Genomic DNA, 71751 nt, shown 5'->3' with positions numbered 1-71751 from the left:
TGCCTCACCCAAAAGAGGACACAGATTTATTTACAGTCTGCACATGCTACTTTTTATGCATAGAAGTTTGTTTGGAAATATTTGCAACAACATTAATAAAAATATGATTACCGGTAATTGCCCCGTAGGTGGAAAGTTAACCAGGTGCCTGCTTCCGTTGCTGTTCAGGTGCTAACAATTGATGGGAAATTCAAGTCCCTTGGTGCTGCTATTGCTATGTTTAGGTTCTTCATTTTAAAAGTGGACTGAGACTGGACAGCAGCTCTTTCAAAGAGAGGACACCTTCAAACAGAGTTCTGTCCTCTGTAAAGTAGGGCACATTGGCACCCTAATTATATTAAGCACACAGAAGATATTCAAAAAAAAAAAATCTGTCTATTAGCTGGGAATGTACAACTTAAGCTTGATAGATGTAAACATGTTTTCTTTAAAAAGTCTAAGAGTTTATAGCAGAACAGCCATCACTCTTTCTGAGTTCCAGACGGGACAAGCAACTTATGTCCTTATGTCTCACCTGGAAACTGCCCAGAGATAGTTTGCAGCTGTAGCCTGATAGAATGGAAACTGCTAGGTGAAAGGGAGGATGAAGCCTGGTGGAGATGACTTCTCAGCAGAGTTGTTAGCTTGCCTTCTCCTGCTTCCCTTCTAACCCTCGCTGAACCCTGATGGAATAGCTGCTGCAAGATTTACTCTTTAACACTCTTCAGTATGTGTGTGTGTGTCCGTGTCCTTTTGCACCAGACCCACCTCCTATACTCTAAATTAAAATCTGCTTTTTAAAAAAGCTGCTTCTATTTTAGTGTATTCATCATACGTTGCATGCCACCCAGAAATCCACATTGCATATAAATGTTTTAATAAAAGCATTTTTTATGTATAAGAGTCTGATCCGTTCTATAATAAAATAGTAGATAGAAGGGAAGAACCCTGAATGCTTTTGTGAGCTCCTTGAAAAAAGGGGCTTGGATAAACTAGTTCTTCCTGTATCTTAGTAAAAAAAAATTCAACCAAAAAGGGGAAAAGAAAGGGCTGGATAAAAATAGACTAAACAAAAATTTCACAATCATTACAGGAATCACTGTGTCAAACATTTGTATCATGGGAGTCTTATGAAAGCATTTGCTGCGTTTCCAGAGTTGTTTTGAAAGTTTGTAGAACATTTGTTGCAAAACTCTCAGGGTGCAGAATAAGAAGTTTATTTTAGTGAGACCTCAGCTTGTTTTCAGTTACTGCAAATTGGAAAAGCATGTCCAGAAATGAGTGGCCCTTTTGGTATTATAGCTATAGAAATTTGTGCACACTCTCCCTCTGATATGAATTACCACAGATACATTTGCAGCAGAACTGATCTCATCTTTCTGGCTGAGATCCATTTACGGACGAAACATTCACATATGTGACCAGATTGTGTGAATGAAGGAGAATGAGTGTGTGCTGCTAGGTGGGGTTGAGGGAGCTGTACATTAAAGAACTGAAATAGTTTCCATTTGAGATAACATGCTCCAAAGGCAGAAACCTTGAGAAATCCGAGAAATCCTAGATCAGTGGTACAGGTTTGATCTCTCTTAATTGTGTGTGTGCATTTGAAATAGGAATATTCAGTCCAAGTCCTATCAATTTGTTTTAAAACAAGGCAGAGAGAACACAAGCACTGACGCGATGGGCCTGTCTTATATGCATCTAATTGTGCATCTGTAACAGAATATTGTCGCCATCTGGAAGTGGAAGCAAGTGTTCAATGAAAATGCAGAATTCTGAAGCCGCTTCACATACAGAATCCAGACCTGTACAGAGAAAAATATCCTAAGATAAAAATAATAATAATAGAGTCTTGTAGCACACATTTATTGTGGCACATGGCCGAACTGCCTTGTGGCAATGGAAGGCAAATGGATAGGCTAATAAAATTCCACTCAAATTAAGGTGAAATATATGCCATGGGCTTCAAATATACTGTACAAACAATGTTCTTACGTTTCTGGCAACCTACTGATGCTGCGACCTCGGAGTCTCAGTGCGCACTAAGGGCCAGATGATTTTGTTGGCTTTGTCCTACTGTAGCATCTCATGTAGAGAAAGCTTTCTCCAATTAATAACTCCTTCTCGCACATCAAAACAACAAGAAGCCTTGAGGAAGACACTCTCTCTCTCTCTCTCTCTCTCTCTCTCTCTCTCTCTCTGTGTATAGATCACTACATAGATCACTACATCCTTGCATTGTTACACCCACCCCAATCTCAGCTGTAAGAGATTTTAGGGATCTCAGTACACATCTTATGTTTGGTTTCCTTGGAATGAAAGTTGCTGCAGAATTGATGTCTTCTGTCACACAAGGTTTGCTTTCACTTATACTAGTACTCCTTTAAGTTTATAGGGAGCTTTCTAACGCTGCAACGCTGGATCGCAAGGGAGCCCATCCTCTTCAGTAGAAATTCTGTCTGAGAAAAGTTTAAGACAACAAGCTAGTTTTTTTCCACCATGGAAATTCTTGCATGGGGCGAGTCTGCTAGAGCTTATGTTAGTTTAACCTACTTGGTGACCTGTCATTTAAATGAACGCTCATCAGGCACATCCTTGATTGTGGTTTATGGCAGATGTTGAGTAAGAAGAATGATGTTATAGCAGGGAAGGGTAAAATTATTTACACCAAACATTCAAACCACAAGGATGGAGAAAGTGGAGAAATTCTACAGCACTAAGCTTTGTCAAAACAGGAGGCAAAAAATGATTGGAAGTGGAGGGAAAGCTGGTTTTACTCATGTTGCCTCCATCCTGCAGGAGTTAGTCACCATGGAGACTTGCTTATTTTCTCCCAGAGTGACTCACAAAATGAGCTTGCAACATTGCAAAGAATTTAGATTAGCGATACTTTGCAAATAAACATTGGTGTTTTAGAACATGATATATATATATGTTTATTCTGCTACAATATTGGGTGGCACCAATGGGGGGATGGGAAGGGCATGCATTCTCCAAAACCAAAAGCTCAGCCCCTCCCCCCTTGCTTCAGAAATCTTAATTTGGGAGACAACTAGCCCACCTAGAAATATACTTTGTCCCTTCTGTGCCTCCCCCCACCCCCGCCAATTCCCCCCCCCTGGTGCTGCCACTGGAAAACAAGTGCTATTTTATATTCCTTTTGCACACCGCTTTGAACATTCTTTGATTCAAAAGTGGTTTGTAAGTGTTGTGAACAAACAAAATTTGAGAACCAACCAATGTGCTCACATTGATAATAAAACAACTACAAGGCTCAAGCAAACAGAATGCATTTGGGTCTCCACTTAGGTACAGTGGTACCTCGGGTTAAGAACTTAATTCATTCTGGAGGTCCGTTCTTAACCTGAAACTGTTCTTAACCTGAGGTACCACTTTAACTAATGGGGCCTCCCACTGCCGCCACACCACCACCACCACGCGATTTCTGTTCTCACCCTGAAGCAAAGTTCTTAACCCGAGGTACTATTTCTGGGTTAGCGGAGTCTGTAACCTGAAGCGTCTGTAACCTGAGGTACCACTGTATATGAATATACAGATAATTATTTCAACCAGAACAGTGAAGGAGCTGCCTTCAGCCATGGAACCATTACTTTAAAACAACAAGCATAACGCATACATCTTTTGAAAAGCGATGATTGCAGCCTTCTTCAGGTGTTCAGTGCAAATGTATGAAGAGAGTCACAGGGCTGGACACACAAGTCCTCTCCCTGCTGGAGAATATCCTGCACTGAGTAGGAAAAGGGCTTGTAAAGGCATTCAGCTGGAAATGCTTTCAAGTCTCCTTGTCCTTTCAGACAAGGGTCTCTCCCAGCCCTGCCTCAGGAGTCAGGATGCTGGGAATTGATGTAGATGCTCTTATCACTGAGCTGCAGACCTCCCCCATGTAAAAAACCTGATGGTCTGATATTCAAAGAAAATATTGACAGACCTGAATTCTTTGAAACCTGACGCCGCAACAGCAAGGGACAGGTCATAACAGGGGAGAGTTGGGCAGGCTCAAGAGAATATGAGATTATGTGTGAAAGATGGCACAGAGTCAAATGGGCTTAATGTTCTCAACAGACCATGTTGGCAATGAAGCATCCTCAAGGATACTTATGCAATGGCCCCCAAAGCCATATTGAGAAACTACAAGAGCGGTATGTGGAGTCAAAGTGTCTGACTGCAGTTCTCTTCATTTTGATTGTGTAACTGTTATCTCTAGGAATGCTGTAGAGTTTACATTTTTGGACACCGTAAAAGATTGTGTTTCCAAACAAGCACGCCCATGCCTTGAGTACTGAATTCTGCTCTACGAATATTTCAGGAAAGCTGTTGTCAAGTCAGCTGTGCAGTAGGGAATTTCAAAGTGGAGGAGTGTGTTGTGAGAGACCCCATAACAACCACATTCCTAAGGAGAACACCTTTAGCTGTGATTCATGCAGTGCAGCAGGGTCTGATTAGATCACTGTTGGGTTCTCTTCCAACTCTACAGTTCTGTTATACATCTGAAGGGCACCATATTGTCTATCCCTGCTGACTGCCTGTTTTGGTGGTAGACTACTGTTGACTACTGTTTTGGTGGTAGACTAAGAAGAGTCCATCATTGCTGTTTTCAGAACTGTGGCCACAAGTCTGCAGTGAGCCCTGAGGGATAGCTTAGTTGGTAGAGCATGAGACTCTTAATCTCAAGGTTGTGAGTTTGAGCCCCATGTTGGGTGAAAGATTCCTGCACTGCAGGGAGTTGGACTAGATGATCCTTGTGGTCCCTTCCAACTCCCTTCCAATCTGTGATTCTAAATTGATTAGATTTTTTTTCTATCACAGCACCACCAGAGCAGTTTTGTTTGGTCTGGGTTTTATTCATCTGATTTATATCTATCCCAGGGGCTCAGAGTTGCTTACAGACAGTGCTTTTTTTTTTAAGAAAAAGAGGTGCAGGAACTCCCATTTCTTTTGACGGACAACCCTAAGTTGAGGTGTCGGGACGCACCAAAGAGGTGGTGGAACTCGGTTCCGGCTGAAAAAAAGCCTTGCTTACAGACCTAAATGTTAATAATTCTGACTCCCAATGGCTAATTATCTTAGGGTCACCATCTTTGTGCCACAGCTTCCTTATTTCACAGGAATGCCAGACCTTCCAAGTGTCCCTATTTTCTAGAGAAAGTCCCAGATTTACAGAAGGCATCCTGGTTTCTGATTTGATCCTGGAATGTCCTTCTTTTTGTTAAGATATCCCTATTTTCATCAGAGAAATGTTGAAGGGTATGGAGTTATGTGCCCCCCCCCCAAGCCACAGAGATAAGTAATTTATACTTTAGAAGACATCTGAAGGCAACCCTGTATAGGGAAGCTTTTTTAATGTTTAATGTTTTATTATGTTTTTATATATGTTGGAAGCTGTCCAGAGTGTCTGGGGCAACCCAGTCAGATGAACAGGGTATTCTTATTCTTATTCAATCAGACATCTCTGCTTTCATTGGAGAAATGCTGGAGGGTATGGAATCTTAATGGAATGGTGAATGTTTTCATTCTGAGGGCCACATTCCTTTCTGGACAACCTTTTGAGGGCCACATGACAGTGGGGAGCGAGGTCAGAGCATATCCCTCAACTGTCCCAGGAAAACTGAGTCATATTCCCCCCCCCTCCATGTGAGAGCACTGCTGCCTTTTTGGACATTGTGGTCTCATGCTGTGATCTCACCCTGGAAAAAGTGCTTTTGGGGGCGCTGCAGTCTCATGACTTGCCCCAGGAGCACAACCTGGAAGAAACATGGTCCCGGTTTTTGGCCTGGACATGTTGGAGAGTATGTCATAGGAACAAGCGTGTGAAGCAAAAAAATGTGAATTTTACCTATTGTGCAGTAGGCTATGTTCTTCATTCTCACACACCCTACCCAGGCAAGCAAGAAGCATGATTGCAGTTCAAGGGCACACTCCAGTCAGGCAAAAATACGCAAGGAGGGTGTGAAGCAGCGCTGATGAAGGGTATATGACTCAGAAGTATATGGGACCTGGGAGGTGGCTCCAGGCCTCAAGTTCTCCCTCCCTTGGTTCAGCCAGTCTGGTCGGTGTCCTCCATGTTATGAACTACAACTCATCATGGCTGGGGCCGGTGGAAGTTCTGGCCCACAATATCTGGAAGGCACAGGTTGGCTGCCCATGGTATAATCACGCCAGAAATGTAGTGTGGTTGGGATGAAAGATGGTTTAGGGTGCTGCAAAGAGAACGTTATAATTTTGATCCTTTGGACTTAAATACTACATGGAAGTAGTCCATGGCACAGCGAGAGCTGCAGTTCACATAACACCGTTGTTGTTGTTATTATTATTATTATTATTATTATTATTATTATATTGAATTTATATCCGGCCCTTCCTTCCAACAGTGCCCAGGGCAGCAGACACATCAACAGCGAACAATATTAAGAAGCATTCTCAAACAGCTAAAAACATTCTAAAAACAGCTACAGTGGTAAGGATGGGGTGGAATTCTGAAAACCAACGGCCTTCTTTGAAAATGGTTTGTTTTCTTCCCTTGTGCTTTGCAGCTCTTTTTTCGGCTCTTTGTCTTGCTTGTACATCACACAAAATAAACCTGGCAGCCATATGTTGTGTGGATGACATTTTAAGTGTGCTGCTTGCATGTTTGGCAGGGAGGCTGGAAATGCTGTAATATTGGTGCAGTTAGTAGCCCTACTGCCACCTCCTGGTCAAAACGACGCTGGCAGCACAAGAAAAGAAAAAGAGGATTCAAAGAGGAACCATAATATTTGCTTTATTTGTTTATTATGTGCAAGTTAAAAAAAAAAATACACTAGGCAAGATGCCAGGTGTCATATCCACCTGGCAGATTAATGATGTTTTGAGACAGGTAATGAATTGGGATTACGGGGAAAGAATAAACTAAGTACTTGAAAGTGACTTCTAAAAAGTGGTGCCTGTGTTTGCTTGTTTTTCTCTTTACCCCTCAATTCCTTTTTTTCTTCAGTAAAGGAAATGACTGCAGAACATGCTGTTGGAAAGTGCCTTGTATTTACTGACATTCTGTAAGCCGCTCTGGAAATCTTTTTGGCTGAAGGGCAGGGTAAAAATGCTTGCACTAAAGTATAGGGGTTGTCTTGATGGATCGGACCAACATGGAGATTCTAGACGTCATTGTAAATAGGCCTGAATAGACGTATTAGCCATGCATCTGCCTAATTCCATATACAGTGGTACCTCAGGTTAAGTACTTAATTCGTTCCGGAGGTCTGTACTTAACCTGAAACTGTTCTTAACCTGAAGCACCACATTAGCTAATGGGGCCTCCTGCTGCTGCTGCACCGCCGGAGCCCAATTTCTGTTCTCATCCTGAAGCAAAGTTCTTAACCTGAAGCACTATTTCTGGGTTAGCGGAGTCTGTAACCTGAAGCGTATGTAACCTGAAGCATATGTAACCTGAGGTACCACTGTATTTATAAGAACATAAGAAAAGCACACGGGACACAGGTGGCACTGTGGGTAAAACCACAGAGCCTACAGTTTGCTGATCAGAAGGTCAGTGGTTCGAATCCCCGTGACAGGGTGAGCTCTTGTTGCTCGGTCCCTGCTCCTGCCAACCTAGCAGTTTGAAAGCATGTCAAAGTGCAAGTAGATAAATAGGTACCGCTCCGGTGGGAAGGTAAACGGCGTTTCCGTGTGCTACTCTGGTTAGCCAGAAGCGGCTTAGTCATGCTGGCCACATGACCTGGAAGCTGGACGCCGGCTCCCTCGGCCAATAAAGCGAGATGAGCACCGCAACCCCAGAGTCGGTCACGACTGGACCTAATGGTCAGGGGTCCCTTTACCTTTAAGAAAAGGCCAAAGGTCTATCTAATCCAGCACTCTGTTCTCACAGGGGCCTACGGAAAGCATGAAAGCAGGACCTGAGCGAGACTGTACTCTCTCACTTGTGATTCCCAGCGACTGATATTCAGAGGCATACAGCCTCCAACAGTGGAGGAAGAACATAGTCACTGTGGCTAGAAGCCATTGGCAGCCAGACCCTCCATGGACCTGTCTAATCCTCTCTTAAAGCCCTCCAAGTTGATGATCGTCATCACCTCTTGTGGCCGCGAATTCCAACATTGAAAGCAGGATTGCATGTAACTGCCCCGATACCATCGTGAGCACAAACCGTTGCAAATGCACAATGAAAAGGACATGGGGATGGAAATATTAATTACCCAACAAGCCTGCCTCAAGAACTGGCCTGAGCTGAGAAATCCTATAAGGGCAAATACAGTGGTATCTCGGGTTACATACGCTTCAGGTTACATACGCTTCAGGTTACAGATTCCGCTGACCCAGAAATATTACCTCGGGTTAAGAACTTTGCTTCAGGATGAGAACAGAAATCGTGCTCCGGTGGCACGGCAGCAGCAGGAGGCCCCATTAGCTAAAGTGGTGCTTCAGGTTAAGAACAGTTTCAGGTTAAGAACAGACCTCCGGAACGAATTAAGTACTTAACCCGAGGTATCACTGTATAACTGATATGATGACCCAGAGGCCACCTTCTGAGCTTGGGAAAAACTTTCAAAGTCAACAGGTTACTTCCAAATGTACTCAAACAGAGAACGACGGCTATCTGCAGGACCAGTTCCACTTGATATGCCGGACCTCTCCAGCGTGAAAAAATTTCTAACGATAACAAATGGGCTACTTCTGACTCTAGTGGAAAATTTTACACCTCAAGAAAGAGGCACAGAGCCAAATGACACTGACCAAATGAACAACCTACCTGAGCCAGCAGATATGAATCGCCCAGTAATCAGCAAGAAATCACAAAGACTTGGGGGTAGGTACTCCTAAATTTCTCTATCATTTCATCGATCACAGTCTTGGGTTTAAAAAACACTGACAAGGGGGAGCAGGCTCATTTCTCACAAAACAGCTGATGCGAACGGTGCCTGCACCTCTTGTTTCATAACTCTTAAGTCCTGCAAGGCAGACTAAATACTTTAAAAACAAAATAAACAAAAGCCTGAGCTCCTCGCTGGCCCTCATACAGCAGTACTCTCTGTACCCACTTCTGGATGAGCCTTCTTGTTACTGTGATCCCTGCCTCCAATCAGTCTTGCTGCAGGTTAGACTGACTGGAATCAAAACATAAAGAGTTGCTTGAGGGCTTTGACCTCCTCTGGCACACAAGCTATGTCCGCACTAGCCACAGCTTGGCTGCAAAGGATTATGCCAAAAGTACCCTGTAGATGGCACTATTACTTCTGGTAAAATAAAATTTCAGGGTCTGCTTTAGTCAGGTTCCTTATTGCAAGGTTGTCTGTTGAAAGGCTGCCTGTCCTATACAACATGCAGCGGGGAAATGAGGGGGCAGCTTCACTGAGCTACAATTTTCGGAGTCAAGTAACTAGGGGAATTGTAGCTCTGCGGGCAGAACAGGGTTTTCCTAACAACTCTCAACACCCTTAACTGTTCCCAGGATTCATTGGGGGAACCCATGGCTGTTTAAAGTGGCATGATACTGCTTTCAGCGCATAGTGCAGACGGGGCCTAAGAATAGTGTGAAAAGCTTACATTGAGGTGCAAAATACGTTTATGAAGCGACTGAGTCCTTGAAAGCTCCACAAACAGTATGTGCACAGGGGTTGGTTTCTGCTGCCTCTTATCTTTTTCCTTTTCTTTGATAGGGTATGTGGGATGTGTTAGGTAGAAACTATGTGCTTTATAGAACTGAGTATCATGCTGCAGGTCTGAATCGATTCGGAAAACGTCAACAATACCCTAAATTAGAACCTGCTTTTTTTTAGATGTCAGTCCTTAGAGGGGCTGGCCCTACCTTTTTGAAGAGTGAGGTGGCCACCTCAGGCAGCTGGCTCCGGGTGTCATGAAAGGGCACCAAACTGTTTGTTACTGCAGTTTAATAATTAGTAGCATTAGCAATATTAGCATTGTGTTTTTTTACCACTGTGGTGGGGGAGAGGTGCTTGGGGGATTCCCTGCCTCAGGTGCCAAAATAACTTGGCTGGCTGTATTTATTTTTTTTTAACAGAACTCTTGGGCCTAGACAGTACTGGGCAAGCTGCTGTCAATCTCATTTCCCCATAGTCAGGATAGAAGATGATGAATGTGATAAGAATTTCTAAGTAATGCAGAAGGATAAAGTTTCCAAGTAGTATTAATGTTTTCAAGTGCAAGCATTTCACAATCACATTTTGTAAAATACTTTGGCCACCTCATGAGAAGAGAAGACTCCCTGGAAAAGACCCTGATGTTGGGAAAGATGGAGGGCACAAGAAGGGGACGACAGAGGACGAGATGGTTGGACAGTGTTCTTGAAACGACCAACATGAGTTTGACCAAGCTGCGGGAGGCAGTGGAAGACAGAAGTGCCTGGCGTGCTCTGGTCCATGGGGTCAGGAAGAGGCGGACACGACTAAACGACTAAACAACAAAAATGGTTTGTGGAATAATCAGCATTGTTTTGACAGTACAAAAGAATCTTCACTTTCTTTCTTGTTTTCCCCTAAGATGAAAACAATTGTGAGGTTTTTTCCATCTCAGTTGAAAGCATACAATCCTCATTTATTAAAAGGTAAAAAAGGAAAAGTATTGAGTCAGCCTGGTCAGTCCTACAAAAGCCTGGCCAGTCCCCATCAGCTTGTTGGTTTCTGCTTCCTTCACTGTGCAGCAAAGTGCTTGTCACAAGACAATGTTTACATTCCACAGTCAGAGTACTGTTGGGTTTTCCCACGGGAATGGGAAGCTGGATGTGACGTACACTGGTTTCCTGTTTTTCACTGTTCTCTCGGTGCTTCTTCATTTCGAGAAGAAGGACGGTTGCTTCTCTGCTCCAGCAGAGGCAAGATGCATGTTTGTAATTTCTCAACAATGAACTGAAAAGAAAGCAACTTTAAGCATGTGGCACGTACTGTTCGTCATTCCGTTGTGCAAAGGACTCTGCAATATCAACATTTTGGTTATCGGGCCCAGAAAGACGTAAATCAAACTGAGGAATGCCGGCAGAGGAACAGAGGAACGGATCGCGTTATCTGCTCTGCGCGTCAAGTTTGATTGATGAAGGTATGTGCTCATGCTGCCCGGAGCAGCCTGCCAGTTTCTAGTTTATGGCTTTATGACTGGACTTTGTACTTTTAAAAGCCGTTTTGCCGCGAAACAGGCAAGGGCTTTAAGGCACAAGCTAACAGGCTTGGATGGCTGGAAAAGTGAAAGTACTTTTTACAAGTGCTTTTGGAAGCTGTACTGTGACGCAGCTCGATTAAAGCAGCAATAATGGCTAATGCAAAGCTGGTTGAAGCTTTTGGGATTCCTAAGCTCAATAAGAAAAATTACACGGAGTGGGTGCAGTATGCAGAGGCAATTCTGCGGAAGGAAGGTCTGTTTAATGTTATTACAGACAACCCCCCAGCTCCAATTACAGCTGAATGGACTGCTAAGGATTCCAAAGCAAGGGGAACGCTTACGTTGATAGTATCCCCAGAAGAGCTCTGTTTGTTGCGTGGAAAGACCACAGCCAAAGAAATTTGGAACACTATAAGAGCAGCTCACTTGAGGACAGAAGCTGGTTCCTCAATGTATTATTATGCCAAGCTGCATGGCATGGCTCTTGCTGAAGGTGGAGATGTGCGTAAACATCTGATGGAGATGCAGAATCTGAGACATGAGCTGCAACAGAGAGGACTCACCTTTCCAGAGGCTGTGTATTCCTTCATGATACTACATTCTTTGGGTCCAAGTTGGGAGTCCGTTGCCACTCAGATTGCTGTTCAACCAACTGCTCAGCTCACAGTAGCCTATGTTACTGCCGTCATCCAGAATGAAGCAGATCGCCGGGGTGCTAGCTGCATGGGTAAGGGGGAGTCTTCACAGACGTCATCCCAGAGTGCAGTGGAACCACCAGAGGGCGCCAAAGCTTTGAAGGCAGTGAAATGCTACTCGTGTGGACGTCTAGGCCATATGAAGAGGGAATGCAAATATCCCAGGGCCAAGACAGAGCAGCGCAGCGGAAGTTCATCGCGTGGAAAAGGCCAAAGCAAAGGCAAAGGTCCGGTGTCCAGGACAACGCAGCACAAGGCAATGGTCTCACGTTTCACTCCAAAGGTTGCAAAGGTCCAGAAGACGTCTAGATCTTTCTTCGTTGTTGATTCAGCAGCTACCCACCACATGTGCAACGATAAGAGACTGTTCGTGTCTTTTACACCGCAGGAAGGTGCGATTCACCAGGCGGATGACCACACGATCCCCAGTCAAGGCTACGGAACTGTTGTTCTTCACAGTTTGGACTTATCGATACAGGATGTACTTTACGTTCCAGATGCCACACACAATCTTCTAAGTGTGATGCAGCTGAATGAACGGAACATTGACGTTTCCTTCAAGAACAAGAAATGCACCATCACAAAGAAAGACGATTATGTATTGCATGCTGAATGTGTTGATCGTTTGTTTGTTTTGTATTATGATGATGTTGTGCAGAATGAGACTTGTTGCATTGCAGGTTCTAACAAAAGTTTGCATGCAGGATGTATTCATGATTTTCACAGGAAATTTGGTCATTTGCATTTTGAGGCAGTATCTAAGATGCCTACCTTGGTTGAAGGTATGACTATTAAACCCTGCAGGTACCACATGAAGTGCAAGGCATGCGCAGCAAACAAGGTGAAAATGGCTGTGAAAGGTAAGGTGTCTAGTAGGCAAGCTACAGAACCATACCAGATTGTTCATGCTGATTTAGTTGGTCCACTATCGCCCTCTTTAGGTGGCAATAGGTTCTTCATGGTTCTCATTGATGCATTTTCCAGGTATATTTACGTGTACAATCTCAAGCAGAAATCAGAGGCTTTTCCAAGGTTCAAGGAATTCTGTGCTTGGTTGGAAAATGTGCATGGTAAGAAAATAAAAATTCTTTTCACAGATTGCGGGGGAGAATTCACTTCTCAGCAGTTTGAAGCTTTTCTGACTGAGAAAGGAATTCAACACGATTTGTCCAGTCCTCGCTCGCCATGGCAGAATGGGCTTTGCGAAAGGGCAAATCAAACATTGCTTCAAGGGTTAAAAACCTTGCTGCATGATGCCAATCTTCCAGAGAGTTATTGGGCCGAATCTCTCTCATGTTTTGTTTACAGTTACAATCGCAGGTTATCTTCAGCGATTGGTTGTACCCCGTATGAGAAGATGTTTGGTAAGAAACCGTACATCAAACACATGAAAATTTTTGGTTCTGACATGTGGATTCACTCGCCACAAAGCTCCAAATTAGGCAAACGTGGATTGCATGGTATCTTTCTAGGTTATCAGAAAGGTTCTTACAGAATAATGATGACTGACTCTAAGACAATTAAGCTCACAAGAAGTGTTGAGTACAATGCCAAGTGGGGGGAGAATGTGGGAATTTTCCAATGTTATCCTGATGACAGTGATGAGACTGAGGATAAGCAACAACAACCCACACCCACTGATGAAGGTTCTGATTCTGAGTCTGAAACTGAATCGGATAATTCAGAGGATTTCAAGAGTGCGAAAGCCTCTATGCGACCCTCTGAAAGCTCTGATCAGGAATTGGAAGAACCATTGTTCACAATAGGTCATTTTTCTCCTAAGAAGGAAGAGGAGAGTGTTGAAGACCAAAGGCTAATTCGCAGGTCACAAAGAGCCACAAAAGGCAGACCTCCAAAGAGATTTGCTGATGAATTTGCTAAGACAGCAGTAGCAGCTGTTAAAAGCTCCAAGAAGGTATTTGAACCTTCAAGTTTCCAAGAAATCCAGCATTTGGATTCTAAGGAAGCTGAGCCATGGTTAAATGCCATGAAGGCTGAGCTTGATTCCTTAGAAAAGAACAAAACTTGGGAGCTAGTTCCAGTAGTTCCAGGAATGAAACTGCTTGGAAGCAAATGGGTCTTCAAAGCGAAGACTGATCAAAATGGCAAGATAGTCAGACACAAAGCCAGATTGGTAGCCAGAGGTTTTGCACAGGTACCAGGTGAAGACTATCACGAGACCTACTCACCCACGGTGAGGTATGAGAGCATTAGGCTTATGCTCAAGCTAGCTGCAGAGGAGAATCTACACATTAGTCACCACGATGTGAATACAGCATTTTTGTACGGATCTCTAGGTGAATCACTATATATGCTTCCACCTGATGGCGTACAGGTAAAACAGGGATTCGTTTGTGCTCTGAAGAAGTCCCTTTATGGTCTCAAACAAAGTGCACGGTGTTGGCACACAAAACTCACTGAAGCATTGTTTTCACTAGGTTTTCAGCAAGGGAAAGCTGATCCATGTGTATTTGTCAAAGAGGAGGGGCAAAAGAAGCTGTATTGTTTGTTTTATGTTGATGATATTTTATTCTTTTGGAAAGATGTCACAATGTACAATAACGCCCTAGCTCAACTGAAAGAGCACTTTGACATGAAAGATCTTGGTGAGGTAAACAACTACCTATCTCTGGAAATAGAGAGAGATCAAAGTGGTAACATTCTAGTACACCAGTCACGGAAAATTGCTGATGTATTAAGCAAACTGAACCTGATGGATGCTAACCCTGTAGACACACCGATGACAACAGGTTATCAGATAGAAGACACTGAAGAAGCATTTTCTGACACTACACTGTACAGAAGTGTGCTAGGCAAGCTAAACTTCATTGCCAGATGTTCAAGACCTGACATTGCTGTTAGCTGTAATTTGCTAAGCAGACAAGTTAACAATCCTACTGTTAAGGATTGGAAAGCTCTGAAACGCGTAGCACGCTATTTGAAAGGCACTATGCATTACAGACTGAGATTTAACAATCAGAAGTCTGGTGGTCTTGAGATTTTTGCAGATGCAAGTTTTGGAAGTGACACTACAGACAGGAAAAGTACGTCTGGAGTTTGCTACATGTACAATCAGGGTCTATTTGATTGGTCATGCAAGAAGCAAACAACAATTAGCTTAAGTACTTGTGAAGCTGAACTGAATGCACTGTCTTATTCACTTAAGGATTGTGAATGGTTGTTACAATTGTGCAAAGACATGAAAATTCCTGTCAAATGTCCAATCCAGGTTTACCAGGACAACAAAGCATGTTTGGCTTTGCTGAATTCGGAAGGTTGTAAGCAAAGCACGAAGCACTTGCAATTGAAGGTGCAACATGCTAGGGAACATATTCAGAAGGGACTCGTAACGGTGTCCTATATGCCAGGTAATGAAATTCCTGCTGATGTATTGTCCAAGATTGTATCAAGGGATCAACACTGTACCTATGTACAGAAGTTGGGTTTGTACTGATATTGTACGAACACGCTGCCCAGTGATGTTCACGGAAAGGGGGAGGATGTTGGTTTCTGCTCCCTTCACTGTGCAGCAAAGTGCTTGTCACAAGACAATGTTTACATTCCACAGTCGGAGCACTGTTGGGTTTTCCCACGGGAATGGGAAGCTGGATGTGACGTACACTGGTTTCCTGTTTTCTCACTGTTCCTCTCGGTGTTCGTTAGTCCGAGAAGAAGGACGGTTGCTTCTCTGCTCCAGCAGAGGCAAGATGCATGTTTGTAATTTCTCAACAATGAACTGAAAATAAAGCAACTTTAAGCATGTGGCACGTACTGTTCGTCATTCCGTTGTGCAAAGGACTCTGCAATATCAACACAGCTCACACACATTTTGTGAAATGCATTTATTCTGAAGAAGTTTTTTAAGGTATAGCAAATGGCAGACTTTGAGCTCTGAGTCTGAGGGAGGATATGTGTGGCAACTTGAAGCTGCCAAAGTGGGGTGGGATAGAGGAAAGACGTTTGGAAAACCACCAATCTGAATAGATCTGTATAATGAAGATATTGGAAGACAACCCTCCCCCCCCCCCCAGATGAGCTGGATAGAGGACCAAAATAAGACTTACAAAATGATTATGTCCTATATATAGGAATGTTTTAGAAGTGTGCTTCTCAGTTTAAGGCAGGGGTGATGATTTTGTGGGGTCAAAATTCACTGCTTAGGAATGCATTTAAAAAATCCCCATAGAAATCATGGACTCGTTATACAAACACTCGCCTAACAAACTATTTCCTGAGAAGGCATTGTGTTTGGATAGTGAGGCTTGCATGTACAATCCCCACAGGGATCACACTGGTGAAACAGCAGCCAGCAGGACTAAACTTCACCAGTGGCATCAGACGATTGACAGCTGGGCAAAATTGGCCTGTGGGCAGGAGGTTCCCCATCGCTGGTTTAAGAGAAGGCAGCTCAAACACAAATGAAATGTTTGTCCTAGTTACAACCTAGGCAACAACAATATTTGATGGCTGTGCATTCCCTCAGTGAATTTGTGTTATTTTGTGTTATTGTTTGAAACAAGCTCTGTAGCAATAATAATAATAATAATAATGATAATGATGATGATGATGATGATGATGATGATAATGATAATGATAATAATTATTATTATTATTTATACCCCACCCATCTGGCTGCGGCTTCCAACAAAATGTTAAAAATACAATAAAACATCAAACATTAAAAACTTCCCTAAACAGGGCCACCTTCAGATGTCTTCTAAAAGTCAGATAGTTGTTTATTTTCTTGACATCTGATGGGAGGGCTTTCCACAGGGTGGGCGCCACTACCAAGAAGGCCCTCTGCCTGGTTCCCTGGTTCTGCCTGAAGGTAAAATCTTATCTAAAATGTACAAGCTTTTGTTGGAGTGGCATACGAAAGATGAACAAGTTAAATCGGTGATGATAGGTTGGGCAAGAGATTTAGGACATAACATAATGTTTGAGGACTGGGAAAGATTATGGAAGAAAGGGGTGAAGTTCACCGCATGTACTTTGTTAAAGGAAAATATTATGAAAATGATGTATAGATGGTATTTGACTCCTGTAAAATTAGCAAAGATGTATCATAATTGTGATAATAAATGTTGGAAATGTAAAGAAAAGGAAGGAACATTCTTTCATATGTGGTGGACCTGCTCCAAGGTGAAAGACTTCTGGGAAAAGATTTATAATGAATTGAAAAAAATGTTGAAATATACATTTATAAAGAAACCAGAGACCTTTCTTCTTGGAATAACAGGTTCGGAATTGCCCAAGAAAGATGTTAATCTATTTTTGTATGCCACAACTGCGGCTCGTATTTTGTTAGCTAAAAAGTGGAAAACCCAAGAATTACCAACAGTAGAAGAATGGCAGATGAAGATGATGGATTTTATGGAGCTAGCCGACCAGAAGGAGGAGGAACACCATGAAGAATGGAAGAAATTTAATGATTATTTAGCTAAATTTGTTAAGCTAAAATAACTGGAAATAGCCTCCAGATACTTAATGGGCTTAGGATTGTATTTATGTTAACTGATAAAATAATATGTTTAATACAAGAAGGAGAAGATTTAAAGATGTTAATGTTTAATTTAAAGGGTATTAAAATTGGGATTTGGAAAACCGTTATAAGGATATGCAATGAAATTCAACTAATTGGAAACAAGGAAGTCGTTCTACAAAGTAAATAACTGTTATTTTCAATAAGGTTATGATTTATGTTTGTTATGTTTTGTTTGTTTTATGTTTTTGTTTGTCATTGATATTGTAAAAACTAATAAACTTTTTGCAAAAAAAAAAAAAAGAAGGCCCTCTGCCTGGTTCCCTATAGCTTCACTTCTCGCAGTGAGGGAACCATCAGAAGGCCCTCAGAGCTGGATCTCAGTGTCTGGGCAGAACGATGGGGGTGGAGATGCTCCTTCAGATATACTGGGCTGAGGCCATTGGGCTTTAAAGGTCAGCACCAACACTTTGAATTGTGCTCAGAAACATACTGTTACTTTTGAGCAGCAGTATAACGGCATAAATAGATGTGCTCTGGGGTGCAGTTGACTCTGGATTAATACAGACTAGATGTGGCACAGAATGAATTTAAATAACTGGGAGTCAGAAGACTGAGACTTGTATAATGAGTTCTCTGTTGTATTATGGATCTGCATTATCTTCCTAGAAATATAGATCTCCAGACCTTCAAATGATCTTTAAAGGTCATCTGCCATGAGGCAGAATTTATGATATTACATCTAATCCAGTTTTGGTTTGGTTGCTTGAACACCCACTGTGGAGAACTCTGTAACTTGCTTTGCTCATTTGCTCCACTGATTATGTAATCCTAAAATTGGATCTTTCCCCCTCTGTCTTAAAAGTTATTTCTTCTCCTGCTCTTAGTGAGTAAATGGATCCTATTCCATTGATAACTTTACCTTCACTACAGCAAACTACATTGCCTTTCTTTCAAACAAATGAACATGGCAAGTAATTGATCCCTAGTGATCATATGCTCCCGTGAGACAGCAACCGGGGGCAGTGTGATGCCACCACATAGAGGGTGGCACTGTGGTCTAAACCACCAAGCTTCTTGGGCTTGCTGATTGGAAGGTCAGCGGTTCGAATCCCAATGACGGAGTGAGCTCCTGTTGCTCTGTCCCAGCTCCTGCCAACCTAGCAGTTCGCAATAACGCATTCCGAATAAGTGCAAGTAGATAAATAGGTACTGCTGCGGCAGGAAGTTAAATGGCGTTTCTGTGCGCTCTGGCTTCAGTCATGGTGTCCCGTTGTGCCAGAAGTGGTTTAGTCATGCTGGCCACATGACACGGAAAGCTCTCTGTGGACAAACACTGGCTCCCTTGGCCTGAAAGCGAGATGAGCGGCGCAACCCCATAGTCGCCTTCGACTGGACTTAACTGTCCAGGGGTCCTTTACCTTTTTACCTATCAAGCAAAGCACAGCTCCAGTAGGCTCCAGTAAATGAGATAGCTTATGTATGCTATGTATAGCCCATAACAAGTGAAGCCTTCATCAAAATGTTGCAGTATATCCTCCCTCCAGAAAAGGAGTGCTTCCAGCCATTGTTCAAGCCAAGTATTTCCTCTAGGTAGAACAATCCTCTCTTTGCCCCCCTTGCCAGTCCCATCTGCAATACCCCAGACATCTCCATACATTATCCCTCTGACATTTAAATGGAAGCAAGCAGCCACCAAGAGATGGGAAGGACACCTTCCTGAGAAGCTGGAGAACTGCTTTGGGAGGGAAATAAAAACCAGGGGAGGGAAATGGAATGGAGTATCCTGGGAGAGGGTGCAGCTAGCTGGGACCCTGAACAGGAGGACTCCACACAACAACTTTGGTGCAGGTTCTCCTTGTGTTATATTTGTGGAGAAATGAATTCTTGGTAGTAATGTAACATGTCTGTAGCAACACTTTTAGGATCCCTTCTGAGACTGCCTTTGTTCTATAAACTCGACAGATCTTACCAGGCAAATATATGCAAAGTCGCGTACAGGAGTAAATGAAAATTACAGAAGCATTTGCACAACGGAACACTTTCTGAGCAACTTTAGGTTTAATCAAGGCTCCGTGGAAGAGCGTCGCAGCACATCATACGGCTGTGTTGTTGTTTTTTAAGTTGCTGATTTCAGAAGTAGCAGTCTGAGAAAGATGAGAGGAATAGTTAACAGCAATAACTTCTCTCACCTTTGTTCTCAAGCTGCTGAGAAACTCCCTATCCATCACTGGCGAAACTACAGCATATTGGGATTCTGGATGATTCAAATGTACAGCTTGATATGCAAAACCCTTTCTTGCAGCACAATTCCTTGCAAAAATAAATAAATAAACCGCCCTTGAATAACACTACAACTTGTGGGCTTCAAATGAAGCTGAATGTTGGAGGATTCAAGAGAGGCCGAAGAAAGTACTTCTTCAGGCAGTGCAGAGTTAAAACTATGGAATTTATTCCTGCAGGAGGCAGTCATGGTCACCAATTTGGATGGCTTTAAAAGAGGATTAGACAAACTCGCTGAGGACAAGGCTGCCAATAGTTACTAGCCAAAACGGCTATGTTCTGCCTCCATGCTGGAGACAGTATGCTTCTGAATGGCTGGAATTTGCAGAAGAGGAGAGTGCTATGCATATATGCAGATGACACAGCCTTGATGGCAAAAAGTGAGGAGGAATTAGAGAACCTTTTAATGAGGGTGAAAGAGGAGAGCGCAAAATATGGTCTGAAGCTCAACATCAAAAAAATGAAGATCATGGCCACTGGGCCCATCACCTCCTGGCAAATAGAAGGGGAAGAAATGGAGGCAGTAAGAGATTTTACTTTCTTGGGCTCCATGATCACTGCAGATGGTGACAGCAGTCACAAAATTAAAAGACGCCTGCTTCTTGGGAGAAAAGCAATGACAAACATAGACAGCATCTTAAAAAGCAGAGACACCACCTTGCCAACAAAGGTCCGTTTAGTTAAAACTATGGTTTTCCCAGTAGTAATGTATGGAAGTGAAAGCTGGACCATAAAGAAGGCTGATCGCCGAAGAATGGATGCTTTTGAATTATGGTGCTGGAGGAGACTCTTGAGAGTCCCATGGCCTGCAAGAAGATCAAACCTATCCATTCTGGAGGAAATCAGCCCTGAGTGCTCACTGGAAGGACAGATCGTGAAGCTGAGGCTCCAATACTTTGGCCACCTCATGAGAAGAGAAGACTCCCTGGAAAAGACTATATGTTGGGAAAGATGGAGGGCACAAGGAGAAGGGGACGACAGAGGACGAAATGGTTGGACAGTCTTCTCGAATCTACCAGCATGAGTTTGACCAAACTGCGGGAGGCAGTGGAAAACAGGAGTGCCTGGTGTGCTCTGGTCCATGGGGTCACGAAGAAATACATCTTTCTATGCAGCTTTTTGAGCATGTTCAACCCCTCCCACCCCCAGAAAACCACAGCAGTCCACAAACATAATGAAAAAAAATCGGATATCATCTGTGGAAAAGGACAGCAATAAAAAATAATACGATAGGATGAATAAATTCCATTTTAAAAACTAACATGCAACCGACAATATTTGGTGCTTATTATTTCCTACAGAAAAGTGCTTTCCAATTTTCATGTAGTAATGATCAGCTCAGCGCATGAAGTGAGCTATGTTCAGTCCCACTCACTGGGTAGCTAGGCAAGGTTCAAATCAGGTTTTGATTAGAAAGCGTGTAGAATGCTTTCAAGAGGGCAGGTTCCAGGCACATCTCAGCCTTGAGGTCATTATAAAAGCTTTCTTTTGTGGCAGTGACGCCAGGAAGGTTCTGTGAAGCCACATGAGAATGAAAGAAATCTTATTTTTAATGAATCGCAAATGGCACCTTCTTGCAAACTTGCTATTTTTTGCCTGGAAGTCTGTTCTCTGCCTCTGAAGCATGGGCCAGGTTTGACCCTATAGGGCTGCTGTTTCCTGCAGTGATGCTGACTGCAGTGGAGATAATTCCATTCCAAGGAGCAGGGGAACAGCAGGTGCATCACCTGTATAAAGACAAGCAGGTGTTTGGAATGGCTAAAAATATTTGGGTGGCAGTGGCACATTCCTTTATTGCTTACAATTGCCACACGTTCCCTATAGCAAAGGACATTACTTAAAGGACCCTTCTTTATTACTTTTATAGCATTACATACTGGTTTTTTGGTTTGTTCGTTTTTTAATTTCAAAACATTTCAGACCCATCATACTTCACAGAACAGACATAGTGGCTCCACAGGTCCAATCTGATCAGTCAAGCTTGCTCTGTGAGTGGAAAAGGCAGTCTGAGATCAATTACACAAGATGATCAATGTTTATATACCCTGTTTATGCTAGGCAGGCAGAAAGTTGTAAAGATATGATTAATACCATCCAGCGCATTAGTGGCCCTGCTGTAATGAGTTAGGAATTTTTGGTTTTGTTTGTTTATTTTGGTAAATATCCTGCACTAGACAGGAGACAAAAATGCCACCAGTGCCGTGTCACCCCTAAACGGTAGCTGTTGACATATTATGTGCACTGACTGACAATAAAGGCCATCAGATAATGCTTTATAAGAAATATGAACTTTGATCTAAGGAAATGCAAAGACAGGATGAACACTTGTTCTCTTTTATGAGCAAAACAGCTCCCCCCCCCGAATGTGCTGCATTGCACATTGCTTTTCAATTTCGCCAGAATTAAAACAGAACTAGCAAAAGAAACATGGGAGGCAGAATAAGCGATGCTCTCCAGAAAATGAAAAAGTGGGGGAAACCTGCTATGTGTTCACTACAAGTCTCTGAACAGGGGAAAAAAATTAAAAACAGGGTGGAGAGAAGACTGGGTGGTCATTCTAGTTTTATCTTGTTCTTGTTAATAAGCATCAATATCAATGTTAATTAGCATATTATATATAAAAAGGAAATAATGTTGTATATCATTTGAGTATTGAGTGACCTTAAATCTGTTCCCTGTTCACACAACCAGTTTTCACAAATATTACCAAAGCTTGTCATTGTTTCATGCCTTTTTATTTTTATTGTTTTTGCTTTAAACCCTTACACCTGGTGAAGATTTTGTGTTACCTCTCAAGATCACACCCAGCACTTTGGACATGATTTGGTCCGATAAAAACATTGTGGACTTCAGGAATGACAGGGATCAAAGAATAAAAGTAATAGTTTTGTCACTGTAAATAACTTTATTAAAATAACAGCATGTTCCAAAACATATACCATACTTTATCTTATGTATATTAGGCCAATATGATAATGATAAAAATAGGGCTTTGAGCCAGATGGCTGGTTCTGTTTCTACCAAAATGGTAGCCTCAGTGCCATTAACTATCATAGGAATTACAAATTCAAGAAGACTAAAAAAACCAGGGATTATGTCTTAGAATCTTGTAAAAAAAAAATTATTTTAATGATGGCAGCATAAAATTTTCCTTGCACTTAAGAATTCAGTGACCAAACCCATTTATAGGAGGGAGCCTGATAAATTACAGGAACATATTACTCTTCTCCCAAAGACATGCCAACCGTGCACAATAAATCATTTTCTTGTGGGGGGGGGGTGGAAATCTGTGTTAAATGAAAACTACAAAGTCCCAAGCAGCATTGGATTTATGGCAATCTAAAAGCAGCTTTGTAGGTTCATTTCAAACATCTGCTTCTGGATATTGATTGGCTAAGCACACTGACCTCCATTCTCTTTCACCTCCTTCCCTCTCTTTCTACAGAGATTTAAGGAATAAGCAGCAGTGGGGAGATGGTACCAGTTATGGTTTTTATATACATTTGAAAATCGCTTCCAAAAAAGTAACCCAGGTAATAGTTGAGGACTCCAGCGGCAGACATAAGGAACAGGAAAGCTATTATGCGTTTTCCGAAAATGTAACCAGGAGTGCTAAGAGAGAGAGAAAGAGAGAGAAAAAGCAGTAGGTAAGAATATATTGATTTGCAAGAAACGAGCTAAACCTCTCTATCTGTCATGAAGGTCAAGCTCAACTTAAATAGAGCTCAGATGTTCAGATTAATGGGGTCAAACTCTGCACTGATGTATGTCTTGGCAAGCACAATTAATTTTGAGTGAGCCGCGCAGGTGTAAATCAGCAGATGAATTTGGTGCACAGGGCAAAATTTATGCATCTCAGTAACCAAGACTCTTCCATTTAAAAGACGTATATATCTTATCCTAGCTATTAAAAATGATAGTCACTGATTATACTTGAAACAAAATTCAATAGCCTTGCATATTTAATTCAGGAACGTGATGGGGTATGTGGAAGCCAAGCAGTATAAGACAACCAGATACCCTCTGTGTAAGGTCCATTGACTTCAGTGGGGTTTTGTGGATTTAGGGTTGTAGACTCATTTTACCTTCAGGGATTTTGCATTGCCACACCAGTGAGGACACTGACTGCTGTAATTTTAATGGTGCCTAAACATCATACAACTCCAGGTAGTGCAGTTGAGAGCTGATACAGCAGTAACAATAACCCCCATGACATCCAGTCTTTGTGAAATACAATCAGGATTGAAAGGGAAGGTGAAGTGTCTAGGACTAGAAGCCATGACCATTAAAGTGGTATAAGAGTGCTTTAAATGAATGTGACCGTATATTTTTGCTCCGTGGAGGGAAAACACAGAGAAATACACAAGAAGTGCTCTTTTTTCATATTTTCATTACTGAAAAATCTACATTCCAAAGAAGCAATTTCCCACATGTATTTCTCTGCAGGCATTATTCTAGGTGAAAAGGAAAACACAATGTCATAATAAGCCTGACAAACTGATTAGGAGAATCTAGAATAGTGGCAGGAAACCGACGGGCCTCCAGACATTGGTGGACTCCAACTCCCATCAGCCCCAGCCAACATGGCCAATAGGCTGGAATTGTTAAATTTACAGTATTTCCATTTCTACCCTGCCCTTTCTCGTAAAGGGCGGCAATAGAATCTGTAGTCCAATAGCATAAGGAGAGCCAGAACATCTCTTGTTATGGGGGGGAGGGGGGGAACAAGGAATGGACAAGTGAGCCGCCATCTTAGAACTTTTGAGAAGATTTAAGTGGGGAATTACCTCTGTGTCCTTTCCCCCATATAGCCGACAAAGTACTTCTGTCTCACAAACAAGTACATCAGTCCCGCAAAGGCAGCAGGAGCTAAAGAGAAGTAGAAAAGGCATTTGTCATTAGACATTGTCACTTCACTTGGATTAAAATGCAGCCTTGAGCACAATTCAACTAAGTTTGTTCTTGGTATGAGCTTTCGTGTGCATGCACATGAAAGCTCATACCAATAAAAAGCTTAGTTGGTCTCTAAGGTGCTACTGGAAGGAATTTTTTTATTTTGTTTCAACGATTCAAAGTGGTTTAACTATTATGGCTTTCAGAGGACAAGCCCTGTGGAAATAGAAATATAGTAGTTTAAACTCGGTTGCAGCATTCGAGGAACTTCAGTAATAGTTGCAAGGCAGTTATAAGAATTAAGATACATTAAGGAAAAGTTTAATTATGATAAAAGTGTGTATTGGCAATAAGTTATATGAAATCGAAATACGGACTAGACGGGAGGTTGGGTCTTTAGTGTTAAGACCAATTTATGTCTTACTGTTTGTTAAGAAAAATTTGTGTCTATTGTTATTCCTGTGTGTACTTTGGTATTTGTGTTTTCTCCTTTTACTTTTCTTGCTGTATCAATAAAAAAAGAGAGGAAACTGCAGTATTTGCTATTTTGCCTTGATAAATGCAAAACCTATGCTATGTACACATGCAGGATCTGAAACGCACAGGGCTCTCTCTTTTTTGCAGAGCGCTTTTGTCGACAGTGATTTGCGGTTGTGCACCCCTTGGCACAATAACGTTGCCCAAAGCAGGAAATACTGCTTGTGTTGTCTGTACTTACAGGTGGGAGTGCATATGAAGTAGTACACATGAAGGTGCTCTGCTCCCCTCCCCTCATTAGGTTAGTCACCCACTTCCCAAGCTCTGGTGGAAATGATGTAACTTCCTTCCTCCCTCCCTCCCTCCATGCATTACAATATTATGCGGAAGTCTTGTAGGAGAGAGGAAGTGCCCAGTCTTGCACCATGATGAGGTCTTCCCCAGTAGGGGGTGACCTAAGAAAACACTCTCTGTGTATATTTGAATGCAGCAAGTGCTTGAGATGTGCGCTCTTTGCACAAAACGGATTAAAACCATGGAGAATGCACTTTAACTTAACCAGGGACGTCACAGGGACAACATCATGTGCGCAGCCCCCTCCCAAGCATGCCTGCATCCAGCACTGAATGCACATTATCAGGCAATGTGTACACACCCCCTAGGGAGATGGTGTGAAGAGGGCTCTGAATACATTACCTTGACTACACAGCAAGCCAGCACACCAAAGCACGGCAAGAAAGGTAGGGTAGGCGTCTCTGCAGTTTTGGCTAGGAAATTATTTTTAGAAAGGGATATCGTCATACTGAGAGCAAGAAAATGTATCCATGCAATTCGAAGCAAAGGACAAGGCGCCTGTCAATCACAGGGAAGCTTAAGGTAAAATCAGAAAGATAGCAATCTCAAAGGGATGTTCATGTCACAACTGTTATCTACAATTTTTTTTGACGTAGGTACAGTGCACAAATTGAAACACAGACAATTGGGGAAGGAAGCTTTTAATCGGAACCATGGTTTGTTAGCTAGGTAAACCTTGATTTCAGGTTGGCTCATTTCAGCAAGCCATGGTTAAGACTAACCACATACAGTGGTACCTCGGGTTAAGTACTTAATTCGTTCCGGAGGTCCGTTCTTAACCTGAAGCACCACTTTAGCTAATGAGGCCTCGCGCTGCTGCTGTGCCACCAGAGCACGATTTCTGTTCTCATCCTGAAGCAAAGTTCTTAACCTGAAGCGCTATTTCTAGGTTAGCAGAGTCTGGAACCTGAAGTGTATGTAACCCGAGGTACCACTGTATTGTCCAGGTATGAACATCATAACAAACTGTGGTTAATCTAAAATGTGAGCAAAACCTTCCAGATCCATCCTGGTGGCTGGGCCAGATGAGGTAAGGGCTGAGCATAAGAACAAGCCTTACTTCATCTCATTCTCCTAACTAGCAAGGCCATTGTGTTTCAAAAACCGGAGTCAACAACAACATGAAGGAAAGAGCCACACCGTACATTTAAAGGACATCCAATGCACATTTAAAGCACATGACTTCCCCAATTAATCCTGGGAACATCTAACAGAGCTAGAGTCCCTAGGATTCTCTGGGGGAAGTCAGGTGCTTTAAATATGCATTGAATACGCTTTAAATGTATGGTGTGGATCTACTCAAAGTCTTAGAAGGCCAGCTTTCTGGGATGGGGGTGGTGGGTAGCAGTGGCGTAGCGTGGGGGGTGCGGGGGGGCCCGGCCGCACCGGGCGCAACATCTGGGGGTTAGGGTTAGGGGGCGCAAATCCACGGGTTAGGGGCGCAAATTACTTGCCTTGCCCCGGGTGCTGACAACCCACGCTACGCCACTGGTGGGTAGGAATAGTATCAAAGCAAATTTGGGCCCCAGAATCTCTCTTTAGATACAAGCCTTGTGTCTGCAGCAATTACAGCTGTATTGTTTGCCATTTCACTCCTCTTTCCCATGACACACAAAATAAATACTCACTTGGCTGTAAAGACTCGCTCGAAGGGAGATGTACCGCCACGGTGAACAATTTTGCCCGTACTGTTCTTGCTTTCCTGCTCTACTTTGCTTGCAAAAAAGGCTGTTTTAGAGGAAAGGAAAGGAAAGGAAAGGAAAGGAAAGGAAAGGAAAGGAAAGGAAAGGAAAGGAAAGGAAAGGAAGACTTACTTTCATTTCATTTCCATATTAATGTCCCACTTTTCCTACCTGTGGGAAACCCAAAGTGGCTAAGCAACAATGTCAAAGACAGAAAAAACAAACAGTTCCATAAACCAATGCAATGCAAATTAATTTTTCCAAAAAAGTGATGTAATAAACAGTTAAATTATAAATCAGAATATTTCTGTAACATAGTAACATCAAACAACGACTTAACAAAATATCAACTTAATGTTTCACAAATATCACTTTCAATTTTTGGATGGCTTGAAGGAATGGGATTTGGGATAGTAAAGCAAGGAAAGTCAATATATATGGAAAATCAATGTCTGGAATATGTTATCCCTATCCAGACAAACAAGCATTGCTGTTGGTAGTCTTGCAGGTGTCTTTGTAAGGTGTGAAGGTCCAGAAGCACCTTTCATGAGTCGGTTCCAGCAGCAACCGACACCAATCTAAGCCTGATAATACGGCTGAGAGCCACTGAAATTATTGGGGAGGAAAGATTAAGAACTCCTTTCATTCCTCTGCTGAAAACCCCTTCTCTCAAAGTGCTTTTTTTATTTTCAATAATGGTGCTGGGACTCCAAAACATAAGGCTGGTTTTTAAGGGGTTTGCAAATCTCCCAAGTTCTGTTGCCTTAGCCATTACTAAAACTGCTGTGCTTTTCTTTGAAATATGCACACGATGTCTCTCTAGCCTTGGAAAGCCCTGCAGCAATTTCAGGAAGGCCTTCAGCCAGAAAGAACTGTTGGTTCCTACCTGAATTGGTAGTTCTTGGGTTACCAATTCAGTGTGCTTGGGAATCGGATACTCCTTGCTGCCTTGCTGCAGTATCCTGAGAATTTAACATAAGAAGAATGGCTTCCAGGCACAGAGCCTGACTCGTTTACATAATTGCACTGATCTCATGCTGCTTATTCAAGAGGAGAGCAGGACAGAGAAGGGTGCTACTAGCTGTGTTGCTAAATCAGTGTCCTGCATCTACCACCGTGGCCACAGCACCCTCTGAGTCATGTTGGGGCATCTGAAGAATGTCGAGAAACCCAGACATTTTGCTGCAGGTTGTTAGTCACTATAACATAGATACGGTTTCAGTGATCAACGGCGTCCCTCCAGGATCCAGAACAAACTTGTCTAAAAGGGCAGTGTGGTGCTCTAAATAGAATCTCCTCCTCCCTCTACTGCTTCTCAAACTTTTTGTTCTTCTTCTGGACTTTATGCTCACTGTTGCATATACAGTGGTACCTCGGGTTCAGTACTTAATTCGTTCTGGAGGTCCGTAGTTAACCTGAAACTGTTCTTAACCTGAAGCACCACTTTAGCTAATGGGGCCTCTTGCTGCCGCCGCGCCGCTGGAGCACGATTTCTGTTCTCATCCTGAAGCAAAGTTCTTAACCTGAAGCACTATTTCTGGGTTAGCGGAGTCTGTAACCTGAAGCGTATGTAACCTGAGGTACCACTGCATAATGCCGCTGTGTGTGAGGATCTGTGAGTTGGAGAGAATGTAAGTTGAAGTTTTTCTAAAAACAACAACTCAGAAATACCATTCTCCACTAATCCCCTTCTCTCCTCGCTACTCCTCACTGAACCCAAAAAGTTCAGTGCAGCAGGGAAGAGGAAATGTGGAAGGGCAGCAGCTTTGAAAGAAAAAGGTTCCCAGGTCCAATCCACAGGCAGCTTCTCTCAGTGGCGATGGGAAAGACCCCAGTCTGAAACCCCAGAGTCACTGCTTGTTCTTCTTCTTCTTCTTCTTTGGCGATCACTCGTAGTCGAGTAAGATTGTCTTCCATAAACACGGTTTTAACAATGAGTCCGTAAGTGACTGTGGAGGCCAATTCTGGATCCACACATCCTTCAGCAGTGGGGACATTGGTTTCCGGGCAGGAGTTGATCATTGCTGGTCAGTACCGACAAGATGGTACTGAATCGGTGTAGAGCAGCTAAGGTGATGCTGGCATTGATGCTAGGTGAGGGGTCAGCCCTGCTCAGTGTTTCCCTGCAGGTAAGAGTCTGGTCCCCCCCACCCAAGGGAGCCCACCTCCCACTGCCAGTCAACCTAGGCAGCAGAAGGAACATTTCCATCCCCGCCAGCCTGCGACCTGCCACATGTGAGATTCTTCCCCCTGCCATTCTCTTAGTGTTAATTTAACATGGAACTTAGTGACAATATTGCTAGGCTAAGGAATCTGGAACACACATTGCAAGTATTTAATTTAAAACCCAGACAAATCAACAAAAAGGTTGGGATTCTGAGAGCAGCTCTGAAACAACATGTACAAATACGGATTATTATTATTTAAATGCTTGCATTCAAGTCTTTCTCACCCCATGCCTAATGCTCAGGTCTGCCTCTTTTTCTGACCCCCCCCCCCCCGTTCTTTCTTACCATTTTGGACGACGCTTAAAAGTGTAACGATGACCAGGAGGACAATGTACCCCACCACTTCTTGGTCCATGCTGACGGCAGGCTTGCCAGGATATTCTGCTCAGCCTTTTTTTAGCAACTCAGCCAGACAAACCACAGAGGGAGGAAGTGATCCTCTCCCTTATCTTGCATCATGTAACTTTTCTGATGGCTCCACAGCTAAAATGCAGCATGATAGTAGCATATCATTTTCAAAAGTGCTATCAGTGCATTGCATTTATCAGCTGTGAAGGCCATGCCTCTCAATCTTTTTGTTTCGGCTTCCATAATCTGCATATCTAGGTGACGTGCCCATGTGAAGAAGCAGAAGTGTCTGTTGCTTTGAAGCAATCCATATCGTGCAACCTGCGTGGATCTGAATTAACAGTGCCATTGCATTTGTGACTCAAAGGCTCAATGGTTTACTCCCAGGGGCATGAGACGACAGAATTTCTCTGCCACAATCTGTTTGGACCATCTTCAGAACAAGATCCTGCAGAGATACCAATAAGAACTGGAAAACTAAGCAATTAAGTGGCAATTAAGTGGTTGAGTTAGTTGTTATTATTTTATCCATTTAAATCATCTTACTCTGCTCTTAAGCCAAAAAGGATCTCAAAATGCCTTACATGAGAGCAAGACGGTCCCTGTCCACAGATTTATAATCTAAAACACAACACAAAAGGAAAAAGGGTTGGGGAGGGAAAAGGAAAACATAATATGCACTTCCTTCCTTCCCTGATTCTCCCTTGCATTTGCCCCATCATCACATTTTCCTTGCAAGTAAAATATGGGTTTGGGAATCTCATGTTTTCTTATGTCCGTGTAGTTCTTCCCTCCATGTAGACATAGAAGCTGGATCCCCCATTTGAACACAGCATTAAAATCTTTCTTTCATGCTTTACTTACAAATAGCACATGAAAGGCTATCAGTGGCTGCTAGGCCTGATGTCAGTGTTCTACCTTCAGTTATCAGTGAGGGCATGACTTTGAATACCAGTTCCTAGGGAACACTACAAACTTAATTCTTTTTAAAACAGCATGAGACCACTGTCAATTAAAATTAGCTTTTGCTTTTCAGTGGAAATTGCAGTTTAAAATGGAGGAACCTAAGATATGAAACAATCTCAGACAGATGATGGAGTAACAGCCAGCAGATTGGGCAAAAAGAAGGTGGAGAAATGTTCCCTGCGTGAAGCACATGGTGTGTAACTTTGAAACTGGTAGAAATTAGTCATAGCTTTGAGGATTTTTCCAAAAACAAATTTACAACTGGTTTATCTTGCAAACTTCCTTTGCATGCTTCATTTGTGCTACGTTTTGTGGCTGCGAAAGGGAAGCTGCTCTCCAGTTTGCATGTGCAATAAGATTCGTGTGACACGTGCTGCAATATCAAGGAACATAGGAAGTGGCCTTACATGTGGTCTGTCTAATCTAGTCTTCTGTGCACTGACTGGTAGGCGTGTGTATCTGCAGGAATTTTTTTCCAGGGAAGGCAAATCCTCCAAATAAACAAGCAAACCTCTGGACTTTCACTTTTTGAAATATGACAACCCTACCACTGTGAGAACAGGATGCTGGACTAGGTGGGTCCTTGGCCTGATCCAGCAGCCTCTCCTTATTTTCTTAACCAGCATCAGAGAACACCTTTAGTAGATCTGGTGGCAAAGCTTGGGTAGATCAGGCTTCTTAGACCACGCTGTCTTTCCAAGCCTACTTTGCTGGAGACTAAAAGAGGGACTGACCATGGCAGCTATACCAGGTGCTCTGCCAATGAGTTACTGCCTCAGATGCAAGACATATATGTAGTGGTGAGACATGAATACCCAATACAGTATTATCCTACCTCTGTACCTGTACCTCAGGTTACATATGCTTCAGGTTACATACGCTTCAGGTTACAGACTCCCCATTAGCTAAAGTGGTGCTTCAAGTTAAGAACAGTTTCAGGTTAAGAACGGACTTCCGGAACAAATTAAGTACTTAACCCGAGGTACCACTGTATATCCAGTGGTGCTATTATTTGCATGGGCAAATATACAGATAGGAAGAACATAGGAGTGTTCTTTGTTAAATAGTTCCTGCAGCCTGCTGCACTGTGCTTCTCCCAAGATCCAGTCTCCACTGCTAATCCATGGCTATTTCAGATTGATCTGAACAGTTACAATTTATAGTAAGGGATACATTGCTGGTCTATTCCACAGGAGGAACTCTGGTCCTCTAGATGCTACTAGACTCCAACACCCATCAGCCCCAGCCAGCATGACCAATGATCAGGGATGATGGGAGGGGTAGTCCATCATCATCTGAAGAATCACAGGTCTGTCGTCACAGGGCTGCTCTCACAACCAATATTTCATCCTCCCCATGGAAACCCAGCCATGTCTACCTTTTACTGTACGTGAAGAGGGGCTTTTGGAATGCCAAAATTTTGGTGGCACACTAAAATTTGAACCCAATGTGTAGTATCAGGTGTGTGCGACTGTCTCACTTGGAAGACAGTCCAAGAAAGAAAACAGGCTTTTCACCCAGTACTGGTTATGAGAATAGACCCTGACGTCTGATTTCTCCAGTAAGATTTGAGAGCCACATATTGGCGTGGGGTGTCTTGTGACGGCATCCGTCCTTTCAATTCTACTTCCTCTCTTTGTATCATATTTTCACCATCTGGCACCCTATCCTATTTTTCTTTTCTCTTGTTTTCTCTTACTCTTTTTTCCCCCTGGCCCACTTCAGTATTTACAAATTTCTTCCCCACCTTGTCTAAGAGATGACATAGGAAGATGCCTTAAGGTAAAGTTAAAGGGACCCCTGACAGTTAAGTCCAGTCTCAAACGACTCTGAGGTTGCAGCACTCATCTCGCTGTACAGCTTCCGGGTCATGTGGCCAGCATGACTAAGCCGCTTCTGGTGAACCAGAGCAGCGCACGGAAGCGCCGTTTACCTTCCTGCCGGAGTGATACCTATTTATCTACTTGCACTTTGACATGCTTTCAAACTGCTAGGTTGGCAGGAGCTGGGACTGAGCAATGGGAGCTCACCCCGTCGTGGGGATTCGAACTGCCAACCTTCCGATCGGCAAGTCCTAGGCTCTGTGGTTTAGACCACAGCGCCACCTGAGTCAAACCATTGGTCCATCTAGTTCGGTATTGTCTACACTGACTGGCAGCAGCTGTCCAGGAATTCAGAAGGCAGGGGCCTCTCTCAGACCTTGCTGGAGAGGCCTGGGATTGAAGCTGGGGCCTCCTGCATGCACAGCAGATTTTCTGCCACTGCTCTACAGAACCTCCCTGTTCCCAGTTCCTGTTCCCATTAACCTCTAAAGCATCTTTAGCAGTCGAGCTCAGAACACAGGGAGGTGAAATTGTGAAGACCTTTTCAGGATCACACAAATCCAAAACAAGGCAAAACATAGTCATTTTGATATTCTCATTCTGCATCCTGGTTGAGACACACTTTTTCACCGGCTTTCATAGATACTTAGTTATTGTGTGTGTGATGCTGTTGCTGCTTGGCTTAATTTTGTTTTTTTGAATCTTTACTTACCCACAAAGGATGTGGTTTCCTTGTTCTTTTCCTTTTCAACAGGCCTGTTAGAAGCAGCAGAAAGAAAGAGGAACTAGGCAATAGACTTCCTTATTAAACCATAAGATACTTTAAAAAATTATGCATTTATTATAAAACACTCCATTTATTGTTAAATCTTTGTTAGCGATGTACCTTTGTTGTTGTTGTTGTTGTTTAGTCATTTAGTCGTGTCCGACTCTTCGTGACCCCCTGGACCAGAGCACGCCAGGCCCTCCTGTCTTCCACTGCCTCCTGCAGTTTGGTCAAACTCATGCTGGTAGTTTCAAGAACACTGTCCAACCATCTCATCCTCTGTCGTTTCCTTCTCCTTGTGCCCTCCATCTTTCCCGACATCAGGGTCTTTTTCAGGAAGTCTTTTCTTCTCATGAGGTGGCCAAAGTATTGGAGCCTCAGCTTCACGATCTGTCCTTCCAGTGAGCACTCAGGGCTGATTTCCTTAAGAATGGAGAGGTTTGATCTTCTTGCAGTCCATGGGACTCTCAAGAGTCTCCCCCAGCACCAGAATTCAAAAGCATCAATTCTTTGGTGATCAGCCTTCTTTATGGTCCAGCTCTCACTTCCATACATCAATACTGGGAAAACCACAGCTTTAACCTTAAAGTACCTTAGGTCAACCAAAATGCACAAGCTTACTTCAAACTCTTCATCAAGCTAGAATCTAGGTGTTAGATGGGAAACAGAGGATGGTGAGGAAATAAAAAAAAAAAAATTATCTGGTGGTGAAGTCATGGGTCTGCCTTGGGTCAAAGTCTTAAAATGGAATGTAGAAGGAAGTAGCAGACCTTCAAACGAGGCTGTTAGGTGCTGGGCAGGTTTCATGTTGCAGCAATAGCTGCTGAGCCGAAGGAACATACCAAGGTGGATTCCCCATATTTGGAAATAGAAAACCCAGCTGTTTATATAATGAAATTCTCCTGTTTACTATAAACTTATAAAATACTGTTATAGGCCACCCCAATCTCTGCTGAGCGGTGCAAGATTCCAGTGGTCTTGGCACTTCACCAGAGTTAGTGTTTCCTTTGGAAAAAATGAGGCACAGCGAAGGCTATAGTGTCTTTCTGAAATATGGCTTATTTACTGTGGAGAGAGTTGCCAATATTCACATCACAAGAGAGTGCTTTGTACTCTCCTAAAAACAGCAAGCTTGGATCTACAAGCAACTGAATCAGCCATGCTGCCTGATAGTGATAGCTTCTTCCCCTTGGCCCCCATATGGCATTTCCATACTTCCTCCTCCTCCTTCCTTTTCTTTTCTAGCTTTCTTTTCCTAAAAGCAAAGGAAGGGTGAGTACCACCCTTATAGTTCAAGCATTGGTGTTAGCCTCCTGCATATCACCCCCCTTTTATTGATAAGATCTAGTGTAATGACTCTTGAGAGTCCCATGGACTGCAAGAAGAACAAACCTCTCCATTCTGAAGGAAATCAGCCCTGAGTGCTCACTGGAAGGACAGATTGTGAATCTGAGGCTCCAATACTTTGGCCACCTCATGAGAAGAGAAGACTCCCTGGAAAAGACCCTGATGTTGGGAAAGATGGAGGGCACAAGGAGAAGGGGACGACAGAGGACGAGATGGTTGGACAGTGTTCTCAAAGCTACCAGCATGAATTTGACCAAACTGTGGGAGGCAGTGGAAGACAGGAGTGCCTGGCGTGCTCTGGTCCATGGGGTCACGAAGAGTCGGACACGACTAAACAACTAAACAACAACAAAGTGTAATGACTCTCCCATGGACCAAATTATACTCCAGACATGATTATATACCATTATGATTCCCTCTATTTCTAATATCCAAGCTCTGAGTGTCATTCCTATAAAGCCAAATTTGCATATAGCCAAAAGAAAGTTGGGTTCATTGATGGGTGGGATTACCAAAGTCTTTCTTCCTGGATGCCCACCCTCTTCCCACCCGTTTTAATTTTTGGCCAAGTACATGAAGCTGAAGGTGCACCAGTTAAATGTGCATAAGTTACTAGATACCCGTATGGCTAAAATGGTGTCAGTTGGCTGGGGGATGTTTGCAGTACAGTGGTACCTCGGGTTAAGCACTTAATTCGTTCTGGAGGTCTGTTCTTAACCTGAAACTGTTCTTAACCTGAGGTACCACTTTACCTAATGGGGCTTCTCGCTGCCGCGCAATTTCTGTTCTCATCCTGAAGCAAAGTTCTTAACCCGAGGTACTATTTCTGGGTTAGCGGAGTCTGTAACCTGAAGAGTCTGTAACCTGAAGCGTCTGTAACCCGAGGTACCACTGTAGTATACAAAATATTTAGGTACAAAAAAAGAGAGAGGTGGTGGCGGCGAACCCAAAACAGGCTAATTAGGACTGAGCATGCTCAGTGGGCACAGAATGTTTTTTTGTTTTGTTGCAGTGGGGGGGGCGTGCTCAAAAAGTATAGAAAAGCATTAAAAATACTAAATTAACTGAGGTTCCACTCCCCTAGCAGAAGCCTGCCTCCTCTAACAAAAGCCTGCCTTCTGTAATGTCCTCCCTTTGGGGTGGATTTTTACCCGTGATCTCCCCCAAAAAGCCCAACAACAAAATGCCCCCCTAAAAATAAATAAATGCTGGGCTACGCCCATGTTGCGGTCCCCGCTTGTTTTTATTTATTATTTATGCACAAGCCAGCCAGATGGGCGGGTATAAATAAAAACACCACCACCACCAACAGTGTTATAACCTTAAATCAGGGTTGAGCAGGAGGTGAAAAGGATGTTAGGCAGTTGCAACATATGGGAGGAGGAAGTTGCAGGAGGTTAGCCCGGGGGTGGGTTGTGCAAGGCGGGGGGGGGGGCATGCACATGGGTGTGAAGGTGAAGGTGGGTGCAAAGCAGAACAGAATAGAGAAGTGGCTTCAGAAAGGGCGTTGGGGAGGTGGAAAGAGAAGTTATTCAGTGTGGGATTAAGGGCCAAGCGGCATCTGTTAAGAGACTGCAATAAGGATATGCAGAAGCTTATGATCGATTGATTCATGAATGCCGGGTACCAGGGTGCCTTTCTCAGAAACTGCTGCGCATCAAAATCAAAGGGAGAAGGAACTGGGATAATATCCCCACTTTTAACTTGCCCTTTTCTCCCCCTGGAGGAATCATGCTAGTTTGCGCTGGGCGATCACGAACCCCAAGAAAGGGTGAAATTTAGGCCAGGCGTTTTGTGCAAGTTCCCCCGTTTGGGGCTCTTATCTTATTATCTTATCATTTGCTGCTGCTGCAAGAGCCTTCCTCGTCCAGCCTTCCTGCCTCGCTCATTAGGAAGGAGGTTTGTTTCCGGGGTTTTTGCAACAGCTATTTTGGAGGTGGAAGTGATGGAAGAATGAATTAAAGGAAGCGCGTTAACAGTCGAAAGAACAGCAAGGCTTGAAACCATTAGTACTTTCCTGGCAGACACCCGAAACCAGCGGAGTCTCTGTGGCGCAATCGGTTAGCGCGTTCGGCTGTTAACCGAAAGGTTGGTGGTTCGAGCCCACCCAGGGACGGGGAGAGCGGATCTTTTTTACTTCTCTCTTTCCCATTCTTGCTCTGCAAACTTTGTCGCATCGTTAGAACGGATTTATCTCACTCTGCAATTTAATTCTGCAAAGCAGCTCTGGTTTGGAAGAAGGAAGTACCTTGCATTTAATTCATAGATACCACTCTGAACTGCTGATTTTTATTTATTTATTTTTTAACCGGGAAACTCGTGTAGTCGAAGCAGGTGCAGGGAAACTACCGGGCATGCCGCTTTTTCTCCGTGTCTCCTACAGGGAAGTGCACCAAGTACAGAAACTTGCACATTGTAAATTAGGTCTGTCGAATGTTGCAAAGTAGCTGTTGGACATGGATGGATCCAGACTGCCAAGTTTAGGCGTGACTTTTAACCACACTTGATGGCACCTTACTTTGCAAAAATAATAAACTAGTATTATAGAACAGAATTTTGTGTGTGTGTGTGTGTGTGTACGTGTACATATCCATGTTTATGTATGTATCTTATGCATGCAATCTACCGGTTTTTCCTTCCCCGTCCCCAGCACGCGGCTAAACGCTAAAGCTTGAAAAATTCTGAAAATTGCAAGAAAGGCACACGCTAATTCTGCTATAAGAATCATGTGGGGGAACCTTGAGTCGACCTGGGTTTCCGTAGTGTAGTGGTTATCACGTTCGCCTAACACGCGAAAGGTCCCCGGTTCGAAACCGGGCGGAAACACTTTTTTATTTTTTTGGATACAGTTTGTGAGACGTTTTACGATCAGAACACGTTTAGAGGAGGTACCAGCCGGGCTTTGTGTTAATTTGTACCAAATGATAAATATTAATGTGGTTTGAACGCAAGTTCAGTCACTCAGCAAACTTTACCCAACCGCTCTGCAATTTTTGTTTTGCTTTCATTGCTCGCGTCGACGTATTTCCAAACGGGGTGCGTGTCGGTGGGGAGAAATCTGAGTGATTAAATGCCTATTTTAGGAAGATGGAGAAAACGTTGCTTGCTTCTGAAAGTGAGAACAAAGCGACGGCAGAATTCACACTTCAAATTCTCACACTGAACGCTCTTACATTATTTCAAGTAATTAATTGTGCATTTAAAAAAAAAAATCTGTACTTTTATTAGCGCGGAGCCATGGTGCGGGGGTGGGGGGGGGAAAGGATCGTTTCCTCCGTGTTGGGTAAGCGAACCCCAAAAAGCAAGGAGCTGAACAAGGGCCTGTTTGCAGAGCAGCCATGGATCGCATCTCTGCAACGGTGTGCCATTATTTCTAATCCGGATTATTTAAAAAAATCACTTAAAACATGGGTAGGCAAACTAAAGTCCGGGAGCCGGATCCGGCCCAATCACCTTCTAAATACGGCCCGCGGACGGTCTGGGAATCAGGGTGATTTTACATGAGTAGAATGTGTCCTTTTATTTAAAATGCATGTCTGGGTTATTTGTGGGGCATAGGAATTTGTTCATTTCTTTTCCTTCCAAAATATAGTCGGCCCCCCCCCCAAGGTCTGAGGGACAGTGAACCGGCCCCCTGCTGAAAAAGTTTGCTGACCCCTGACTTAAAAGTTTGCATTTAGCGCCTTCAGCCACAGAGAAGTTTCCTTTGCAAAGTTTCGTGAGAATCCAGCTTGCCCCCCCCCCATCCACAAGGAGGGCGCGCCTGGTTGGACAAACTTTCCTTTGAGTTGCAAAAAAAGCATCCAAACTGGCGACTGCTACATCCCAGGGAAAACTCTGCAGTAGTGGTACCTCAGGTTACATACGCTTCAGGTTACAGACTCCGCTAACCCAGAAATAGTGCTTCAGGCTAAGAACTTTGCTTCAGGATGAGAACTGAAATTGGGCTCTGGTGGCGCGGCAGCAGCGGGAGGCCCCATTAGCTAAAGTGGTGCTTCAGGTTAAGAACCGTTTCAGGTTAAGAAGGGACCTCCGGAACGAATTAAGTACTTGACCCTAGGTACCACTGTATTATACATTGGGGTGAGGTGAAGAGAGGACTAGCGATGCCTATTAGCCACAATGGCTATTGCTCTGCCCTCCACCGCTGGAGGCATCACTGCCCCCCCCCCCAGCGAAAGAATTCTGCACACTGTAGTTTATCAAGGACTGTTGGAAATTTTAACTTGGGGTGTGTGTGTTAAATTACAGCATCCAGAACAATATTGGCCCAACAGGTTGTTTCTCTCCCCACACCATACCCCATCAGACGTCACACCAGTGACATCAACTGATGGACAGGAGGGCAGGTTTTAATCTTGCATGAGCTGCGCCACCATGTTCCTAGCAGGGAACAGGTTTGTGCATGCGAGGCAGCCTGATTTAATCTCTGCGCATCAGCTGCTCTGGCTCCGATCTTAAAGCAGGGGTAGGAGACTCGCAGAGGCTTTCCACCCACCGCCCTTTTAAGTTGTAAAAAGCCTGTGTGAGTCTCTGTGTAATGGTTAGTGGGTTGGAATCCCCACTCAGCCATGAAGCTCACTGGGTGAGCTTAGCCCAGACACCATCTCTTAGCCTAACTTATCTCACAGGGTTGTTGTGAGGATGAAATGGGGAGAACCATGTAATAATAATAATAATTTTATTATTTATACCTCGCCCATCTGGCTGGGTTTCCCCCAATAGAATATTAAAAACACAACTAAACATCAAACATTAAAAACTTCCCTAAACAGGGCCACCTTCAGATATTTTTTAAATGTCATATAGTTGTTTATTTCCTTGACATCTGATGGGAGGGCGTTCCACAGGGAGGGTGCCACTACCAAGAAGGCCCTCTGCCTGATTGCCTGTAACCTCACTTCTCGCAGCGAGGGAACCACCAGAAGGCTCTCTGAGCTGGACCTCAGTGTCTGGGCTGAACGAAGGGGGTGGAGACGCTCCTTCAGGTATTCTGGGCCGAGGCCATTTAGGGCTTTAAAGGTCAGCACCAACACTTTGAATTGTGCTCGGAAATGTACTGGGAGCCAATGTTGGTCTTTCAGGACCGGAGTTATATAGTCTCGGCAGCCACTCCCAGTCACCAGTCTAGCTGCCGCGTTCTGGATTAGTTGTAGTATCTGGGTTACCTTCAAAGGTAGCCCCATGTAGAGCGTATTGCAGTAGTCCAAGTGGGAGATATCTAGAGCATTCACCACTCTGGTGAGACAGTCTGCATACCAGATGGAGCTGGTAGACAGCTGCCCTGGACACAGAACTGACCTGCGCCTCCGTGGACATCTGTGAGTCCAAAATGACTCCCAGGCTGCGCACCTGGTCCTTCAGGGGCAGTTACCCTATTCAGGACCAGGGAGTCCTCCACACCTGCCACCTTGAGATCCTTGGAATATAAAGGTCATATATAAATTTAACAAATATAAGATCAGAGCAAGATCCAGTTTCTACACAGCCTTTGGCAGCCTCCTAGGTTTAGCTCTAAGTTGGCATTACCTAACAAGAAGTACATCAGTTATGGAGCAGATGCATTTAGGTAGAATGAAGTCATTAAGTAGAGGTAGCGACAGGCCGACAAATAAATGTACTTGCACTCCAAGATTCCCTCACCAAGTAATAGTGATCCATTTTCTGGAATGTGAATAATCAATACAATGAAGTAAATGCGAAAAATGCAACATGCTTTCTTGCTTCTCAAAGGGTGCTTAAAAACACAATGAGAAATATGTCAGTTTTAGACTGCCTCCGCTTTTGAAAAGAATTTTATTTTCATTTTGATTGAAACTCTGGGTGTGTTTTAAAATGCCTTGATTCAAGTTTTAGTAGATTTGCTGATATCCCTTCAGTACGGTCCCAGAAATCGTATTTTTTATTTAACTAAATTTATATACTACTTGACTGTAATAAAACCTAAGTGCCTCCTAAATGAATCTTAAACCTCACAACTCATCTGAACAGGAGGGAGTGGCCCGGTTTCATACATAACTAAACTAAGGCATGACCTGTTTAGCAAAAATGTGGTGTTTGTGAACATATGAATCCAGACAATCGGACTAACCATGGTCTGTCCAAACCGAACAACTTTGCTTAACCATGGTTTGTTTAGCCACCCAATCTCCAGAATTTGGGCAAGCTACAGAGGCGTAAAGCAAGAACAGCTGAAAACAAACCAACTTTCTAGAAGTAAGCCATGTCTTACTTGCTTATTGGTGAGACAACTCAGGTTCCCCTCCCCCCAACAAATCAGGGTTAAAGCAAGCCACGGTTTAGTATTAGGCGCAAACACAGCAATCACAAAGGACTATTATTTAATCAGAAAGAGCAGGCTGAAAAGATGTATGTTTTATGTCACATTCTCTTCATTATTGGTTTAGATGAAACTTGCTTCATTAGGTATCTTTTGAGAACATTTTTTTCTTTCAAGTGTACAAAACAAAATAATTTAACACACATAAATGTGGAAAAAAATAGAAACCTAACAGCTCTTTTTAAAGAGCTGACTATGCCAATGAGAGTTTTGAGACAAGCATCTGTCAGCAACTGTGCTGCCACACTTATGAACATGATGCCATATATACATTTTTGTGATCTATTACCAGATTTCTGTGGCCCAGCAATTATGCATTTTTCTTTGACATCTCTTGTGTGAATGTAATTCTACCTCAGTAACTTTTTACTGTTTGTCAAAAATCTACCTGTTATCACCTCTGTTTCAGACACAAAATCCAGAGTCTTGTCTGTTCCCATTTGTCTTAATTTATTAATAATAATAATAAACCAACCTCATAGTAAAAAAACTTTCACATTTTAAAAAATCCAAAGAACCACCATGTGCAAAATTAGCTTGGAACACAAGTTATGCTTTGCTTTAAAGCCATCTAACAGAAACATGTGAAATTGTTAAAACACAATTCACCATGCTAAGAGGGTTTCATCAAAGTGATGCAAGTCTTGAGTGTCAGCCATTATTGAATTCAGCATTGAACTAGGCAACAGTTCTTCTAGACTAAATTGTTTTGTTGGACTTTCAAAGTCGAGTTTCTTGGGGGGTGATTTAATTGACAGGTTTATACGGTCCTCATATCCATTCTCCTTTACTGGACTATGATAATTATGGTCATGGTTTATTTCCTGTGCACCATATCCACATTCTTCTTCTTGTGGAAGTTCCAAGGAAGCAACAGATGTAGTGGGAGACAGCAGCTCAGATAAAATGTCATCAAAACTTGAACTGCTACACTGGGACATACTGGTGCTTAGAGAATTCACAGATTTACTATCTTCAACATCAATTTGGTCCTGCAGGGCATTTAACAAGCTCTGCAGGGAGTCACTTTCTTTCTGGGATTGAAGCTGTGACTGATCCTTCATCCTTTTCTTGGGAGAGCGCCTGTTTCGCACCTGAGCCTTCGCCACCTTATCTAGCGAAGCCAGTTTCTCCTTCTTAGCTTTCAGCTGCTGTTGAAGTTGTAGGCGCAGTCGGTGTGCTATTGTAACGCTTGACTCTTCAACATTCTCAGCCGATGTAAAGCTTTTAGTTTTATTGTGGCTCGGTTTAGGCCCAATCTGGTTACCCAAAGCAACCAGTGAGCCAGCCCTCTCCACCGCATTACTTTTGCTTCCAACAATGTGATGATTTTCTATAGGGGGTCTTGCAAAAAGAGTGGGTGAGGATAGAGGAGGAGCCTTATGAGAAGAATCTAATGCCCTCTCTGTTAACTTCTCCCTTTGGTTTTTTGAATGTTTTGCTTGAAAACCATGAAAGTGGCTTGCCTGTCTACCAAGTGAAGTGCAGCGAGTTTCTTTTTTAATGGGCTTTTTACAGATCTCCGTGTTATTATAGGTTAATAAACTTTTGGGCATGAGAGGATGAGATCTTTCAAGTAAACCCTTTACCCAACTGCCTGTGAACGACTTCGTTCCGTTTTTAGGGGCCGAGTGAGAATAACTACTTGGGGAAGAAGCAGAACTAGCCTGGGAATTTGCTGTTGCTTCTCTCCAGTGTTCTACAGTACTATGTGTTATCTGTACACTATTCCCTGCTTTTGTTCTGCTGCTTTTGTTTTCTTGATTTGCTGTGTCCAAACAGCTGCTATCTTTGATCGGAACTTCAGGTTCTGCCCCTTGAACTGGTAACATTTCTGGTGAATAATGGCTATTGCTCAGAAAAACGACCGGCGTCATAAGCATGTTACTTGCATTGTTTGGCTGCCCTTGATGCAAGGGAGTACTGCCATTTTCAAGTAACTTGCACTCCTTCCCAGCAACGTCTCTTTCAGAAGTAGTTGGAGAAACTTTAACTCCACCTGGATCATGCAGCTGCGATGTGTCCATTCTGACTGTCATGTTATTTTCCACTGCAGGGCTTTCGTCCAGTGGTTTACCTTCAGAGTCAAGTGGAACTCGTACAAGAGTCAAAGTTACAACATCATCACTGGCCAGGTTTTCCAAGCCGCAAAGCAAATTACTGTTGTTATTCGCAATCAAGTTTTGTGTCTCATTTGTGTGTGCATTCAAGTTATCGTCAGTGTGATAAATTAAAGGTGTGTTGCCAGCAGACTTGCCATCAGCATATTTAAATGGAGAATCTGGCTGTGCTTTTAGCAAAGGAACATTTGTAGCCACTTCACTTTCTAGCTGCGAATCCAGACCATTTGTGAATCGTGGCGATTTTCTTTCCCAGATGACGATGTGAATCTCTGAAGGGAGAACGCCAAAGATCTTGTGTCTTCTAGAGTACGAACCCTTTAAGTCATCACACTCAAGCCATGTTTCTGAAAATGAGAAATGAACAGTTCAGAATTTTAGGATGCATAATCCCTCATCACAGTTCTCTGGAAATCACTGTTCTATTCATTTCAAAGTCTTTTAGCACTTTACTGGATAAACCAGCTTTGAAATATATCCACAAAAATATACAGCAACTAGCCTGCCCGCCCACACATACCTATGTAAGTCACAAATGGTCTCCAATTCTCTACCACTTTACAATGGCTTCCCTGCCTGGAAGCAATTGTTACTCACCACCGGAGATCAAGAAAACAGTTATTTACAAGTCTGATGTGAACATTTATTTCACCTCGCCAGAAAGTGTTCCTAATAATGGATATGAGTACTACAGTGGTATCTTGGGTTACATACGCCTCAGGTTACAGACTCCGCTAACCCAGAAATAATACCTCGGGTTAAGAACTTTGCTGCAGGATGAGAACAGAAATTGTGCAGCAGCAGCGTGGGAGGCCCCATTAGCTAAAGTGGTGCTTCAGGTTAAGAAGAGTTTCAGGTTAAGAACGGACCTCCGGAACGAATTAAGTACTTAACCCGAGGTACCACTGTACTTATTTTCATAGAATCATAGAGTTGGAAGGGACCCTGAGTCATCTAGTCCAACCTCCTGCAATGCAGGAATATGCAGTTGTCCCTTACGGGGAATCGAACCTGCAGCCTCTAACCAACTGAGCTATCCGAATGACTGGCTATAGGACTGATATAGGAAGGGTTTTCGAGCTTTCTCTTATCTTAACCTTGGATCACCACACAGTAGAAGAAATACCGTATTTTTTGCTCTATAAGACTCACTTTTTCCTTCCTAAAAAGTAAGGGGAAATGTGTGTGCGCCTTATGGAGTGAACGCAGGCAGCGCACCTATCCCAGAAGCCAGAACAGCAAGAGGGATTGCTGCTTTCACTGCGCAGCAATCCCTCTTGCTGTTCTGGCTTCTGAGATTCATAATATTTTTTTTCTTGTTTTCCTCCTCCCAAAACTAGGTGCGCCTTGTGGTCTGGTGCGTCTTATAGAGCGAAAAATACGGTAATTGTTGGTCCTCTCTGAGAAGGGTTTTGAGGTAAAACCCTCCCCATTACTGTGGGAGGCTCCCAGGTGCCTTTTGGGACAGGATTGGCAAGGGGATAATGGACATGACTGTGCTGGAACTACTTATTATGAAACAGTGATAGCTTATGTATACTGGGTTAGAAAAACTTACAACAGAACAGCACACATACTGCTAACTGGTCTACTACTTATGGCAGGCATAGGCAAACTCAGCCCTCTAGATGTTTTTGGGGCTACAACTCGCATCACCCCTGACCACTGGCCCTATTAGCTAGGGATGATGGGAGTTGTAGTCCCAAAACATCTGGAGGGATGAGTTTGCCTATGCCTGAGTTATGGGTTCCTAATCTCTTGCTTTTCTTCCCAGAATCATCTGAGGCTACCAACCAGGACTTGCAGCAAAAAGAGAAAGTCCCAGGCAAATTGCAGGGGAGCTAAAAGGAAAAGGGAGAAAGCATAACAAAACAAGATTGAACTTTCCTGATGAGGGCTGGTACATTCTGCACAGTAAGCTTTTTCTTTTACACGTGTTTCTTGCTTTCTTTCCGCCAGCCTGTGCAGACAGACACCTATTGAAGGACAGGTGATGGGAGTGCACTGTACTTACCATCTGAATCCGAGATCCATGTTATGAAGTGTCTTGCCTCCTCCTGATACTGAACAACAGCTGTTACTTGGTAGGAATCTCCTTGAAACTGAAATGAGTAGGTCTCCAGATCATTACGTGGCAAGCCTTCCACAAAGTGCATCATAAGTACCGAGGAAACACTATCAAAGAAACAACAATTTGTAGCTTTAGAACTATGTAACTTACAGCATTATTAATACTGGATACATCATCCACACACAGCAGAATTAGCAACTAGCTGCTTAGGAAACTCCATTTATGAAAGTTTCATAAGTATCTCAAAAGCTTTTTATAAAACCACCCAAATAAGACTATTTGAGAGCTTATAGAATGAGATTCCATAAGCCATGGTTTTCAAATAGCAGAACCTTGGAGGCAGGCACAGACGTCTAGCTGGCAAATTCATAGTTACATGATGGGACCCAGCAAGGCTACTAATATTATGCCAGAACTGCATTTTCATACAACACTAGCAGCAGCTCATTATCCACCTGCGATGTAGTTTTACTCACATCAGCAGCTTAATATGGTTCACACTTACTTTTCTAAAACCATTTCTCTTCTTTGAGATTTGTGGTGACAGTTATTACAGGGACCAGTATGAACAGCTTTCAGCGGGTGCCATTCTGGGATGATATTTGTAAATGTTGTCAATGTCTTCTGATGCCTGAAATAAGAAATGATCCAGTGCTGTGAGAAAATGATTGCCAAGCTAAACCTGGGACATCCAGAAGAGTCATTCATATGAATGATCCACATTCAAAATTGCTCTGAACCTGCTGCAACCAAAAGCTTAAATGTAATTTTAAGTTCCAAGTTAAAGAAGTAAATACTGGCAAATTTCAGGGATTGCCCTAGGGTGGGAACGTTTACCCCATGCAACAGTTTTTAAAGGCTACAGGAACATATACCTGCTGCTTGCAGGTGACTGAAATGCCATAAACAATGAATTTTCCAGTTTAAAGTAAGCTTGACTGTAAGCAGTGGCATGTCTGCAACAGTAACAAAAAAGATATCTGTGGATGTGTACATGATTCTCCCCTGCATGTGAACATAGCCTTGGAGAACTGTACTGCCAGCAAAATGTGCTGGTTGTTTAGGCTAGCAAATAGCCATTGGAGGGAATGTCTGTCAATATGGGGTGAGATATTATGCTCCTGGACTTGGTGTCGTTATCAGGGAACAGAATCAAGTAGAATGGAAGTCGAATGGGATGTATCTGGGAACCTCATTTATGTTGAGGCTAAACATGATGTTTGGGCTACTGTCATATATTGCAGTGTTCAGCTCTTGAATGCACCCTTTAACTGGCAGGATCAATTCTGACCAACAGCAAGAAAAACTCAGGAATTATCAAGTACTGCAGAGCTAGCTTGTCTTTTCTGACAGCAAACACAATGTTTTATGCTACGCTGTGAAAGAAGACGTATGGCATGCTTAGAACACCCCATCAATCCTGCACATGTTCTGTTTGAAGAGAAAAATATAAAAACATCCACACTGATTTGAAGATTAACATGTGCTTGTATTAAGGAAGATGAGAAAGAACTTCAGCAGAAACTAACCTGTCATTGACTTGGTAGCCACACTGTGAGCATTCAAACTTCCATGAATAAGAGTGGAGAAACAGTTTTTCTGTTTGAGGATCATTCTTTAAAAGTAGAGGGAATGCAAACACTGGGCTCTCCTTGTTACCTTTGAAGAAAAGAAATGGGTTGAGATACATGAAAGCGCCCTGCAGGACAGTAAAAACATTTTACTATGTTTCATAGAATCACAGAGTTGGAAAGAGACCATGAGGATCATCTAGTCCAACCCCCTGCAGTGCAGGAATATGCAGCTGTCCCATATGGGGATCGAACCTGCAACCTTCGCATTATAAACACCATACTCTAACCAACTGAGCTATCCAGGTCCTTTTAAAATAATGTAAAATACCTTACTGAACATGGCCAAGATCTAGTGACTCTTCAAAAGACGTTTCACATATTTCAGAAAGCACTTACAAGGGCCAATTCTTACAAACGCTGGTACACAGGCTCATAAAGCGTGTTTTGCTTTCAGTTCAAACAACGAAAGTATGAAGGTCTAAAGATACCTGAATTTTGCATTGAATTATATACTTTTTAAGTCATTGAAATATCTATTAATTATACATTTTGCTTCCTGTATTAAACAAAACCTAAGACCTAATTTATGACAACTTTTTTTGGTAACTGTCAGCAGCAGCTTATGCATCTTTACTCAAAAGCAAGTTCCACTGAGTTCAATGGGACTCCCAGGTGAGTGTGCACAGAGAGTGCAGTTTTCTTCTGACACAGGATTGGGCTATACATGATGAGAAACTCTTAACAAGGAACCCTATGTTAAGTTAGGGCCATAACTCAGTGGCAGAGCATCTGCTTTGAATGCAGAATGTCCCAGGTTCAATCTCTGGCATCTCCAGGTGAGGATGGGAGAGAACCCTGCCTGTGTGGCACAGAGAGCCAGTGTGGTGTAGTGGTTAAGAGCGGTAGTCTCGTAATCTGGTGAACTAAGTTTGATTCCCCGCTCCTCCACAAGCAGCTGCTGGGTGACCTTGGGCTAGTCACACTTCTCTGAAGTCTCTCAGCCCCACTCACCTCACAGAGTGTTTGTTGTGGGGGAGGAAGGGAAAGGAGAATATTAGCTGCTTTGAGACTCCTTTGGGTAGTGATAAAGTGGGATATCAAACCCAAACTCTTGAAAGCTGCTACCAGTCAGTGAAAACAACACTGAGGTGAACCAATGGCTTGATAAGGCAGCTTCCCATGTCTTAAATGGAATCTGCATGTTCAGAGGCACTATACCCTTAAATATTAGTTGAAAAAGGCACGGCCTTCACACTCAGTTTCAGAACTTGCCCAAGGTATCTGGTTGACCACTGTGGGAAGCCAAATGCTGGAGTAGATGGACCTTTGATCTGATTTAATAGTATTCTCCTTATGGCTAACTGAGGAATCAATGGCCCAGAAAACAGCTAGAACACACAAAGGCATCAGATCATTGAAACCGGAATCCTATCTGAAGCTAATGACAACGAAAAGTAGTTTGCAGCTGATGGACAGAAAGGAAGTACTAGCATTGTAATATATTTGCACAGAACTCTTGAGGAATGACTCTCTCTGGACCCACAAAGAAGCTAAAGATAAAGGAACTTTACAATACAGGGAAAAAAGAAAGTAGGTTTGGCACTAGTTTACTGTCACGTTTGGAAACTTAGCACTGTTATATGTAAAATAATAACAGCGACAATAATGAAAAACCCTTTAGCAATTACTTACCTAATTTACATTTAAGCTGTGGCTGAAGCTGGACAAAAATTGTATTTCTGATTTCATTCAAGTGTGATTCAGCTCTTGAAAGAACATCCAAAGGAACTTCCGAAACACATTCACCTGCACAAAACAGAATGATCCATCAACATTTTGTCTCCAGGAACTGCCATTTTTTTATTCTGTACCAACAATAACTGGGTATTTATTCCATTTATTAATGTATGTATATATACCACTTCAACATTGTCCTTGAGCTGGTAACACTATCAAATAGATGTAATTATCCTATTTGTTTTGTAGCTGTTATGGCTATACAAGTAACCAGACTTCAGATGCTCACAAATATCTCCAGTGCTGCGAAATCAGATTAATGCAACCATCTCTATAAAGAACTATCCAAAGCTAATGTCAAGTGGTGTGAACCACTTAAATCAACTAGGACATCTGCCAAAGCCAAACCTCTGCCTTGCCTCTCATGAAGTGGCTTTCAAATTGCTTCCTGGAGAACCATGGTGTCTTCAGAAGCTTATCAGGCACCCATCAAAGAGAAATGTCAGACAAGAGTCAATGGAAGACAGCTTGCCATCACTACTGATCTTTCCCTGGAACATAAAGCTAGAGGAGATGAGTGTGTTATAGGGTATACTGTCGCTCCCAGCAGAGCTACAGTGAGGCTCTGAGAGTCTACCTGGTACTTTATCTGAACCAAGCATGTGAGCTGGAACATGCTCTGGAATCATCTGCAGTGCACTGAAGGTTTTGAAGGAAACAATTCAGATGTTCCTTAACAGAAAAGCTGATGTGGAAAGCATAACCAAAAAGCAACATTCAAAAATGCATTGCACAAACTCCAAGCAAGTATCTGATGTCAATAAACAGCATGATAGGAATATTTTAGCCTTCACAAAGCAAGCATTGCATCATCTGATGTATCTCTAATCACACTGGGCAGATTCTGATGCCATTCATGGATGAGGGAAAAGAAGAATGAGCAACAGCCCATGCTGCTGTTCTATTGGTGGAACAGGTTTTGATCTAATAAGAGGTGTTCACTCATGTAAGAGAGGAGGCAATTGTTGTGGATCCCTCCTTCCTGTTGCAGTCCCTTGCCTCCCCTCCCCAAATCTGTTACAGGGGGCTGGGGGACCCTCCAAAACAGCATGGAAGGAGCTGTGGGAGGCTAAAGGGGAAGGGGAAGTTGTTTTTTGATTATTTTTTTAAAAATCACACCCCCATCTCTTATGTTACTGGAAAGTTATTATGTGAAAGGCAGTAGTGGCTATCACTCTTTTGAGTTATCTGAGCAAATGTGGGGGGCTTTTTTGCATGAGATTAGTTTATGAAAGTAGAAATATAAAGCAGAAAAACTACACCACTGCTTCTAAAAGACTGATTTTTTTACTTAAAGCTGGTTCATTTCCCAAAGCTGAAGGCTGGTGCACATACTAGAATCACAAACTTATTTGAGAAAGTAAGGAAAAAAGGAGGCTGTAAGGTCTGCATGGATTTTAAACCGTTATGCAGACTATAAAAGAAACAGCTGCATTGTCCAAGGCTCAGAGTTCTATACACCCCACTGATTTCTCTTCTTAAAAAATTATTTTGACAGCAAAAGGAAAAAAGACACTTGTGTTTGGCTTACCTCGTTGGCAAGTATTCACAAGTGCAGTTGCTTCGTTATATTTTGCAAATAGGCTCTGGATTACAGATACGTTTTCCAGGACTGATCCACTCAGAATCATTTTTAGTGTTTCTAAATGAACTAGGGCTGACAGAATGCAATCTAACCAGCAGAGAGCGTACACATTCCTCCACTGAAGCCACAATGGCTCTGGCCGAGATGGTTTGTCTTGATGCAGAATTTGAGACAATGATGAACCAATTTCAGGATCTGACAAAAGCTGTGCCTGAACACTGAAAATTTCCGGTGAACTTCCTTGAGCTGCCATTTTCATGCCCATTTGCTGCTCCACGGATTCTGTTGCACTATTAAAGTTCGGCTGACTGGCTTGTGGAAAGTCAGGCTGCCCTGACAGAGTCCCAAACAGATTATCGCCATTGCACTTGGGAGCAAGATCAGGTTTGAATGCCTTCTCATTTTCTATCAAGTTATCAGTCCTCGTCAGTTTTAAGTGTTGGGGAACAGCAGAGGTTACCAGGCTTGTGTCAGATGACTTTCTTTTCCTACAAGTGCCCTGAGATGGAGAATCCTTTTTATCAGTAGGGATTATAATGCTGCTTAGTGGTTCAAATCCCAGAGGGTAGATGCACTGAAAAAGAGGGGAACACAAAGATATCTGAGTAAATTAATAACACGCAACATGGGTCTCAGGGATGCAACAGAGGGCTGTATACAGAAACAACAGGTATGCAACGCCTAATGAAAAATGAATAAAATCCAAATGTGTTTTAAATAGCACTTCTCTGAGATAGTAAGTTCTCTTTAGAATTCCATAATCCTTCACAGTCAACGGTACTATAAATTGGTTCATTGAAATCAGAAACATTTTTAGAAACATAAAAATTGGCTTGAAAGAGAGTATCTGCAGAGTAATATTTGGTTTTTCTCTCACTATTTGTTTGAAAGGATATTTCTGAAATGTTTTTCTGGACATTTGATGTGCCTATTGCTGCTGCTCTCTTTTTTCCGACTTTTACAAAAAGGAATAAAATTTCTAGTTTTGATGAATTAGGCTTGGATTAATCAGCGCTTAGGCGATGTAACCTTAGATCACCGCCCTCCCAGATTCTCCTATGGATTTAGCCTTTCCTCCTCCCACAACACCATTTTTCTCTCACTGTTCATCCCTAAGCACAAGCCATAATCTGTCTATCTATTCAAACATAATGTACTTGCGGTTTAATGAAACCATTCTTTTATATGCCAAAGGGATACCCAGGGATACCCAGTTATAAAACATTACGGCAACTACTTAGGAAATTAGTATAAGTGTTCAGATTAAGAATCATGGATTATAGGAAAACTGGACCAATCCCAACTCAACAAGAAAAAGTGATGCACCTGTGGATTTTCACACAAGAAAATAGATTCTTCAAAACTGAGGTGATATATTCTTAGACCTCGTATGAGACCCTTCTTTTTGCAAGCTGGGCAACTTCCATCGGGAGTTACTTCTGCAGAATTGGAGTCCTGAAGTGATGTAAAACAAACAACAAATGTGTTATTCTTGAGAGGCCAAATATTAAAACATGGTAAAATGAATTTCATAGCATTTATGTGTTTCAGAGTTAAATCTGACAGCAGTGAAACATAACAAATCAAATACAGATGAGAGCAAACGATACTGTACATAAATTGGCTTTTATATTGACTGTTCGGGCTATATGCACTGAACAAAATAGCCTTTACCATCAGTCTGACCGTGAAAATATAACCAGCAATAGATCAAATGTGTTCATAAACTTTTGGGGAATAGGTAACAACATTTGAAAGTAAATCTTTCGCCATTTCAGTAAGATTTCCGTGGAAAAATAAATTTTACAATTTTTTTTGGAAGGTCATATAAATTAGGCCAATAGAAATGAAAAACTCTCTCAAACTTGAGGAGGAGGAATGAAAAAAGAGAACTTTGCACAATGTGAAAGAGAACTGAACTGACTTTTCCCAAATACCCCACCATGTGGAGTGCAGATGCCCCTATACCAGTCACTTGCAAACCATTTCCAATCTTCTGGCAATCCATCATTCTGAGGCACTGGCCAAATTATCATGTCACTTGCAATTTTTCAACAGTCCTAAGGATTTTTTCCCCATATACTCTGAAAAATAAGAAGTGAACAAGAAAAGTTAAATAAGCTTTTTTTTTCCCCAAGAGCAATTTTTAGAAAGCACATTAAAGAAAGATTTTTTTGTGTGGCATAGAAGTAGATGCATTTCCTTAAATCAAGAAAACCATATAAAAAAATGTGTGTGTGTGAAAGAGTGAGTGAGAGAGAACCCACACCAAAAACCTACAAGCATGAAAAGAAACTAACTTGACTTGAAGTTCGTATTTGGAATATAAACAGATGAATTAATAGCCCCAACAGCTCTTGAAAATATTGTTGCTGTTCTACCTGCAAAGCAATCAAGCAACTTGTGGCACAATCTAGGGAAGATGACAAAAACTGCATCATGTCATCCTAGGTGCTCTACACTGGGTGTGCTACGAAAACTGCTGTTCACATTTCAGCCCAAGCAAATAGACAACACTGCCTGATATAGTGCTACCAAAGTTAGGCAGAAAGTCTTGCCTATAGTGTATGTGCCACGGATGATGCAGGTACAATGATGCCCAATCAATTAACTATAGATAGACTGGGAGCTCCTGCAGACATGATCATGTGTACATCCCCTCCTTCCCTTCTCCCATTCTCTAGTTAGTGATCAGCTAGCATTAGGTGCAAGCTAGACCTCAGCTGTGCCCAATTTATGTCTGACCTGGGCCATTTTGGGGTGGGCAGAAAACTCATTTGATTATGCATTTCATTTCTCTCATGTTAAAATAAGCATGCACCAGATCATGTGTATGTGCCAATAGCATTCCGACAGTCAACAGCATGGGCATATGCATGCCATTACCATGTTAGCTCACATTAAACATATATGGGTTGCTGTGATGTGGATTTAAATATGACCGTGAAATACTTGAAATGCTTACACAGGTAAGGAACTTTCCTGTTATTTGGGTCATATATAAACTGGGTCTTTAAGAAGCTAGTTGTAAACAGAAACTCACTAGGTACAATTCAGTTCAATAGTCTTTTTTGTTTCTCTTGTACTTTGCCATTCAATATTTTCATGGGAGGGCAGATACGCTGTCATAGCATCAACAGCAGAGAAGAAGAGAAATAATAATAAAAACACAGTAATTCTGAAAGGATCTGCATACAAGCAATGCACAAAAGCTAGCTAGTTCAGAGCTAGCTTGTGCTAAACTAAAACCCATTTCATTCTGAAATAGTACGTGAACATATTCTTCAGCTTTTAAAACCAATGTCAAAAACAGTCACAAATGGTGAGCAAAATCCCTACCATGAAATTTGTCTTTCCTGTGACAGCTATGTTCTCAGTTGATGTTTTCAGGGAATTGTCACGACAATGCCAAAGTTTCTTACCTCGCCAGTTCAGATTCCATCAGTGAAGTTCAAAATTTTTGCCCAAGTATCAATTTATGTTTTACTTACAGTGAACCCCACTTGCCATTCTGTTGCCCACTTACTCAGTTTGGAGCCTTCTGAAGTGGTTCACAGTCCATGGGTTTTACCACCACCCTGAATAATCTGGTTCCATCTACAAACTTGACCAGCTCATTGCTCTCCTCCTAACAATTTAGGAACGTGTTAAATAGCATTGATCCCAGTGAAGATTCTTGGGATACCTCACTTCTTACTTCCCTCTATTATCAGAACTACTTTCTTGTTCTTTAACCAGTTTCTAATCCGTAAGAGGACCTATCCACATATCCCTTGACTGCTAAGTTCTAAATAAATGCTTTTGGCTATAGACTTTGTTAAAAGCTTTTTAGAAGCCAACACTTACAATATCTATCCGTTTGGGGTGTCAGTAAGCATGTAGATGAAGGCAAAGAACAGTAAAATGTTGGTGAAGCAGGATTTCAAAAGGATTGCTTATATCTTTAATAATGGTTTCCATCAGTTCATCTGGACAGAAGCTAGGCTAGCTGGTCTGCAATTTTCTGACTTCCCCTAGACCTCCTTTCAAATGCTTAGAAGACCCAATAGCAACCCAAGACTGTAATTTTGGGTGCCTAGAGGAGATAACCCCCCTATTATCCTTTACCCCTCCTAAAAAGAGTACAAGCCTGCTAGCCATTGTTAGAACAGCTTTGCTTGGATTCATCTCCAATCAGCTTGTCCACATAAGACCACTGACAGAAACCTAGTAAGCACTGAAACAGCAACACCTTCTCCTATCTTTATGTATACTCAAGCTACTTTTAAATATCTCATTATTAAAATCAGTGTTCTAAAACAGGCATAGAACATAACTATAACCTCACACTAGCTTTCAAACCAATTGTGAATCACTATCCTAAAAATGGTACAGCCAATGGTAATACTTTCACTGAACTATTGGTGTGAAATAGCTGAAGTAATAGACAACAGCACAAACTATTTTGTAATAGTCTAATAACAAATACATGCTTTTACTTCAGCACTACCTATGGAAATGACTGCTCAGACACTGTTTCAATTAACCAGTGCCCTACAACCTTGATTTCTGGCTGATCTCCAGATTTAGCAGCCATACTGATACTTTGGCCTTTAACTATCTGTGGCCTTTTAGAAATGAGTGGGATTTGAAAAATGCATTCCTCTTTCCCCTTGGTTTTAATGTACCTATGTGCGGTTTATTGTATGTTTGGTTGTAAGTTGCTTTGGGTTGCCCTGGGCAATATAAAGTGACTAACACATTTAATACATAATAGTAATAAATATATTCTATCTCTGTAGCAAGAGTCCATGATTATGTTCAGGATCAGTAACATTAAATGGCAATTAAGAAACTTTATTGCTTTTAATATTGTAATTCATTTATTTAACTGATATTGAATTCTTTCCTCCAAGACACTTAAAGCAGCACAAACCTAACTAGTAGACTAAACTAGGTGAGACACAAACAAATAATGCACATCCATGTCAATACCTGACAGAAATGTTGATTTGCAAAAAAGAAAACTTGCAGCACCTTAAAGACTAATAAACACACTACATAATAAACTTTAGTGGGCAAAGAGAGCCCATTTCTTTTGTGAAGATGCAGTTAATACCTTTGATCAGACAAGATTACCATATTAGTAATTCAAGTAGTTATGGACTCAACAGTTGATGGATTCATCCACATGGTTTCAATCACCATTTGCATGAGTGATTGTGAAATGATGTGTCAGGCACTGGCAGCAATATAGGTATCCTGCCCATTGGAAAATGTATTCATTTGCATCATACACAAATATTAACACAGTTTTTGTTCTTTCACCTCACCTCTTCTAGCTATAAGAAATCACCTGCAATTTTCTTTTTAGTTTATATAAAACCAGGAGGTTGCTGGAAATCTCATGGTCAAACGATACTAATCTTGCAACCAGACCCCCACTCCAGAAACTCAGTGAGAATAGCTCAACAACTCAAAAAACTTCACCAAATTTGGCCCCTTTGAAAAAAGTTTGGGCACCCCTTTTATAAGCAATGTTGCCCTGCCTATTTTGCAGCAGAATACTGAAATGAGGTGAACTGCTCCTTATGCTTCCTTAACATTATGGAGAAATGGGAATCTGAGGTTTATAGATGTTTCTTTATAATGCAGGAATCTGAACACAGATATTCAGAGATTTTGGAGAAAGCCATTGAAACAGTTATAGGTACAAATGAACTACCATCAATAGCACAAAGATAGGTGCTCTTACTTCATGTGTGTGGTCAACTAAGATACAAAACATGTTAGGCAAAAGACTGCAGTCAAATTGTGTAAGAAAGTGCACTGTGGATCACTGCAAATTAGTAAGTAAGTAATGAAAAAGTAGTAATGAGTATTGCAAACTGAACAAGTAAACCAAACCTGTCAGCATTTCCATACATCTATATTTGTCATAAGCAAATCAAATCATGCCACTATTGCTGCTGGGCTTGGCCTGCTAAAGACACTTGAACTGTTCTGGCCACAAGGATTCAGTAAAGAAGGTGCCAAACAATGCAATCACCTATGGTTGAACAAACAAATCTATATTAAGACTGAAGTGGTCAATGCCAAATTGGAATTAAAAAACCATGACCTTGCAATTATGTTTCAGTAGAAGACCAATATTGCTTCGGCCTATATTGATTAATATCAACAGAAATAAGCAGTAGAAATACCAATTAGTATAGTATTAATAATATTGAATATTGATATGAGCACTCTGCTGTGGCATGTATGTACCTTAATACTATAATAATGTTGTTTTTAAACAGTCTGCATAGAATTCTAACCCACTAGGTACCATGGGTGGACTTGGTCCAGAAAGGCAGCTTTTAAACATTTAAAAAGGAAAAAGGCAACTTTGCATATATCCAAAACTGAAACTGGTTAAAGTTACAGGAATGCAGAATAAGAGATATGCTTTTCCATACATAAAAGAATTGTTCTAAAGTTTCAAATTTGGAGGATATATTTTAGTTAAGGTTAGTAAGACTGAGAAGGCTAGGTTTTTAACTATATATAATGTTGTTGTACAAAAGTACAAATTAATGCTTTGTATATACAACTGTTAACGTTGGAAACAACAACAGAATATAAAATATAGCAATAATTTTAAAAGGCACCAGCAGCTATGAAATGCACTAAATGCTATAATATTTCTTTTAGGTCTTTACAGTTCCAAATGAATGCTGGTAACTAACACTTGAAAAGTGCATGCTGTCCAGAAATACAGAGCAGCAGTCATAATATCTGTCGGTACAACAAATAACAGCCCAATCGCTATGAACTGGAACCTAATGGAAGTCAAACTCAGCACGTTAAAAATAAAGGCTACTTACTAACCCTATGCACCATTCCAACTGCTGACACATGCTGGCTGTGGGATGGGACTCTGTGTGTACAAGCATGCATTAGACTGAGCGGGAATCCTGAGCCAATCAGGAACATGTTTCACCTGGCCAAATGTGGGACTGATGCACATGTAGTCAGCAGAAGGCAGGACTAGCTCGTGATTCCCTTGCACATGTTTTCAGCATAGAAGACAGTTTGTGTGAGTGCTCCCAGTACCACATGCCTGGATTTCTTGGTAAAGTGCCTTGCTTTCACCATCTGGTTCAGTATTCCCAGTCAGCAATTAAACAGAATGCCAGTATCACCTTTGTATGATGACTTGCATAGATAATATGGCAAAAGGCACCTGATTTTCATTCTTTAACAACCCTGGCTGCAAGTACAATTGGATGGTAAAGCACGTTAATAAGATAGCTAATTTTTGTTAAATGATACCATTATAACAGAGAATGTTTAGGCTGCTTTTCCACTGTAGTGCTTAAGAGTTTGGGGGGAAAACCTTAAATAAATAATGGAAGTTGTTACGTCTAGCTCCTGAGATGGCACACACATCCCTTAAAAAGTTTCATGAAAAGAATTATTTCACCACTTGTAGGGGGTGATGTGTGTGTTTGTGTTTAAACAACCTTACTAGCGTGCCAGGAGGAAAGGCAGGTCCTGCTAAAATTCCGCTTTCTGTGCATGTCTGAGGCTTCTGGAACCCAACAGGGCTAAATCCCAGCAATATGGTTTCAAGATCCCTCTCAAGATCTTAGGCTGCCATCATCAACCTTAGACCCCGGGTCACTCCTCGTTCCGTGGGAACATACCCTCAAGGACCGGGATTTACTTCCACGTTCAAGTGCGTCTAAGCACCCAACATGGAGGGAGCTGCGCATACGGGAGAAAGCGAACCGCCGTCACGTGCGAAGCCACTCCCCACACAAAACAAGGCAGCTGGAGAAGCTTCCCCACGTGCGGGCAAGCAAGCAAGCCAGACGCGAAAGCGACCCTCTCAGGCCCGCGCTCCCCGCCGCGCGGATGGCTCAGGGGGGCGAGCCGAGCGCACCGTCGTCACGTGAGAAGCGGCCTAGACACCCGTGTAAGCGAAAGGTAACGCAAGCGAACAGCAACGCCGGGATGCTCGCAACCCGGGTTGCCACGAGGAGTAGGAGGTGGAGGAGCAGGGGGCCGGCGGCTCCCCTTCCCCGCCCGAGCAGGGGAGCCCCGTGAAGCCGTTACTCACCGCAGGGCCCCCCGCGGGAAAGGAAGAGGGGACAGGCGCCAGGGGGAGAGCCGGCTCCTCAGGCGACGGCGACGCCGCTCGTGCGTTCGTCAGGCCGGCTGAGGCCTTGTAGTGCAGCTTCCGGCGCCGTCCTCTCGAAGCGGCTTCGCGTCGCTCCTCCTTTTCCCTCGCCGCACAACCGCACTGAGGCGGGGCCTGCCGGGCCCGTGTGGGGAAAATGGCAGCCGGGGGGGGCGGTGTCGGGAGCCTCCTTCTCTTCCCTCTCGGCTCGCGCGTGGAAGAGGGCCTCTTTTGCTTCGTGAAGGAGCCTGTCAGGAGGCTCGTTGTGGGGAAGCGCTGAGGAGGTGGAAGGAGGAAAGTCGACCTTTCCTTATTTCTCCTCATGGCGGGAACGGTTCCCGCCCTTGCCGCGACAGCAGCTTGCCAGGGAGACATGCGGGGAAGAAGCGGGACAAAGTTCCGCTTAACTGAGGCAGCCGCGCCCAGGATTTAGCTGTTTAAGAGGAAAGGAGCGAGCAGGCAGCACGGTGGGGAAAGGGTGCGAAGGCGTCGAGAAAGGGGAGAGAGAAACGTTTGCTTCCCTCGTGGCACCGCGGGCAGCCGGTGAAGCTGAGCGTTGGGAGATTCAGGACGGATAAAAGGAAGTACTTCTTCGTGCAAAAGCTCAGGGTTAAACTATGGAACTCTCTCCCACAGGAGGCAGGGATGGCCAACAACCTAGATGGCAAGATGAGACAGATTTATGGAGGAGAGAGAGTGAGCTATGGATGGCTATTAGCTCTGCCTTCATGGCAGTGCTTCTGAATAACAGTTGCTGGAAATCGCAGGAGGGGAGAGGGCTACTGTGCTTGAATCCTGCTTGTTGGTTTCCCACAGGCTTCTAGTTGGGCCACAATGAGAACAGGAGGCTGGACTAGATGGACCATCCGCCTGAACCAGCAGACTGTTCTCATGTTCTTAGAGGTCTCAATAGGGCTGGTATAGAGTGGAGGTGATTCAACCCCCAAACCGTATGCTGTTTGCTGGTTATTATCTCTAACTTGTACTTTATAGAAGGATGGTCAGTCTAGTCTGTAGCCGCAAGCACAACAAGAACTCCCGTGGCACCTTGAAGATGGAGAATAAGTTAGTCCACAAACACTTTCCCTGTAATAATAAATTTTGGCTGCATTCACATAACAGTTTGTTCCATTTTCACTAGTTTTCTGTAGCTGTTAATTTCCACATTACTGTATATCTGAGCTTTCACACCATGTGAAAGATGGTTCCAGGACTGTAGTGGAAAATTGTGCAGGTTTAGCACTTATTTCCATATTATTTGCAAACGGATTTTTTTTTTTTCTGGAAGCAAATAATGTGGAAATGAGCACGAATCTTGACCTATATTCCACTATAGTTCCAGAAGTGACTTTTATGTCATGTGAAAGCTCACATGTAATGTGGAACTTAAAAGGGAAAAGGCATGAAAATAGAATAAACTCCTATGTGAATGCAGCCTCAGTCTTTAAGGTGTTACAAGACTTATTGTTTTTATATCATTTTTATGTGCACATTTATGTAATTCCATATAAATGCTAGCTAACTTGAGACACATGGTTTAACTGTGAATTCCTTTGTTTCCAGATTAACCACAGACCTAAGCAGATGCAAACCACTTAAAGTCTCACCCAGGAAATAATTCTCATTAGAAGGTTGGAGGTTAAGTCATTTATAAGAGTTCTTCCACAAAGAGAGATTGTAAGTTTTGTGGTGTAAAATGTGTCAAAGATTCTGGTATCCTGTTTTAAAAAGTAGACAGATTTCTTTCCCAGTGATATGGGGCAGAACATTTTTCCATTTCATAAGCTCATTAGTAGTAATGAATGGGTGCAAATTGGCCAGGGGTTTTATTTTAAGGATGTACATAGCTGTAACATTTCAGGGATAGATGTTTATCTTAATAGATATACCAATGGAGTTACACCTTGTTGTGACTTTGTTTCTATGTCATGGTCTGCAAATGTTATTGCCTTTCCCGATTCTCCACAAGACTGTCTTCATGTGGCCCATACCTAAAACCAGTCAAGCTGTTGATAAAGGATCTGTATATGTGCATGAATGCATTTACTGTATACGAAGATCTGACCCTTACTTTTACATGACCTCAACACTGTACCTTAAGGTGGCTCCTTTTTCTTGAGTGCATTCTAGTTTGAATACAACCAGCTTCCCCTGGTGTGGAGATGAAGTGAGGGGAAAGCAGTTCCTATTGTGCAGTTGTGGGCACTTAGTGCCTATCAGAGAAAAGGGGACCATTCTAGCATGATGTTTGCCCACTCAGGTGCATGCATGATAATATGTAAATTGATTCCTGTTATATGTTACTACTTGGCAGTAGTTGATTTTTAGATTCCAGGTCCCCACTTTTCCATATCAACACTTCCAGCTACTCTGAAATATCTGTATAGACAGATTTTTGAGGAAAGGATATGATACTTTTGAGGGACTCTTTTGAGGATACCTGCCAGAGATTATGGGTGTGTGCGCATCTTTCTAACAGAGAGTCAGTGTGGTTGAGCGGTTAGAGTGGTGGACTAGGAGACCAGGGTTCAAATCCCCACTTGGCCGTGAAACTCACCAGGTGACTTTTGACCACTCAGTGACTCAGTCTCAGCCTAACGTACCTCACAGATTTGTTGTGGGGATTACATTGGGAGCAGGAGAACCATGTCCACTACCTTAGGCTCCTTAGAGAAAAAGGTGGGAAATAAATAAAGACCAAGGAGGTGGAGGGCATACCAGTGTAAAAAAATATACATTACCCATTGCCTGGATTCTATACCACCATATCTGCTGATTTGTCAGCAGGAAATCTAAATGAATCTAAACCAACCAGAACCACACCACCTCTGCACAAGAGGGTGTTATAAGCAGACATGGGAGAACCCTACAGTTTGCAGAAGTACAGAAAATATGTGGGGAGGAAAATCCTATGGTGGGGAGAATATTCCAATAATAGCTCATTGAAGGCTGAGCATGGCTAGTACCCATGAAATGCTGACTGATAATAATAATAATAATTTATTATACCCCGTCCATCTGGCTGAGTTTCCCCAGCCACTCTGGGCGGCTCCCAATCAAGTGTTAAAAACAGTACAGCATTACATATTAAAAACTTCCCTGAACAGGGCTGCCTTAAGATGTCTTCTGAATGTCAGGTAATTGTTTATCTCTTTGACATCTGATGGGAGGGTGTTCCACAGGGCGGGTACCACTACCGATAAGGCCATCGCCCAGCCCTTCCCGGCTCGCTTTTATCAGCCAGGATGGGCAAGGATCAAGGAGACAGGTGGTCGGTTTCACTTGTCCAAGCAGCCTGTCCACATCCTCAGAGGTAACAGACTGATCGTTGGGGGGGGGGACCTGACAGTTGGTGGGGGGTGGAATGAAGTGCCTGGAAAAGAAGGATGAAGGAACCTAATAGCCCTGCTGGGTGAGGCCAGTGGCCTGCCTACTCCAGCATCCTTTTCTCATAGTGGCCAACCAGAAGCCTGCGAGCATCACCAGAACACAACAGTGCAAGGAAGAAATGCACATTATGGGAGGAGTAGAAGGAACCCACACAATGTCTAGATAGGTCATTTCATGTTTCACACTGAGAAGCTATTTATAAGTATTGCCAGGGATGGAAGTGAGAGCTGCCCAAAACAATCCACTGAGAACTGTGTGTGCTCAGTGGGCACAGACTGCTGACTGAACTTTTGAGGCTGAGGGAATGGAAAGCCAGAGGGAGGGAAATGGAATGGAGTGGCTGGAATCCTGAACAGAAGTATTGCATTATATACTAATAGTTGTCAAAACCTAGTCCCCCAAATCCCAGGAATCGGCTCTTATTGATACAAATGGTGTCTAAAGCCAACCCTGCCAGGTAGTACATTGCCACCACTCCATACGCCCAACCAACCTGGGCCAGGAGACTCCCATAGCTTACCAGACACTAATATTCCAGAGAAGCAAAAGTTAAAAACCAGATTCTGCTTCCTAAGCCTTAGGTTACCAGCTTACTCAGTATATTATAACCAAGAGGTTAGGGCCAGATACAGTACCACGGCTTTACCTAAGCAGACAGACACCAGTTTTAAATGAGGTGGGTTTATTTAAAAGGGATAGGGTAAAAATGAAGTAAAAATAGCAGTAGTACAAAGCATAACAGCTACAATGGATCCCCAGGACCAGTCAAAAGGCTTGGTAGCTAGAAACGTCTGGCTCTGGTCTGTGTGCATTCTCACAGACTTCTCACAGCTTCCCGGTTAGCGTGTTACGGCTTTGGCCTTGAAACACAGTAGCACAAGCTAGCATAGGCGCTCCAACTTGATGAAACAAATCCAGTTAATGGGGGGAAACTCTTGCAGAGACCAGCTTTTACACAGGCTGAAGTAGGAAAGCCATTTTCTTGGCAATAGTCATCTTGGTTCTGAGTGCTGGTCCTTACATAGCCAAAACAATAAAATCCAAGTGCAATGAAGAGTTACTAGCATGTTTGCGGGAAAACCCTGAGGTTGCAGAAGCAGAAAACAAAAAACATTAAGAGGGGGAGTAAATGGGATGCAGGTGGCACTGTAGGTTAAACCACAGAGCCTAGAACTTGCCAATCAGAAGGTCAGCGGTTTGAATCCCCGTGACGGGGTGAGCTCCCGTCTCTCGGTCCCTGCTCCTGCCAACCAAGCAGTTCGAAAGCACGTCAAAGTGCAAGTAAATAAATCGGTACCGCTCCAGGCGGGAAGGTAAAAGGCATTTCCGTGCGCTGCTCTGGTTCGCCAGAAGCGGCTTGGTCATGCTGGCCACATGACCCGGAAGCTGGATGCCGCCTCCCTCGGCCAATAAAGCGAAATGAGCGCCGCAACCCCAGAGTCGGCCACGACTGGACCTAATGGTCAGGGGTCCTTTTACCTTTAAATGGGTGCCCCCCTCTATAAAGAGTTCAGTAAGAACTGAGCATGCTCAGTGGCAGCAGAACACTATGATGGGTGGAGGACACACAGAAAACAAAACAGAGTGATGGAATGTACTGAAATATTGAACAAAAGCACTCAATAGTGCAACATTCTGTTGCAGACCCAATGTAGTTCACTAACACGTTTTGTTGAACTGGAAGTATTCCAACCAGAAGATTTATTACTGTCTGCCTCAGTAGTCCTAGTATACAAACTGCCGATATGGCTGTCTTGTGTGGTTAAAAAACAACAGCTAAAAAGTGAAGTACATACATGTTTTATTAATAAACATAATTAATTGGAGACTCTCTTGTTTCCTTGTAAGCGTTTCTAGCATAGGAATAGCAAAAATCTTTTGATAGACAGTGATGGCTCTGTGGTAAGTATTGACAGGATGCTTTTTCCATCTTCATTACACAAAGGCCATATCAAAGAAAAAGAGGAGGAGGACAGGTAATAAAGTATGCCTCTATTTAAGAAAGTAATACTGTATTCTGAAGGTGATTGTTTCATGTGTATGATCTCAATGTGTGCAAACTATAACTAGTAAACAGTATGATTCAAGAGACTACACATTGGAATAATAAAATTGAATCAAATTATCTACCACACAGGCTTATTTTGTAAGTGAAACTATTATTGACTATTTTTTCTTCTCTCAAAAACAAAGACCAGACAGCAAAGTTAACAACAACAACACATGCCACATCTGCATGAAAAAGCGGATGTAATTAAAAAATCCCTGTAAATTTATTTACATTAAAAATAATACTTCTTCAGCTAAAATCTGTAATCCAGAGATTAAAATTGGTACTGATTCTCCAGCCATCACTGTCACCACAGCCTGTCTTCTCCTCGTTGCTATAAAACAGAATTTCACAACAGGCTTCATCTTTATTGGCAAGAAGGTATTTAACATAAGTTTCTTCTGAGCAGGTGTATTTATTCTGTTTCAGAACTTGAAATATAGGTTTGAATGTTCATAGCAAGTTTCATTTAAAAAAACAACTACAATACATTTCTATCTTTCTCAACCTGACACACATGGTTCTCTCCCCATTCTCTCCTCAAAACAACTATGTAATGTAGGTTAGGCAGAGTGAAGCACAAGTTGAGCTTCGTATCTGAGTGATTTGAACCCAAGTCTCGCAGGCCCAAGTCTAACCACAACACTAAAGAAAGATGTTGCATTACAAACAAATATTGCTGAATAATTAAACCAAGGCTTGACATTGCTTACCCAACATACTATAAACATAGTATAATCAGCTTTAATATTGATTAGCACAGCAAAAAGGATTCTTGGAATTTTTAGTTTCTTCTGCTTATCTATATATGTGAGGAACTATTTTGCCAATAATCGCTCATTATGCCATTTGGAGTTGTGCATGTCATAGTGAAGAGTTGCAAAATTCAAGGCATTTGTACATAACAGTTTTTACCAGGAAATAGACAGCAAAACAACCTTGGGTTAAGTTCAGATACATATTATTATTTCCAGTGTCAAACTTTCATTATTCTGGGGGCTATAAATTTGGCAGTGAGCAAATTAAGCATTTGCTCCCTCCTAAATTGTCCAACCAGGCTGTATGCTCATTGGCTTTCAGGTTTCGTGGAATTTTTAAAGTGTCAGTTGAGGATGTGGAAATGGTAAGAAGAAACTGGTTTGCTTGAGTTCCTAACATGTCCATAAGCAGCTGAGTGACAGGCTCGCTGAATGGAGGCTTTGACAATTCTTAGATTAATCCCTACTGCCAAGTCAGTCTTTACTTCTTTTGTGGTTTGGGGTATTTTTCAAAGAGACAGACAGATGCCAACAACAACTAGTGAACCTAAACGGCACTTGACTTCTTAGTATGTAACAATACAGTTTCCAGACTGTTTTATGATATTGTTACATGGCTCTGCATTTTATCAATGACCAATAATTGAATTTATAACAAGGTATTGGTGAAAGTGCAGAACCTGACAAATGTTCCAGGTGTGTATTTTCAGTGGCTTGCTATTTTCTGGTAGGTAACTCGTGGAAGTAATGATGAGAAACTGTTGTCATCTCTTGAGAACCTTCCCAGTAATGTTCCACTGCATTCAGCGGTTCACCTCTCTCTTTCTTAGTTGTCTGTATCAGGGACAGGATCTGGAAAACCTGGTGTCAATCCAGACAATACTGGAATAGAAGTTTGTGGTAATACCCATTTATTGAGTTCACCAATAACATAGCATTCAGGCTCCTTAGTTATGTAGGTTTGCAGTTTGGGGTGCTTCTGCATCCATTACTGTACACAGACTTTCCGGAAGTGATGTAGGTTACGAGCTGATAAGACTGAATCTATAGTAAGGATCAAAGGCAGAACAATAATTATTCATGCCTCTTTAACCTCTCTAGACTTCATGATTGATTACTTACCCCTGAAGGCTGTACAAAGGTTGCAGTTACACATCCCCCCCCCCCAGTAATTGCTTGAGAATAGTTCTACAGACAAGTATCTTTCTCTAGTCCACATTAAAGTCATTGCAGAGTAACTTCCAGAAGGAAAGAATCCAAAAGCTGTAGGTAGTGTGGTCATACCTTGACCAGCCATACCTTTGTTAGGGCAAGTCAAAATGTCACAAAGCCATATTTCAAGTTCTTCATAACTTTTCATCAGGTTAGCTGTTGAGCAAACTGCATAGCGGTGGGGTGTTTGAAGACGCTGGACATGTATAACAAGCTTAAGACACAAACTTTTCCTGCCCTTCAACTTTGTGATATTTTGTGTTGTTCTAATAAAGGTATTACAGTGCTGTGACTTTGGGGTGGTTTTGTACAGTTTTTGTTTGCTTCACGGGATTTTGAAACTATGAAAATGATCTGACAAAGGGAATTAACATTTTTGAGCAGCGGGGTGAGGAGGGGATGATAGACCGTTGAACCTTCTTTGGGGTCTAGACAGTGGAGTGCACCTCCAGGGGTAAAGTCAAACCACTGTGTTAGCAGCATGGACACTATGTGTTACATTTATAACCCACTTTTTCTCCAAGGAGTCCACGGTTCACCCCACTCCTCAGCTAATCCCTACAGCAAACCTGTTAGATAGGTGAAGAGGCTTGACTCAAAGGTCACCCAGTGAGCTTCAAGACTTGAGTGGGGATTTGAACCCAGACCTCCCCAGGCCTCAGTCTGATACTCTAGCCACTACACCACACTGGCTTCCTAGAGTTCTTTTGCTCTGGGGTAGCTTTATAAATTAAGTTGGTAAATACCGTATTTTTCGCCCTATAGGACGCACTTTTCCCCCTCCAAAAATGAAGGGGAAATGTGTGGGCGTCCTATGGGGCGAATGCAGGCTTTCGCTGAAGCCTGGAGAGCGAGAGGGGTTGGTTCACACCGACCCCTCTCCCTCTCCAGGCTTCAGGAAGCTATCCGTAAGCCTGCGGAGCCTGGCGGGAACTCCCACGGGCTCCGAAGGCTTGCAGATAGCTGCTTGCAGCCCGAAGCCCGGGGAGCGCAGCACTGTGCACCCCAGGCTTAGGGCAGCTATCCGCAAGCCTGCGGCGCCTGGCGGGAGTTCCCGCCGGGCGCCTTAGGCTTGTGGATAGGTGCTTGCAGCCCAAAGTCTGGGGAGCGTGGCACTGCACACCCCGGGCTTAGGGCAGCTATCCGCAAGCCTGCGGAGCCCGGTGGGAGTTCCCGCCAGGTGCTGCAGGCTTGTGGATAGCTGCCCTAAGCCCGGGGTGCGCAGTGGGCTACAGCGCCGTGCTCCCCGGGCTTCGGATAGCAGCAAGCTCCGGGAGCGATGGCGAGGTTGAGCGCAACCTCGCCATCGCTCCTGGACCTGTTCTGGGGCCTGGGGTCATGGGAAGCTCAGGCTTCCCCCGCCGCCAGCCCCGCAAGCTCCGGGAGCAATGCAAGGTTGAGCGCAACCTCGCCTTCGCTCCCAGACCCCCAGCCCCGAGGCTAAAAACGAAGCCAAGACAGCTAGCGGGATCCATCCCGCTCGCTGTCATGGCTTTGATCTTTGGGGCTCGGGGGGGGGGAAATATTTTTTTTTCTTTATTTCCCTCCCCCCCCAAAAGTGCACCCTATGGGTCGGTGCGCCCTATAGAGCAAAAAATACGGTAAATATGGGGAAAGCAGAATGTCCTTAGAGAAGGATCTGAAATATTTTCCTGGGAGCTTGAATTTGTTTTATTCTGGGTGGCTAGATTGGATGTTTTAATATGTTGTCGACCACTTTGAGATGTTTTCTTTTAAATGTAAAGCGTTATAGAAATGAAATTAATAATAATAATATATTGTATGGTAAAAAAAATGGTACCTAGACATTCTGTTAGGCGACTGTAACCTAACGGTCTAGTCCAGGGGTCAGCAAGGTTTATCTTGCCTGGGCCAGATTGGTCCCGCAGAGATCCCTTCATGGGCCGGATTGCATGCGTGCCTGCGATTTTTGGTGCCTTCCTCCTTCCCACCCGCACAGACGTGATTTTCACTGCTGCGGAAGCGAGCCCCCGTGCTGCACTGCGCCGGTTTAGTGCAGTACGCAAGCGGGCAGCTCGGATCGGGGGTGGCTCGTGGGCTGGTCAAACGACCTCTGCGGGCTGCTTCCGGCTTATGGGCCTTAGGTTGCTGACCCCTGGTCTAGTCCAACCCCCAGCAATGATTCCTGCATTCCAGGGGTTTGGACTAGATGACCCTTCAACTCTGTGATTCTATGAACCTTGGTTTAAGGTGCCCTTTGGCAGTTAGCTTATATATCTGAGTTTCTAACATTGCCTGGAATCGGAGAAAAAGACGGGATATAAATAAATATAATAATAATTATGCTGGAAGCTGTCATTCCCCCAAGGCAACTATTGTCTGCACTGACTGGCAGCCGTCTAGGGTTTCAGGCAGGGAATTTTTTCTAGCCATACCTGGAGATGAGGGGGCTGAGCCAGAGGCAATATGGAGACAATGTGGGGAGCGATAGGAATACACTGTGTGTGTGTGTGTGTGTGTGTGTGTGTGTGTGTGTGTGTGTGTGATGTGCAACAAGCTGAGTGGCCTGCCTTGCCTTTCAGGGATGCTGGTGATTCGTGTGTGTGTCATCAGCCAGGCTCCCCCAGAGGCAGGACTTCTCTCTCCACAGAACAGGTGGGCAGTTAGCCAGCTCTCTACCTTTGCTGCTGTGTTCCCGGTAGAGCATGAGACTCTTAATCTTAGGGCTATGGGTTCAAGCCCCACGTTGGGCAAAAGATTCCTGGAGTGCAAGGGGTTGGGCTAGGTGACCCTTGTGGACCCTTTCAGCTCTACCGTTCTATGATTCTGTGACATGGGGGCAACTGGCTTACTTGGACAGTACCAATGTCCACCTAGCATAGCTGCTGAAACAGCAAACCACAAGCCTACACTGAAGGAGTGTGGTTCAGAGAAACCCATGCTGTTTGCCATGCTTTAGCTACCCTGAGCATAGGAGCCAGTTCCTAGGGTCCCAGGTCATAGAAACCTAAGAGTTGGGACACTAAGGGTCCTCTAGTCTAACCCCCTGCAATGCAGGAATCTCAACTAAAGCATCTACAGTATGACGGATAGCTATCCAGCCAGATGTAAAACAGATCAACAACTGTGGAAGACATCTGAAGGCAGGTATAGGGAAGTTTTTAATGTTTGATGTCATATGGCCGCCAGAAGCATATAACACCAGTCCTAAAGGATATTTACTGGCTCCCAGTTCATTTCTGAGCACAGTTCAAAGCACTGGTGATTACCTTTCAAGCCCTAAACGGCCTTGGCCCACTATACCTGACAGAGCATCTCCACTCCCATTGTTCAGCCCAGACACCAAGGTCCTCCTCTGAGGGTTTTCTGGCAGTTCCCTCACTGTGAGAAGCGAAGTTACAGGGAACAAGGCAGAAGGCCGCCTTGATAGTGGTGCTCTCCCTGTCAAGGAGATAAAGAACTATGTAACTTTGAGAAGACACCTGAAGGCAGTCCTATATAGGGAAGTTTTTAATGTTTGATATTTTACTATGTTTTATATATGCTGTAAGCTAACCAGAGTGGCTGGGGCAACCCAGCCGGATGGGCGGGGTACAAATAATAAAATTATTACTATCCCAACACCACTAACGGAGTCTGCCTTTTTCCTCTAGACGTTGCCGCTGCCGTCATGAGTGGGAAGTCGCTGCTGCTGAAGGTCATCCTCCTGGGCGATGGAGGTGTTGGGAAGAGCTCTCTCATGAACCGCTACGTCACCAACAAGTTTGACTCGCAGGCTTTCCACACCATCGGCGTGGAGTTCCTCAACCGGGACCTGGAGGTGGACGGGCGCTTGGTGACCCTCCAGATTTGGGACACGGCCGGGCAGGAGCGCTTCAAGAGCCTGCGGACCCCCTTCTACCGGGGGGCCGACTGCTGCCTGCTGACCTTCAGCGTGGACGACCAGCGGAGCTTCGACAACCTGGGCCACTGGCAGAAGGAGTTCCTCTGCTACGCCAACGTGAAGGACCCCGAGCGCTTCCCCTTTGTGGTGCTGGGCAACAAGGTGGACAAGCTGGAGAGGCAGGTGATGCCCGAAGAGGCCCGGGCCTGGTGCACGGAGCACGGCAACTACCCCTACCTGGAGACAAGCGCCAAGGACGACACCAATGTGGCCGTGGCCTTTGAGGAAGGTGTGCGGCGGGTGTTGGCCGTGGAGGAACAGCTGGAGCGCTGTGTGCTGGGCAGTTCCATCAACTTGCATGCCAGCAGCAAGGCAGGCTCTTCCTGTTGCTGAACAGCCAAGGGGGTGGGTGGGAAGGGCACATCCTGGAACGGTAAAGGCCTGTGGGGGATTGGGTGGGGGGCCCTCAGGCTGTAGTCAGAGTAGGGGCAGGGGGCTTAGGTGAGTGTTCGAAATCCCCATGCACCAGGCATATTTTGCGACTGATGCCGGTCCAGTTATGACCTTCTGGAGATCTCTGGATGCCACGTTGGTGATGAACATCTCCATCTGGGTGGTCCTTCCAGCTTTCTTAAGCAGTTCGGCAGAAGAGTTTATTTATTGCATTTATATCCCACCTTTTTTCTCCAAGGAGTCCACAGTTCTCCGCAGTTCAATTAATCCCTACAAAAACCCCGTGAGGTAAATGAAGAAGCTGTGACTGACTCCAAGGTCACCTTGTGAGCCTCAAGACTGGTGATTTGAACCCAGACCCCCCAGGTCCTAGTCCGACACTCTAACCACTGCACCACACTGGCTTCCTAGATTACTTCTGCTCTGGGGCAGCTTTATAAATTAAGTCAGTAAATAAATATAGGGAAAGCAGAATGTCCCTGAGAAGGATCTGAAATATTTTCCTGGGAGCTTGAATTTGTTTTTTTCTGGATAGTTTTATTGGATGTTTTAATGCGTTGTTGAACACCTTGAGATGTTTTCTTTTAAATGTAAAGTGGTACAGAAATGAAAATAATAATAATAATTATTATTATTTCATTTTTAAAATAAATGGTTCCTAGACATTCTGTTAGGCAATCGTAACCTAGATTTAAGCCACAGGTGAGAGCTAAGTGCAGAGTGAGGACCCAAGGTAAACCTATACATAGTGCCCCACCTATCTGTCATCTAGGAAGGAAATGGAGGCAAGGACAACAAGAAGGGCAACTCTACTCAGACTGTCTCCTCTGCCACCCTCCCCCCTGGGCAGGCAGACACTGTATGTGAGGGAGAAGGAGGGAGAGAGATAGGGAGATAGGTAGGGACAATTGGACTGCCCTCTCTCCTCCCTGCTCCAGTTGGACCACCCCCTCTCCTCCACAGGGCCAATAGACACCATATTCCCTGTGGAAGTGACAGGGAGAGTGGGGGAAGCAGGGATAAAATTGGGGCCTGCTCCACTTGAACTGCCCCCTCTCTCCCATAGGGCCGAGGGACACCTATGAGAGAGTGGGGAGGCAGGCAAAACAGCATCGGGGCCTGCTCCGTTTGGACTGCCCTCCCCACACCACCTCCCACCATCACTAAGAGATGCAATTGCAGTCAGCCTGTGGCATTTCTGTTCAGGGCTCAGATTTATAAAAGATAAAAACAGTAGTCCATTCCAATAGCCATCGTTGGTGATAATGCCAGCTTTCTAGCTACATAATCCTAATTTGATATGCTAATTTAATGCCCATAGTAGCATGCTGCTTAATTCAGACTTAATCAGAACTGTGGGTTTTATTCATCCACAGTTCTGATTAAGTCCAAATTTAATAGATGGAAATCAAATTTGCTGATTAATTCTAGTTCGCCCAGTTGAGACTCCTACTGCCTTTTTATGGCTGAAGTAAGGTAACTTAGAGTCAGAAACTGTGTCCTGGAAAGCTGAACATTCTCCCATGGGCTTCTGAATGCTGCTCTTGTTGGTTCTTATCAATGCAAGCTTATGACATAATGCATACATAGGTTAGTTTTTAAGGTGCTATAACATACCAACATGGCTGCCTTTCTAGAATATGTCGTTTCTGAGGATTGTGATAGACAGAAATATTTTATTTTATTTATTTTTTAATATATTTTTAATAGATAGATATGTATGTGTATTTGTCCTTTGTGCACCCTAACTCAACACAAGACTTTGCTGGGCAAGAAAGTATGGGGGTCTCACATGTGGGAGGAATTAGGAGAGTCAAGTGTTTCGCTAATGTGCACAGTGCTCAAAATGGAGAGTGTCATTCGTCCTGCAGTGAATATGTCAGAAAGGCAGGTTGCTTAGGGGAAACTGGGCAAAGCAGAACTCAGACGATTGAAATGAGACCAACTCTACACTGCAAAGATGTCTGCAA

The 71751-nt window shown here is 43.2% G+C and overlaps 2 protein-coding genes and 1 pseudogene across 8 annotated transcripts; 1 reads left to right on the top strand and 2 right to left on the bottom strand.

The window, feature by feature from the left end:
* Positions 1-22359: 22359 nt before the first annotated feature.
* Positions 22360-29730, bottom strand: ALOX5AP (arachidonate 5-lipoxygenase activating protein). Its single transcript, XM_082220360.1, has 5 exons — positions 29480-29730; positions 26913-27012; positions 25627-25697; positions 24348-24429; positions 22360-23172 (listed from the first exon to the last, which is right to left on the bottom strand). The coding sequence occupies exons 1-5, from the start codon at positions 29547-29549 to the stop codon at positions 23010-23012; spliced, it is 486 nt and encodes a 161-aa protein (XP_082076486.1). The 5' UTR covers positions 29550-29730; the 3' UTR covers positions 22360-23009.
* Positions 29731-41210: 11480 nt separating this feature from the next.
* Positions 41211-58449, bottom strand: USPL1 (ubiquitin specific peptidase like 1; the record flags this gene model as incomplete). Of its 2 annotated transcripts, XM_082220248.1 has the most annotated exons (9): positions 41211-43251; positions 44919-45079; positions 45481-45606; positions 46505-46634; positions 48242-48355; positions 49878-50505; positions 51258-51386; positions 51856-52015; positions 58015-58122. In XM_082220248.1, the coding sequence occupies 8 exons, from the start codon at positions 51940-51942 to the stop codon at positions 41390-41392; spliced, it is 3237 nt and encodes a 1078-aa protein (XP_082076374.1). In that variant the 3' UTR covers positions 41211-41389. The 2 variants fall into 2 exon arrangements, with proteins under 2 accessions (XP_082076374.1, XP_082076373.1); XM_082220247.1 differs by lacking the exon at positions 51856-52015 and having other exon boundaries at positions 58015-58449.
* LOC309531033 (ras-related protein Rab-9B pseudogene) lies at positions 56174-69753 on the top strand (annotated as a pseudogene). Of its 5 annotated transcripts, XR_014224698.1 has the most exons (5): positions 57857-57881; positions 59638-59751; positions 63313-66139; positions 68028-68100; positions 69099-69753. The product of XR_014224698.1 is annotated as a ras-related protein Rab-9B pseudogene (transcript). The 5 variants fall into 5 exon arrangements; XR_014224700.1 differs by lacking the exon at positions 57857-57881 and having other exon boundaries at positions 59633-59751; positions 65103-66139; XR_014224699.1 differs by lacking the exons at positions 57857-57881; positions 63313-66139 and having other exon boundaries at positions 59612-59751.
* The last annotated feature ends 1998 nt before the right edge of the window (positions 69754-71751 follow it).

This window comes from Podarcis vaucheri, assembly GCF_965113315.1.
Source record: "Podarcis vaucheri genome assembly, chromosome: 4".
Lineage (NCBI taxonomy): Eukaryota > Metazoa > Chordata > Lepidosauria > Squamata > Lacertidae > Podarcis > Podarcis vaucheri.
This window is presented reverse-complemented; position numbering and strand designations above follow the sequence as displayed.

Coding starts and splice junctions, on each gene's coding strand:
- ALOX5AP (XM_082220360.1), bottom strand. CDS start 29,549: ATGGACCAAGAAGTGGTGGGGTACATTGTCCTCCTGGTCATCGTTACA. Junction 24,430..25,626: donor TGGCTTGCTGTGTAGTCAAG/GTAATGTATTCA, acceptor ACTTCTCTTTAG/CTCCTGCTGCCTTTGCGGGA. Junction 23,173..24,347: donor ATGGGGGAAAGGACACAGAG/GTAATTCCCCAC, acceptor TCTCTCTCTTAG/CACTCCTGGTTACATTTTCG.